Raw genomic sequence first — 60,948 nt, forward strand, 5'->3', positions numbered from 1 at the left:
AGTTGATCAGACTCCACTAGAGGGATACTACAGATGGAGGGCCTAATTCGCAAGCATTACCTTGCCTACACATTGGCAAGGGTGTTGCATTATACTGTCTCAATTTCCCCCCTGCTCTCTCAGGCCATGGATAACAAATATAAAAAGATTACCACAGTCACAGTGCCTGGTTAATCATGCTTGATTTTTATGGTAGAATTTTTTTTAAGCTCTGTCTATTTGGAGGGGGTTAAGTACTGGATGGGGGGGGGGGGGGTTAAGCACTGGCTCTGGGTTCACACAGTCTGTATAGCAAGGGAGCACTCTATAGCAGGGACGTGTATGTAATTTTATTGAGTAAATGGATATATCCAAGTTATATTATACTGTAGGTAACTATTGTATCTTTAGGGGCACAGTGTGGAGATGTGCTGCAAAAACCAAAGACACCTGGGGTCACAGTTGGAGGAGTTGTTATGAAGTATCAGACTTAGACTTTACGCTACAATAAACAGCTCTAATAGCTCTTAAAGGTGTCTGCAATAAAGCTTTATTGTTAATCCTGGTTCTTATGACAACCAAACATTTTTAAAATCCAATTGTCACAGAGACCAAAAAAATTGTGACTGTGGTTACAATTATAAAATATACAGTTCTGACTTGCATACAAATTCAACTTAAGAACAAACTTACAGAACCTATCCTGTATGTAACCCGGCTGTAACTGCCTGTATTGTAATTTTTTTTTTCATTTGTATTTGCTTTTATTCAGTTTTAGTATGGCAGTACTATTTAGTCATTTTGTAGTGGTAATGGTAGTGGTTATGGTTTGTTGGTATTATTCAGTCCATGTGTAGAGGTAACAGGAACATAGGAAACAGTCTATGTTCAGTATGAGTTTTTAAATATATTTTAGAAGTGGTAACTTCTAAAACTACCACACCAGTTTGATAGATCTAGGCCAATGACCTCAATTTATTTCTTTGGTAGGGAGGAGGTGCCCAAACTGGAAATTTGCCTTGCAGCCCTATGATTTCTATGTACGCTCTTGATTTGAGCTACCATTTGCTTAATGATATCACAGTTGTTGCCTCCAAATTATAATAATGAGCAGCAAGAAATCATTCCTCACTTGAATCTTTAAAGGTGTTTTGTGAGTAACGCTGGATGTAACTCCTCCAGTCCCAACATTTAATTCTATTTCCTTTGAACCATCTTTGCCCTCAGTATACTGTACACATAAATATATCACTGCAGTCACTATGCATACACATAAATATATACCTGAAGTCATTATACTGTACACATAATTATATACCTTCAGTCATTATACTGTACACATAAAAAAATACCTGCAATCATTATACCGTACATATAAATATATACCTGCAGTCAATGTGTGTGTGCTGCATTGTTTTCATGAACCTCTTCACTGAAATGGGTGAATAAATCAATGAAAACTCTTGAAAGTCCATTCCAATGCACAATATTTTGCACAGGTTTTGCAGCCAGATATTTGTTGCAGTGAAATCCGCATCTTATTTTGGCATCTATCCTTTAAATATCAAACAGAAAATCAAGCGTGGGAGCTTTTTGAAAGTGTGCATTGCTCCTGAATGTGTGCAGTGTCCAAAGTGGGATTTAGAATTTAGGGACTTAAGACTGAAGGACTTTAGCAGGTAACCCCAATAAGTTTGCCAAGCTAGTGGATTAGAGGGATATCAACACAGGAGTAGCAATGCTGCAGCAAGACATGGCCTCTAACAACCAGGGGACTGTCTGCTCCAATAAGAAGGGGAATGGAAGCATAGAAAAGGCTGGTAGGTGCTGGTTGTGGGAGATTCAATTATTAGGGAAGCAGACAAGGCAATCTGTCACAAAGACCATGCATACCGAACAGTGTGTTGTTTGCCTGGTGCTCGGGTTTGGCATGTTGCTGGGGGTGGATGTGAGAATGGTGAGGATCTGGTCCATAACAGCACCAATGAGGAAGTAACAGGTAGGTGCAAGGTCCTTAAAAATGATTCCAGGGTCTTAGGTCATAAAGCTCAGGGCAAGGACCTCAAATGAAATAATCTCTGAAATACTGCCTGTACCACATGCCACACCAGAAAGGCAGCAGGAGATTAGTGAGGTAAATAAGTGACTCAAAAATTGGTGTAGGAAGGAGGGCTTGGTGTTCATGGAGAACTGCGCTGACTTTGCTGTCGGCTACAGGCTCTACAGTAGGGATGGGCTGCACCTCAATGGCTCGTGCTGCTGTTTTGGGGGGACAATGCCTATAAGATGAGAGGAGTGTTTAAACTAGAGACCTGGCGGGATGGCAACTACACTTGTATAGAGCAAGACAGTGCGGATAGGGAACTGGGAAGAGTTATGGTACTTGGGAAAGGAAGGGGGGCTGGTATAAGATATGGGGAATAAGAACCAAAAGAATAAGGGAAGCAACTAAGCGAAGACCTTATAGGCATAAACTGGGACAATGTTCTTAAAGACAAAAGCCCCCCCCCCCCCCCAAAAAAATGGGACTTTTTCACAAATATTCTGAAAAAGACCTGTGAGAAACACATACCATATGGGAAAAAGCATAAGAGAAACAAGAAGAAAGCCAATGTGGCTAACTAGTCTTGTAAGGAGAGCAATAAGGGAGAAAGATAAGGCGTTTAAGGTGCTAAAACGCGAAGGTAGCTATGAGGCATTACAGGATTATAGAGAGAAAAATAAATCTTGTAAAAGGCAGACAAAGGCCGCAAAAATAGAGACTGAGAGAAATATTGCCAAGGAAAGCAAAAATAATACAAAATAATTTTTCAAGTATGTAAATGATAAGAGAGAGTGTGGGCCCTCTAAGGAGTAACATGGGGGTCATGGTGGAAGGAGATAAGGAAAATGGCCAATCTACTGAATCTCGCCTTCTCAACAGTCTTTATCCAGGAAAATTCCCTGGTGGAAGACAAAATGAGGAATGATGTAAATTATCTTTGGAATGTCAACAGTCTAACCCAGGAAAAGGTACGGCGCTGCCTCGCAACCACAAAGATAGATAAATCACCGGGGCCAGATGGCATACACCCCCTGGTTTCTACATGAACTATGAACCGTGATTTTTAATATTTGAAGATTCCCTGAGGATTGGTTATGTTCCACAGGACTGGCGCAAGGCAAATGTGGTACCAATATACAAAAAAGGATCAAAAAGCTATCCAGGAAACCTAACTTCTGTAAAGGGGAAAATATTTGAGGGGTTTGTTAGAGATGCTATCCTGGACATAATCTTATAACCCAGCGTCAGCATGGGTTTATGAGGGATCGGTCTTGTCAGACTAATCTGATTGGCTTCTACGAGGAAATAAGTTCCAGACTGGATCTGGGGGACGCTGTGGATGTTGTATATCTGGACTTTTCAAAGGCATTTGACACAGTCAAAAGATTGGTTCATAAAATGCTGGGACTAGGGGAAAATCTGTGTACTTTGGTAAGTAATTGACTCAGATTGGGTTGACACTACCAATGGAGTGCCACAGGAGTCAGTGTTGGAGCCATTTCTTTTAATATTTCTATTAATGATCTTGTAGTTGGTTTACACAGTCAAGTTTCCATATTTGCAGATGATACTAAGCTGTGTAAAGTAATTTATACTGAAGTCGATAGTTTAGCATTACAGAGGGATTTGTGGAAGCTTTGGGCAGTGGGCAGAGAAATGGTTGATGATGTTTAATGTAGCTAAATGTAAGGTTATGCACTTGGGCCATGGAAACAAAAAGTATAATTATGTTCTAAACAGTCAATCACTTGGTAAAACTGCAGCTGAAAAAGACTTGGGGCAATTGGTGGATGCAAAAGCAACTAAAATTATGGGATGCATCAAGAGAGGAATAGATTCTCGTTACAAGGACATAGTTCTGCAAATCCCCTGGTCAGACCACACATTATTTTAAGAAAAGCATTACAGAATACACGATATACATGCATAAACAGTTCCTTTACATCAAATTCAGCGAGAATAGACTATTTATACAATTTTTAACCCACCCCCATCCCTCCCATCCCTGGCGGTTGACGAATAACCTAGACCCAAAGAGATACATGGTGTTGGACCATCCACTTACAGATAAATAAGAGGAGTCTTTGTAATTTTCTAATAGATACTACAAGGGCTATTCAGCCATAAGTCCCTCATCCCATCTCTTTTTACACCACTGTCAAACTCCTCCTGTCTCTCAGCAAAAAAGAGGATATCCACTCTATCTTCCCAGACCTTGATCTTAGGTGCCTCTCTATCCTTCCAATGGCTCAGTATCACTAATCTTGCCAGAAAGAGACCTTCTAATACACTCGCAACACACCTCAGAGAGCTAATTATACCTATTTTTGAACCCAAGATGCAAACCTGTAGACTTGGAGGAATATTGCATTTAAATACTACTTGTAGTCTGTCAAGAACACCTGTCCAATAGCGATGCAGTTTTGGACATCTCCATAACATGTGAACAAGATCAGCGTCTATCAGGTTGCACCGTGGGCACTTTTTTCCAGAAATGATTCATTCGTTTTGGCATCATGTGCACCCTTTGCACAATAAAAGTCTGGGAGACAATGTGGGACATATTCTTAATTTTATTTTTGGTCATATGTAATGAGTCCACCCATTCCTCCACTGACAAATCTGTTATATCTTTCCGCCATTTTTCAAAACATTCGGGGAACGGGGGATACTTCTCTTTTTTATCAGAATCTTATAAACCCTGGACATTAGACCCTTCCTGTTTTGGGGTGAAAACATGTCCTTCAATGGGTGCTCTTCCAATATAAAATCTTTATCTAAAAGGCAGGCACGGAAGGCGTACTTGAGTTGAGCATAGAAAAACCAATCACCGTCCCCCAGATCAAAATCCAGGGCCATACTCCCAAAGGATTTTAACCCCTTATTACCGACACTAGTTTTCAGCTCAATGACCAGACTGGATTTTTCAAATTTGACATGTCTTACGATAATTGGTTATAACTTCGGAACGCTTTAACATATCCGGTGATTTTGAGAATGTTTTCTCGTGATGCATTGTATTTCATGTTAGTTATAAAATTTAAGTGATAAGTTTTGCGTTTTGTTCTGAAAAAAAGTGAAAATTTGGCAAAAGTTTGTAAAAATTCTTCATTTTCCAAGTTTGAAATGTTCTGCTTTCCAGACAGGAAGTAAAACTACCCAAAAAGCTTGATAATTAACATTTAAGGAATATCTGCTTTATTTTGGGATGATATTTTATGCGTTCTGCTATTTTTCTAGGATGTTATGAGGTGCAGAATTTTAGGTGCGATTTTTCTCATTTTCATGAAAATTGCCAAAACTCACATTTTGAGGGACAACTCAGCTTTCAAGTGACGTTGAAAGGCCTAAATAATAGTAAAACCACATAAATTACCCCACTATATTTTGTGGGGTATAAATTGTATATTACGGGAGGTTTTTTTTTTTTTACGTCGTTCACCGAGCGGGTTCAATATTGATTTAGATTTATTGTACAGATTGATACGGACGCGTGATTGTTTTATATACTTTATTTGCATTTCTTGTGTAACTGGGGAGATTATGGGACTTTTATTTTATTTATTTCATCTTTTTTTTTTTTTAGAGAGGGGGTCGAGAGGGAGTATATCTGGCTTGTCTTGAGGAAAATGGGCTTTGGACCACAATATATCAACTGGGTGAAGCTTTTGTATGGTGGTGCCTCTGCTAGAGTTAGCATAAATGGGAAGGCTTCTGCTGCCTGGCAATTGTACAGAGGAACAAGACAGGGGTGTCCACTGTCTCCCCTGCTGTTTGCAGTCGCATTAGAACCCTTGGCATGCAGTATAAGAACAGTGATAAAATAAGAGTAACCAGAATACAGTTATATGCCGATGATATGCTCCTGTATCTGGAGAACTCGGAACAGGGGATAAAAGCGGTAACAGAATTAATAGACAAGTTTGGCCAATTGTCTGGTATTAGTTTTGGGCACCAGTGTATAAAAAGGACATAGTAGAACTGGAAGGGGTGAAGAAGAGAGCAACCAAGATTACTATGGGAATGGCGGGACTAGAATACAATGACCTGAACGGGCAGTACAAGGATCTCTCCAAAGATCTTTTTATACCTAGGCATGTGACCAGGACAAGAGGTGATCCTCTACACCTAGAGGAGAGACGATTCTACCATCACCATAGACAGATTCTTTACTGTAAGAGCAGTGAGACTACTGTGCACGAGTAGCTGCCACTATAGTAGATTTTGGTTTATCGCTGGAAGACCCAAATCCAGAGAACGCACCGCTGGACTGCGACAGGACCCCACTGTTAAATGGGCCCCACTGTTAAATGGTTAAATGGGCCCCACTGTAAATGGGCCCCACTGTTTCTGCACTAGAATAACTAAGCTTATTTTTTAATGAAAATACTGAGATTAATATTCCTGCAGCCATTTTTATAATAAAATTTGTCTGCGTCATTATAAATTCCAGTCACATACCTGCCATTTTATTGCAATTCATTGGTCAGATAAGGTTAGGGGAGGGAGAATGGTAACATCAAGTAGCAATGTTTAACTAATACACTACTCATAAAAAGTTAGGAATATTTGACTTGTGGGTGACATTTCAGGATGAACCTAAAATGCATTGTAATCTTCACAAGTAAACTAAATTTTTTTCATGCACATGTCCAACTGTTCAATGTCTTATTGCTTTTTCCAATGGTGAAGGGCTGCACTGATAGTTGACTTTGTGGAACTTTCTCTCATCTCCCTAGTGCATCTCTGGAGCTCAGCCACAGTAACCTTGGGGTTATTCTTTACCGCTCTCACAAAGACTCTTCTCCCATGATCGCTTAGTTAGTAGACAGCCAGCTCGAGGAAGAGTTGTGGTCTCCCCAAACTTTTTCCAGGATTACGGAGGCTACTGTGCTCTTAGGAACCTTGAGTGCTGCAAAAATTCTTTTGTAACCTTAGCCAGATATGTACCTTCCCACAATTCTGTCTCTGAGCTCCTTGGGTAGTTCCTTAGGCCTCATGATTCTCATGTGCTCTGACATGCACTGTGAACTGTGGGGTCCTGTATAGACAGGTGTGTGCCTCTCCTAATCAAATCCAATCTGTTTAAAACAAATAAAACACAGCTGGACTTCAATGAAGAAGTAGAACCATCTCAAGGAAGATCAGAAGGAAATGGAAAGCATGATGTCACAACAAAGGATCTAAATACTTATGACCATGTGATATTTCAATTATTCTTGTTTAATAAATAAGCAAAAATTTCTACATTTCAGGGTTTTTTTCCTTTGAAGATGGGGTACAGAGTTTATAGTAATGAGCAAAAAAGAACTTCTTGATCTTACCAATTCGCTGCAATGAAACAAAGAGTGAGACATTTAAAGGGATCTGAATACTTTCCATACCCAAACTATTAGTCCACATAGATAGATGCCTAATTGTTTATACTGTAAGGATGAGAGTAAAGGAAGAACAATTCAATGCCATACGTAAGTATGTGTGTGCTGGTTGAAGAGTGGGGGGCTTGAATAGACACCTCTAATAGTAGTTAACCTACTTAATAGCAAAGGATCAAATTTGAACAAACCTTCTTTTTTTCCACTAAAAGATTCCTGATTTCTAAAATAATTTAGGCACACTAGATGATTGATCATATACTGCAGCGCTGTACAGATCACTACACAAATAAGTAAATATAGTGTTACAGTGATACAGTGATACAAAATCTTTATCTTTATGGCTATATCTGTACATAAGTCATAGAGATAAAATGGATAGAACTCATTAATGTGTCACCGGCTCCCTCTGTGCAAAGCTCGACAACACTAGTCTTTGTGCTGTGACAGATTCATCACTATTTTGATGAATCCTTTGCAGTTTAAGACTGTCGAGTTCTACTTCTAGACCTGTTTTTTGCTGGTCTGAACACAATGGAGCACATTTACTTACCCGTTCCAGTCGTGATCCAGCGGTGCGTTCTCCGACGAGGATATGGGTTCTGCCGGGATTCACTAAGGTCGTGCGCCAAAATCCGATTGGGCATGCCAAAATTGCGGCGCAATTCGGCACAAATCGGAGATTGCCAGGGAACCCGATGAAAGTGCGCAATTCGGCCCCTTAGTAAATGAGCCCCAATGTGATACACCCTCCTAATTTTTGCCACACAAACTATTTCCTGTCTGACCATGCTCCAAGGAGTAGGGAGCAAGCACCAGCAGCAGATTCTGTGTTTTTGTAGACAACCTGAACACTCCGCTCACAGCGCCGCGATCGTTATGCTCCTGGACAGAAATATATACACAGCCCCTACATTTTTTATTATCAATTATATTTTCTTAAACAACCGGTATCCGGCTCTAATGCAGCAGAAACATTAAAAGAAATCAACCAATTTAAAAACCAAAAAAATATCTAAGGATACTGACATGCGCTCCTCTTCATTTTGATCCCGGGGTTTGTCTTTGCTAACCTTCTCAACTAGAAAAGAAACTTATAATTAGAGCACGGAGCCCGTAACACAGGATGTCCAGCTCTCCAAGCTGCTAATTATGCCTGCTGGGAGCATAGGAAAGGGAGGTGACGTCACAATTGAGGCATGAATTCACATTCGAAGACAAGTGCCAGGATCAAGATGAAGAGGAGAACAGGTAGTAATAATAATTAATAATAATAATTACTTTATTTACATAGCCCCAATATATCTCGCAGCTCAGTAATATGGCAGTATATGGTAGGATCAATCAAACAACCTAGGGTTAAAATACCCTAGGCGGTCTGAAATTTTTTTTAAAAAACCCTAAAAACTCAAACCGTCCCCTTTTCTCAGATCTGATATAAAAAAACAGCAAAAATCATAAACATGTTAGATATCGCCCCATCCCAAAATGTCCGATTTATCAAAATATAATGACGGTTATTCACAACGTTTAACCCCATAGCACACAAAGTCACTTTTGTCACAAATATCACTTTTTTGTCATTTTGCAAAATATAAAAAATTCTTTAAAAAGTGATCAAAAGGTTTTACAGTCCTAAAAATGCAGTTTTTTGAGAGAAAATAATAAATTTTCCTTCTAGCCGGAGCTCCAGAGTTCTTCTAATTCTTCTCCTATAGTGTTAGATATCCATTCAATGAAATCCAGCATTAGCAATGACAGATCCTTCTGATGAAACTATGCCTCAGTTCAGACCAGCACCACCGCGTCTGTTCCTCTTTCGCCTCTTAATTGATTCTTGTCAGACGATATTGCTGCGAGGAACATACAGGCAAATGGTGTAGTGTGTTTCAACAGGTTAAGAATTTATTAAAAAACATACTCACAAATGTAAGTAAAATTGTGCATCAAACCAAGCTGCCCGACTAAGGGTTTCGCCTCCAGGGCTTCTTCCGGGTCGTTTGCTCCGTAGGGGCGAATTGTGCACCGCAACAGCTATTGTTTTTCAGTCCTAAAAATGGTAGCATTAAAAAAAGTCATCAAAAGCTGCAAAAATTACACCACAGCGCTGTTCTCAGCCACAGCTCTGAAGTATGAAAATGCTATTAGCGCCAGAACATCACTACATTTGGATTTTTTTTCCCGCTTCCCAGTACACGGCATGGAATATTAAATACCGCCATTATGAAGTGCAATTTGTTGCACAAAAAACAAGCCCTCATAAAGCTCCTTACATGGAAAAATAAAAAAATTGACAATGCAAAAACCAAACATCGTTAAGGGGTTAAATTACACTGCCAAAATAATTTATACTTGGAATTCAGGCTAGATATAGAATATAGGGTATAGGGCATATGGACATTTGTAATCTGTATTTTATGACATATATACACATAATTCTGAGGTCTGATAAGATCTGAGATAAACTTTGGCACATAGTTCTATAAGTGTCATCAATACTTAGACACAGCTCATCATATTCCACAAACATTAACATTTATAAGGAACTGAACGTTTAACCCCTGTCTTTTTAACCTGTACAGCTTATTGTATATTGAAAACAAGTAGCACATGCATACTTCAAAGGTTTTCTGGCATCACACCATAATGGAGCAGCTTATTGGAAAGAAATGATCATAAACCAAAGTCCAAAATATAGTCATCTATAAAATGGTTAAAGATAAGTTATGGAAAGAAGTATTTTGTATTTTAGTTAATAACTGGATTGAGCTCGTTATGTATTGTGCATGGATGTAACTAGATGAAATTTTGTAAAAAATAACAGTGTCTGCAAGACAGTAATACCTTTAGGTCATGCCTTCAAGTTACCCCTCTCAACTACACTGCCAGCAAGGATTCTATAGTGGTCTGCATGACCCATTATTTTCTTTGGTTTTAGAGACATTAGGTTTAAATTTTGTTAATTAAATGTCACATTAAAAGATGTCTGACAAATTACTTTAAACAGGCGGGATGAGAACTCATTCCGATCCAGACTGTTACTTGACAGCCAGGTCACTGCTCTTGCCTGCAAGGGGGACCCTACAGAACTTGGGTTAGGCCCACGGAAAAATCTAGCCCAAGGCCCCTTAGTGACCAACGGAGAAATCAGTATGGGTGTTCACTAAGGGCAGGGGCAGACTGGGAATTTAAAATGGCCCTGGAAAAAACTACAAAAGTGGCCCCATTTTATGGGCGGAGTAAAAACAAGTGGGTGTGGTCAGATTATGTGGGTGGAGTTATAACAGACAAATTGTTGGTAGATGGCCTTACTAGCAAAAGATGTTCTTGTTTTGCATTAAGTGAATCTAATGTGAAAAGAATGTTGCAAACACACGACCCGGTAAGCCTTAAATACCTTTCCCCTGTGCCATACATGTACAATTCAGAGAGAGAATATATGCTGCCTCCTATGTACAAGAATAATGCTACAATAACACATTTAGAATAACACATTCAAAATAAAACTACTACAATACCTTCTCCCATATACAACCCAACTACTATGATACTGCCCGCTGTGTACAAGAATATAACTACTATAATACTGCTCCCTATATACAAGAATATAACTACTATAATACTTCCCTCTATGTACAAGAATATAACTACTATAATACTGCCCCCTATGTACAAGAATATAAGTACTATAATACTGCCCCCTATGTACAAGAATATAACTACTATAATACTGTCCTCTATGTACAAGAATATAAGTACTATAATACTTCCCCCTATGTACAGGAATATAACTACTATAATACTTCCCCCTATGTACAGGAATATAACTACTATAATACTGTCCTCTATGTACAAGAATATAACTACTATAATACTGCCTCCTAGCTGTGAGGACGTGTGCAAGTGGTGCTCGTGAGACTTTGCAATGTCTGGAGCTAGCCCAGGGCGGGGCCACCCTGGGCGGGGAGATTCCCCAACCAAGGCCCAGGCTTCAGGGCCTAAACTGGGAACTAATACCCAGACACATTCAGCAAGGGATTTTAATCCCAAAGATTCAGCAAATGTCTGCAGTCCAAGAAATCTGGTGAAAGTTGTTGTGGAACAAGAAACAGCAAAAAGTAAGAGTCTGGTGAAGCAATCTGTGTCTGTATGTAAAGAAACAATGGTGGAAAGACAAAAAGAAAGAAACAGTGAGAGTGTGCAGCAGCCTCCATCCCAGGCCTCAGGTGGACAATCCATCTCCACCCCGGGCAGGCAGAGGAGGACATCACTGGAGAGGCAGACCATCCAGGAGAACCTGCAGCAGAGTGTTGTGTTACCTTCTGAGCGCACCAGGTCTGGGGGAATGCAGGCTGTGACCAGAAGCAGCCATGAGGGAAGGCCCAAAGGTGCTACAGGTGAATCTGCAAGACATCTGGGATCCAGTCGCCCACCAGGAGATTGTGAGGCCCGTGCAGCAGCAATGGCCGCAAAACTCCAGGGATCACAGTGCTCTGCGCCAAAAACGCAGGGTCCAGTGCAAGGGAAAAGCGGTGGCAGTGCACCTAGAGGATCCAGTACTGCAAGCAACCCTGAGCAAGCCCCCTGCAGCAAACTGCAGCCCCCAGAGCCATCACCTGAGCTCCAGCTCACCGCTCAGATACCAGAACTGGTGAGAAAAATGGAGACACTGAAGAAACACAAACTGTATATGCAGAAACAGATAGACTGCACATACAAGCTAAAGACCGCAAACCCGGGGAAGCAGGCCCTGCTAGATAGGAAGCTGGACTCACTGGCCAAACAGCTCGCTGATGTTGTGCAGGAGATGGAGGCCACTATTGACCAAATGGGACCGGTGGGAGAGACCTACAGAAACCAGCAGAGGTTTGAGAAAGACAAGGCCTCAACATCCAGGTCTGAGAGCCAGCAGGCACAAGCAAGACCCATACTGCAACCAGCAACACTGCCTTTCCAGGAGGGTGAGGTGTACAAGAGGAGACAACAGCAGCCAAGTTCTCCAGCAGCCCCCAGTAAGGCACTACAAGTCCCAGCAGTCCCTGACGAGGTACTACAAGTCCCAGCTGCAAGTAAAACTGATGACAGCAGTGAAGTGGCGGTGCAGGCACCACAAGTCCCAGGTGGCAGCGCACAGCAGGAGGACTCTGGACTAACACCTGAAGGTAATTCTGTAGCACCTCAGGGGGTTCCTACTCAGGACTGTGATGTGCAGAGTGTTTTTGAGCAGGACATTCGGGACTGTACTATGCAAGGGGTTAATGCTGATGATTTTGTTATTGCTGAAGGTTCTGTTATTGCTCATGGTTCTGTTATTGCTGAAGGTTCTGTTATTGCTGAAGGTTCTGTTAATGCTGAAGGTTCTGTGGGAGGTAATGTCCCAGCTGTGGAGTCATCCATGGAGCTTTCTATGGCAGCTGGTGACACCGAGAGCCCTGGTGTTGTTATGGAGGGTGCGGGACAATCTAAATCTGAGGAGTTCCCCCCACTAGTCACACCACAGACAGCAGAGCCCCATATTCCGGGTGGTCAGCAGCCCCCTAGTACTGATGGTCCACAGCCCACACATCCCCCACAGCAGGACAGGGGTCAGTCATCAGGTAATGCATGGAGTCGGGGTTCCCCATTCTTCTCCTCTAATACCAGCTATACTGGTCAGGCCTTCAAGAGGAGGAACGTTGTCAGGTTTAGGCATAGAGGGGCTAAGGAGGATCTGCCTGACAGGAGACATGTGGTCAGGGACATGTTGTGCGCCCAGATGGGTTTCCAGCCAGCCGACATCCTGGCCGTAATAAATCTTCCTGATAGACAGGGGTATGATGTCAGCTTCAAGCTGATGTCTAACCTGGACCGGTTCTGGGCTCAACAACCCCGCTACAGAGATACTGAGGGGTGGAACAGGTTTAGTTTTATTCCCATCTCCAAACTAGATACAGCCATTGTCACCATCCTGTTCTGGAACGAGTCTGTCCCCCCTCAGGATATCATTACCTGGCTTAAGAGACATTGCACCCTCATGTCAGACATGACCAAGACCAGGGATGAGGATGGAATCTGGACCGGGGGGTGGAGGGTCCTTGTTAAATTGCATCAACACCAGAACATCACCCATCACCTCCCCAATTCCTTCTTTATCGGCAGAGAGAAGGGTGTGTGCTTTTATGTTGGTCAGCCGAGGTTATGCTTTAGGTGTGGGAGATCAGGTCATGTGGCGAGTAACTGCACCACAGTGAAGTGCACCCTGTGCGGAGACCTCGGCCATGTGAGCGCCAACTGCAAGACCATCAGATGCAATCTTTGTGGTCAGATTGGTCACCCCCATAGGGACTGCCCTGATGCCTGGCACAACATCTGTAGGGACCTGCCTGATGAAGACCTGATGGAAGGGGCAGATGTGCCAGATGAGGAGCAGGAGGAGGAGGCCCTATTGTCAGGGTCAGTGTGTACTGTGCCAGAGACCCCAGATATTAGTGGTGCTGCCCCGGACCATCCAGGGACAGGTAACACAGAGGGGGACATGGAGGTAGTAGAACAGCCATTAGTGCAGCCAGTGCCCGTCCCTTCCCCTGCCTCGGCACCAGCACCTACCACCGGGGATAATTATAATGTTGTTAAAAAGAGAAAGAAGGACAAGAGCTCCCGCAAACCCGAGAGTGCATGGACCACTGTTCAAAAACCCTCTAAAATGAGAGTTGAGAGTCAGGCGGACGTTACTGTGACAACAAACAGGTACAGTGTACTGTCCGAGTCAGATGAAGATGAGGAATTAGAGAGAGAATTGAAGCGCATGATGGAGGAATACGACGATGATCCAGGGGGAGATCCTCCGACAAAAAGGAGACCCCTTCATGCCGAGTCTCAGTCTGTATGGGATATGGAAGCCGGTAGTCAGGAAGATAACTCTGACTCTGACTTATGATGATGGGGATGATCTTTTTGTTTCTTCTCATGATGGCAGACTTCCATCTTACTGTGGTCACAAGCAATGTGAATAGTATTAGGGCTAGAAGGACCAGACATGTTGTGTACGAACATCTAAGGTATCTCAATGCCGATGTGTTTTTCTTACAGGAGACCCGTTTAAACACCTTGGGTCTCATGCGAGAGGCGGAGAGAGATTGGCAGTCTGGTCCTTCCTTTTGGTCGCTGGCTGTGGAGCCTTATGCCGGGGTCTCGATTTTGTTTAACACCCATGATGTCACCGTCCACAGACTCACCGAGGTATCGATGGGACGGTGCCTGCTGCTAGAAATCACCATCAGAGGCAGAAGACTCCGGCTCATTAACATCTATGGCCCACAGACAGTGACCGAAAGGACTCAGCTTTTTAATGATGTGAAGCCATATCTATTCACGTCTATTCCGGTCATCATGGCTGGGGACTTTAATGCCACCACTACCACCAGGGACAGGAACGGTAGGCCCCTTACCAGAGACTGTAAGGTCCTTAATAGCATAATTCAGCAGGCTGGCCTGTCCGATGTTTTTGAACAAGGTGGTAGGAGTCCTAAGTTTACTTATACCTGTGCAGGACGCAGAAGTAGAATAGATCTAGCTCTGGTGAGTCCTACTGAAGCCATCAGTGAGAGAATGGAAAGGAATGTCCCATATTCGGATCACTTGGCCTTATATTTTTGTTTGGGTGCTACAAAGTATCCTGAGGCTGGTAGAGGGCTGTGGAGACTTAATTGTAGTCTACTAGATGATAACTCGGTCCAGGAATACATTTCATCTTTTTTGCAGCATCAACTGGACAGAGTGGATTTTTATGACAACATGGCCGACTGGTGGGAGGACGTCAAGGAGGAGATCCGGTCCCTCTTACAGAGACTGTCAATTAAGAAGGGGAGAAGTAAGTACAGCCAGTATCTGAGACTGCGTAAAGAATTGGAGTCACTCTATTCGGCGGGTGGGGATGACCAACAAAGGATTGACCGGCTGAAATCTGAGATAAGACAGTATCAGTACAGTAGGTACACCTCCCTGGTAGTCGAACGTGACTATGGCACCCGAGGGGCACCGGATCCGTTTGAGAATTGCCGGGAGCGTGTGGAGAAAAAACTGATTGCAGGTCTCACTGACTCCCAGGGTGTTTTACAAGAGTCTCGGGAGGGAATCCTGGGGGTGGTGAGATCTTACTATACTGACTTGTTTCAGAAGAAAGCTTTGGATAAGGAAAAAGTGACCCAATTCTTGGAGGCAACTCCAGGCCCTGATACTAGAGAATTGGACTTTTCTCCTTTGACAGCAGAAATAATGGTGGAGGAGATAAAAGAGGCCATTGATAAGTTACATCTGAAGAAGGCACCAGGTCCTGATGGTATTACAGCAGAATTTTATAAGAAGTTCAGAGACCTCTTGGCTCCAATCCTCGTGGATGTTTACAGAAATTGTCTAGAAAATCACCTGATGCCTCCATCCATGAGGGTCTCATCGTTAATCCTGCTGTCTAAAGGGAAAGAGCCGAGTGACATCAAGAACTGGAGGCCGATTGCCCTCTTGAATGTCGACAGGAAAATTCTGGCAAAAATTCTGTTTTCTAGATTAGTCTGTTTGTCCCCGGCACTGTTGGCAGGCTCTCAGTACGGCACAGTAAGAGGGCGGAACATCTCTGGAGCAGTCCTCTCGATAAGGGAGATGTTTGAGAGATGTAAAGCTCTGAGGTGTGGGAGATATGTTGTAGGTCTGGACCAGGCTAAAGCCTTTGACAGGGTTGATCATGAGTATCTATGGGCCACTTTATCAAAGTACGGTATTCCGGGACAATTTATAGATTGGCTAAGAACTTTGTACAGAGAGGCGAAGAGCTTTCCTCTGATCAATGGTTGGCAGGGGGACACTTTCAGGGTAGAGGCAGGGGTGCGACAAGGTTGTCCCCTGAGTCCGCTGCTGTATGTGTTTGCTATTGATCCGTTCCTGAGATCACTGCAGCGGTGTGAATTTCAGGGGGTGCCTGTCCCCCAGTGCTTGCCCCTGGATGTTGTTGCCTACGCGGATGATGTGACTGTGGTGATATCTGAACCTCGTGAGGTGGAGATGTTGTCTGCAGCCATCAGAAGTTACTCAGGGGCCTCCGGGTCTCTGGTCAACCTTGAGAAGAGTCAAGCTTTCTGGACATTGGATACTGCTCCTGGCTTTGATCTACCACAGTTCGCCAAGGCCTCCACCCATATTAAGATCCTTGGGGTTAAATTCGGGAGGGAAGATAATGCCAAACTAAATTGGGAGGAGAAGTTGGATACCGGAAATGTAAAGGTTCAGCGATGGAAGAACTGGAGGCTGACCTATAGAGAAAGGGTTACTCTGCTGAAGACTTACCTGGTCCCTGTCTTCCTCTACGTCTCTGTCGTCTTTCCTTTGCCAGAATCTTTCTCCGCTAGGCTCTTTAGCCTGTTCTTCCAACTTTTATGGGGGAACAGGTTGAACCCAGTGAAAAGAGGGATCACCTACCTGCAGAGGAGAGAGGGTGGGCTGGATATGTTAAATCCAAGGGTTTTCTTTGACTCCATGTTTCTGAAAGCTAATTTTGGTAACTTGAACTCAAACCACAGTCCCCTGTGGGTGAATAGTATCAAGGACTGGATATTGCCTTTTGCAGAATCTTGGATGCGAGGCGGCAGTCTCAAGAGGGGCCGATGGACTCCTGGCTTCCTCCCCCAGTATCTGGAGTATGGAATACGGTGTCTGAAGAAATGGGGGATAGACAAGGGTTTTATTGAGAGTAAGACCAGGAAAGATCTGTACTCCCGAATATGTAGGACATTCTACTCTCTACAGCTGGCACTTCCAGATTGTCCAACCACCACACTAAAGGACAGTCTAAAGTTTCTGAATGGTCGGAGGCTGCCCCCCAAGTTCGGTGACATTGCCTGGCTCTCATTACAAGGGAAGCTCTTTGTTAGGGGGAACCTAAAGTTCCTGAGTGTGACAGACCGCATGTGTCCCCTCGGGTGCCAGCAGGAGGAGACTATGGTCCATTTTATCTCTCAGTGCTGGGGTGGTCGGAATATTTGGCGTGAAATATCCACCAAGCTTAGGAGTCCCTTGTTGCAGTCCCTACAGTACCCGGAAATCCTCTATGGTATAACATCTAATGTAAGCAACATCAACCGGGAGACCATGTACATAGTTATCCAGGTCATAAAGTATTATCACTGGCAAATCAGGACTAGGGTGTCCATACATGGTGAGACCTTCCATCATGACAAAGCCATAAGCCTCATCATGTCAGAGCTCAGGTGGATCAGGTCATTGGAGGTCAAGAAAAAGGAGGAGAATAGGAGTCTATGGAGGAACATTCATCTAGACTGACATATGATTGTACAATGTGATTGTATTTGTTTTCTTATGTTTTTTTTCCCCCTTTTTGTAGCCAAAATGGACTCAAGTTAAAGTTGATCTAATTTTTCTCTCTTATGCTCTTGTATGATTTGTACTGAATGACTTCTGATTTTGATTTATTTGATGGAAAAGTATTTCTGTATTTTTGTTTGTTTTATACTAATAAAAATTGCCCCCTATGTACAGGGATATAACTACTATAATACTGCCCCCTATGTACAAAAATATAACTACTATAATACTTCCCCCTATGTACAGGAATATAACTACTATAATACTGCCCCCTGTGTACAAGAATATAACTACTATAATACTGCTCCCTATGTACAAAAGTATAACCACTATAATACTGCCCCCTATGTACAAGAATATAACTACTATAATACTGTCCCCTATGTACAAGAATATAACTACTATAATACTGCCCCCTATGTACAAGAATATAACTACTATAATACTGCCCCCTATGTACAAAACTATAACTACTATAATACTGCCCTCTATGTAAAAGAATATAACTACTATAATACTGTCCCCTATGTAAAAGAATATAACTACTATAATACTGCCCCCTATGTACAAGAATATAACTACTATAATACTGCCCCCTGTGTACAAGAATATAACTACTAAAATACTGCCCCCTATGTACAAGAATATATCTACTATAATACTGCCCCCTATGTACAAGAATATAACTACTATAATACTGCCCCTGTGTACAAGAATATAACTACTATAATACTGCCCCCTATGTACAAGAATATAACTACTATAATACCGCCCCTTATGTACAGGAATATAACTACTATAATACTGCCCCCTACGTACAAGGATATAACTACTATAATACTACATATATACACAGAAGCGAACATGAAAAAAATCAGTATTTATCATATACAGCTACAGAAAACACATGTGAGATCCTCACCTATTGCATCCAGTGACATCAGGTGATGTTTCCTCGGATTGGAATCGTTCCTCATCTTCTCCATTAGTTCCACCATCACCTTGTCTCTTCCTCCAGGTACACAGCATTCCTGCAGAGTTTACCACACAGACGTCTTATGCTCTACACCCAGACATATAATTAATGCCCCCTGCCCGCCCCAGACATATAATTAATGCCCCCCCAGCCCAGACATATAATTAATGCCCCCCCAGCCCAGACATATAATTAATGCCCTCTGCCTGCCCCATATATAGAACAATGGCCCCCCGCCCCAGACATAGAATAATGCCCCCCAGACATAGAATAATGCCCCCTGCCCTAGACATAGAATAAATGCCCCCTTTCCCAGACATATAATAAATGCCCCCTGCCCCAGACATATAATTAATTCCCCCTGCCCACCCCAGATATAGAATAATGACCGCCGCCTCAGACATATAATTAATTCCCCCTGCTAGCCCCAGATATAGAATAATGCCCACCCCTGCCCCAGACATATAATTAATGCCCCCCTGCCCGCCCCAGACATATAATTAATGCCCCCCTGCCAGCCCCAGATATGGAATAATGCCCCCCCGCCCCAGACATATAATTAATGCCCCCCTGCCAGCCCTAGATATACAATAATGCCCCCCCCCTGTCCCAGACATATAGTTAATCCCCCTTGCCAGCCCCAGATATAGAATAATGCCCCCCCCCCGCCCCAGACATATAGTTAATCCCCCCTGCCAGCCCCAGATATGGAATAACACCCCCCCGCCCCAGACATATAATTAATGCCCCCTGCCACCCCTAGATATGAAATAATGCCCCCTGCCAGCCCTAGATATGAAATAATGCCCCCCCCCCGCCAGCCCTTGATATTCAATAATCCCCCCCAGCCCCAGATATACAATAATGCCCCCCCCTGCCAGCCCTTGATATACAATAATGCCCCCTGCCAGCCCTTGATATACAATAATGCCCCCCCCCCCCTGCCAGCCCTTGATATACAATAATGTCCCCCCCTGCCAGCCCTTGATATACAATAATGTCCCCCCCCCTGCCAGCCCTTGATATACAATAATGTCCCCTCTCCCCTGCTCCAGACATATAATTAATGTCCCCATTCTATAACTTAAAAAAAAATACTCACCTCTTTGGAGCAGGGTTCTTCCCGTCTTCCCTCGGTCTTTGGCGGCTTGGTGTAGAGGCGCGGGATAGTGACGTCACTGCTCCGCGCCTCTTACACCAAGCTGCGGAGCTACACGACGGAGGAGACCTGACAGCTGGTAAGTGTCAGCCTCCTCCATGCTACACAGGTCGCGCAATGACGTCGATGACGGTGCTGCGCTGCGTCTGTGTGCAAATTACGATCGTACGATGCAGGTACTATACAGTAAATGTAAATTTGTAGGGAGGGAGTGCGGGCCGGCCCGGACCAGCTCCGGACCAGACCCAGACCGGCCCAGTACCGACCGGCCCACCGGGAAAATTTCCGGTGGGTACAATGGCCAGTCCGCCCCTGACTAAGGGGTTAAAGTGGTGTAAAGTTGAGTACATACTTGTACAGTTACTTTTCTTATTAGTGTATAAAGACCTGCACCGGTGTTCTCAACTTTAAGGAAATCTACCACCAAAATCAAGCATGGATAAACCAAGGAAACTGTTACTCATAGATTCAGGCACAGTGACTGTAGTAATATTCTTATAGTTGTTATTCATGGCCTTCTTCCTTCTAAAATCTACTTTTAACAATATGCTAATGAATCAGAGTAGCTCTGGGGATCATTACTAGAGCCCCTCCGTGCTGTAACACTTTCCACCAGGCGGTATAAGAATTCAGTTGGTTTGACCTGGAGGCAGACTAGCCACAGATGGGGTTCATAGCAATTATAAATTGTACCAATCTCTATTTCATACAACTACACTATGAATCTGAGCACTAATAAGGAGATGTGCAGTCTCTAAGGATAACAGTAGTCAGTATATATAGAGTCAACCTGATCAATACTATACAGTAAGAGAGATATGATTGCATCTAGATGTATTTTTAATCTTTTTAGTGTGTAAGATAATAATGTGATTCTAATAAATAGAGCAAATAAAAGTTACGATCCTTTGGCCAGTAGTAGGTTATCTAGTGGCTCTAAATGAGCCTTTTGACTCAAACATACATAGAATTAGAGTCATGAATGTCAAAAAACTATTTTGGCATGACTGACTAAACATATCATTTGCATAGAAATGTCCTTATGCTCTCACAAGAAATATCAGGAAAAAGATGTTAAAAGTAATCTATAACTGGACTTGTTTGTGGCGTGCGAGCTCTTACAGCACATCTCCTCCCCTCTGCTAAGAGTCATGGCTGTGGAAGGCTTCTGTTTAAATACTGAACAGTTGTAGGGTTGTTTTGTGTTCTATGAAGAGTTGTCACACACCAGTGTGGAAGGGTGCTCCAAGTCCAGCTACAATACTGGAATATAAATTGCTGCTAGTATATGCTGTTAACAACATACACAAAGGTGTGATTCAGATCTCCAGGACTGCTACCCCACACTATCTGCAGTTCTGTATGGTCACAACTAATGACAAATGGCCTTTAAATATGGACTTTATTTATTTCTCAGTGGAGATAATCTCTTGCTATTGAGAAACATGCTTTTTTGGCTAAGCCAAACATGCAAGTGTTTGGGTGGTAAGGTGGAATAGTAGATAATAGTATTGTAAGTAGATTAAGTCTACGATACAAGAATCTGATGATATTTTGCTGACTCACATTCTTCAGCAAATTTGGGTTATAAGAAATATCATCTTATCTTCAACCTTCATACTAGTGGGTAGTGGGTGGATCAGATACCATCAAATGAAACATGTTTGTATATGGCAATTCTCACAGACATGTGGGAGACAACAATACATAAAGGACAGAGTTTTCTTTACAGCTCCCTGACATCAGGAATCTGCACACATGGTAAAGATAGATTTTCATGCAGAACCTGCATTTGTTATATAAACTTAGGCACTTGGATTGCTGACGCCCAAAGGTGTCTTGTTATCTTGGATTATTGCAACCTGTGCATGAGCACATAGATTAGATAAGAATTACAAATGTGCTCATGTTGCTGTGCTTAGCAGGAGCTTGTCAAATCTCCAAAGTGAACCACACTCCAGCTTAAGATCCTGCTGAAGAATACTTAAGGGGATATTCCCATCTCAGCCAATTGATATTCATGTTTTTAAAGGGAACCTACCACCACAAATCTACCTATAAAGGTAGATTGGGTGGTAGGTGGATCATTGGGACGTGAGGATAGCCCTTTTAAGGGCTAATCCTCACGTCCCTGCACTTTTTTGAGAACTTTAATTTGATATTTATTCAAATTTACTTATGTGGCTACCGGGGCGTGGAGTAGCCGCTTATGAGATTACACGAGGCGGCTACTCCACGCCCCGGTAGCCACTTTACCCCTCCTACTCACCCATCTTCGGCGCGCAGCTCCGCGTAGCTGCGCGCCCTCGTCCGGGGAGCCTGCCGTCTGCGCATGCGCAGAAGAGCAGGCCCGCGCCTGTTTCGGAGTTGTGACCTGTTTCGGAGTTGTGACTATTGGAAGCTTCTATGATTACTACCAGCGGACACAAATCTGACCATGGTCACACAGGTGCTCGTCTCGTTATAACACACGGCACTGATTACTCTATGTAATACTAACGATCTGTGCACCTGTATGTCTATGGTCAGATTTATGTCCACTGGAAGTAAAAACATAGAATCTTCCTATAGAATGACAGCAAGCAGAGATCTAGAATGCTGTGAGGACCTGATACAGAAAGGATATTGGAAAATTGTATAACTCTTTATAAAACAAATAATAACATTAATTTGCTGAAATGGGAATAGCCCTTTAACTATTGTATGTTTTACGGTGCATATATGTGTGTGTAATAATCTGGGTGTATAGGTCACTGTAACTGTAATGCATGTCAGTATGAATGTAAGGATGTAAAACTGACATTGAATTTATCTATCAGGGCAGGGTCACACCCGTATTATTGGAGACCAGTGTCATTAAAAAAAAGGGCAGAAAAAACTCACTATTAAAATGTCATACTTTTATTCCATTTCTTTAAAATTGTCAGCACCAATGCAGGGTGGGAGCAGGGGGCAGTTGGGACACGCACATCCATGTTATAAAGCAATAACATTGAGAAAATAATCCACCCTGAGATTCTGTGTCCTGATTGTCTGGGCTGCTAGTAGAGAGCTCACCATTATGGGAAGTGAGGGAAAGTTGTCCTAGCCTCAGGTCTCTTAGCTGATTTCACAACCAGGAACTGCCCACTCAAAGGAGAAGCTGAAGATAATTTTATAAGTGGAGCTGATATGCATATTAGTTTGGATCTCAGGCTAGGAAGCCTGATGTAGGTACAGTATTGTTGGAATTGTTGTCAAAGGCTTTCTCCAGCTATGCTAAAACTATTTTGGGCCAGGTAACTTAGGAGTTATGCTTTAAGGTATCGCTAATGCGCTTTGTTAACTAGATCCCTTACACAAATGACATGCAGAAACTACTAGCAATGAGAAGTGGTAAGAAAAGTTGTATGCACCACAGCCTTCTAGTGAGGGAAAAGGTTGGATTTTCTGCTGTGAGACTGCATACAGGTACACAGCAGCTCTGACATCATGGGGGGATTTACTAATTGTGCCGCAAAGACGACTGTCGGCATCGGAGATTCGTCTCCGCAAAGCACAGCCCGATGTATTAAAGTGGTGCACGGCTGTTAGTGATTACTGAGTAGACAGAATTAATCAGTTGTGCGCCAGAAAAATGCTGACTGTAATGAAGTGTGCGACAAAATCTTACATGGATTGCACCTTCATTTTGCTCTCAGACCAATTGTTTCCTGGTCTATCGTGCGCCAAAAATGCAGACAAAATACACATAAATGTGTAGGATAATGTGGAAACGTTAGGCCACACCCACTTGCGCCAAAAAAGATGGAGGTGTCGTGATAGTCGGAAACATCTGTTCTTTCTGGCGAAACTCATTATAAATGATCCGCAACAGTTCTGCGCCAAACAACATTAAAATACCTAACTTGCATCTGCTTACCATGGAGACCGGTTCACAGAAAAAAGGAATAAAAGGCCAGGAAGGACCAAGGAGGCAGAGAGACACCAAAAAGGACAGTGTCACTGTAAGCATTATAATCTAGACACAAGGCCAGCTCTGGCTCAAAGACCTGCTCTGAGAAAGAAAAGTCCATACCACCTCAAACCATGTTTGACCCCTTCTGTGTAGTGGATATAGTCTCAATCACTAGATATAGATGACACATCATTACATAAAGGAGGGTTTAGATGGGGAACAACAACACTGTAACACAGAGGGGGAAAGTTACAATTGCGTAACTCAGGGAAGTACACCATTGTGGAATGTGGAACATCTACTGTTTCGTCAAATGCATTACTAGATCTAAGTGGTATAACCTGCAAGTGCACACATATCTATAACATCCTATAGATGCACCAAACATAAATGTTTACTGATATGAAACTCCTTATTGGTAAAACCTCAAGGGCTGTTTCACAAATTGGGGCTCTCTATTATGTGCTGTCTGCTTGTGTATAGTACAGAGGGCACCAGATTCAGGATTTCTGGTGCACATTCTTCATGAATATGGTGCCCCCTGCACTGCCCTGACAGAGAGCGCCACTTTTTTTTGCTACACCTTTAACGTGGGGCGTGCAACACATTTCTGTCAGACTTTGCATGGTAAATCAGGCCGACTGAGCACCAGAACAACCCCTTTAGTGCAGAAATTTGTGTTGCATGAAGAATAGTGCAACCGCAATACAAAAGGGATGCGTGCGACACATATGTGGCCCGGACACTTCTTACCTGTGTAAGCAGATTGCACTACAAAGAATGCATTCCAAATTTTGTGAACAAAGATAGGGAATGGTCAAAGATTTATTTCATATTACTTTAATCCTAATGTTTAGGTACTGTATATACTCGTGTATAAGCCGATGCCCCGATGCTCTGCCCGGCTCCCGATCCTTGGCACAGTTCCTGCGGCTCCTGAGCTGGCTGGCAGATTGCATGGACACGTCTCTGCCGGCTGTTACAACAAAGAGAAGAAAGAAGAGGAGCTGTGGGGAACAGAGCATCAGGCAGCTGCGCCGGGCATCGGGACCACCCGAAGGTGAGTGTGTTTTTTTTAATGTGCCTGGCAAACTGCGGGCTAGCTGGCTGTATACTACATGGAGCTGGCTGTATACTACATGGGGGCTTGCTGGCTGTATACTACTGGGGGCTGGCTCACTTCATACTACATGTGGCTTAATGGCTTTATACTTTGTGGGACTGGCTAGCTTAATACTATGTGGAGCTGGCTGGCTGTGTACTACATCGGGCTGGCTTTATACTACTTGGGACTGGCTGGGCTGGCTGTATACTACAGGGATCTGGCAGTGTACTACATGGGGCTGTCTGGCTGTATACTACTGGGGGCTGGCTGGCTGTATACTACATGGGGCTGACTGGCTGTATACTACATGGGGGCTAGCTGGCTGTATATTACTGGGGGCTGGCTGTATACTACTGGGGGCTGGCTGGCTGTATACTACATAGGGGCTGGCTTTATACTACATGGGGCTGGCTGCATACTACTGGGGGCTGGCAGGCTGTATACTACAAAGCGCTGGCTGGCTGTATACTACTGGGCGCTGACTGGCTGTATACTACATGGGAAGTGGATGGCTGGCTGGCTGACTGTTTGCTACTGGGGGTTTGCTGGCTGTATACTACTAGGGGCTGGCTGGCTACGTATTTACTGAGAGGCTGTGAGCAATGCATTTTCCACTCTCTGCTTATACTAGAGTCAATAGGTTTTCCAGTTTTTGGTGGTAAAATTAGGGGTCTCGGTTTTTACTTGTGTCAGCGTATACTTGAGTGTATACGGTATATAAACTGCCTCACCAGCTCTTCAATTCCCAAAAATAACACCAACCCCTCGGTTTACTAAAGGCACATGACACCTATTGCACCACATAGATTGGAAAATTAAAGTCAGGGGACAATGTATTTACCTCTTCAGTACGCAGCCATTTTGTAGTTTAAGGGATTTCTATTTATGGTTATAACTTTTGAACACTGATACTTAAAGGGGTATTCCAGGAATTAGCATAATTCATTTAGAAATATGTCCTCAAAATATAAGCTAATATGTAATTAGTTATTTAAAATTTTGCTCCCCTTAGCAGAAAAATGCTGTTGACATACACTGTAATGAAGAATTAAAATGCTACTGGCCCTTTAATCAGTCCAGACACAGGACAGAAGATGGCCGCTGGTCACATGTCCACATCACATGTCCTGCACCTGCCTGGGCAGGTCATGTGATCACCACTACCTTTGACAGTAGTCAGTTGGTTGCAGTGATTCCAGTATAGCTGGTGTTTTGGTGATGACAGTTACACATCATTACTATGGTAACAGAGCAAGAAAACCTGTTATATCATCACTGGGAGCAGAGTATAAGAGGGAGGAGGAGTTACTGAGAACTAAAGGATCTTGGGACTTGTAGTTTCCAGTGGCGGCCATCTTGGTGATAACTTTAGAGAGGCCATAACATTTTCTGAATCATAAAATCAAACTATTTAAGCTCCATTTTGTGACTAATAACATTGAGTTTTGTTACATTCATTTATTTATAGCATCATGGGTTTTTGTATCAGACATTCATACTCCTGGAATACCCCTTTAACAGTGCGATTATAAAATTGCCAGCTGCAGCTGCCAGGATTTTAGTTTGGCCCCTTTTGAGCTTTTGCGTTATTGGGGCCATGTGATGACATTTTTTTTTTTTTTTGCGGGATGAGATGATTTTTCCAGTGTTACCATTTTGGGGCTGGTATCTCCTATTGTTTTCGGAACTTTTTTTTGTTGTTCACCGTAAAGCCTAATAATCATGTTATCTTTATTCTATGGATCAATAGGATTACAGGAATACCATACTTCAATATTTTTCATACTAAATTTGCCAAATAAAACCCTAATGTGGGAAAAAAATTATCCTTTTTGCATCACCGTCTTCCAAGTGGCATCGGTTTTATTATATTTAGAAGCCCCCCGGCTCATTTATATACAGCCACACATAAAGCCACCCCCAGTTTATTTATATTATATAAAGCTGCATATGTTTAGCTTATTACATACAGACCCCCCCTCCCCCAACAGTAAAACAGTATCTGGCCCAATATGTATATATACAGTCTCCCCTTTTATATCAGTATTCGGCCCCATAAGAATATATACAGACCCCCTAGTATATCAGAATTTGGCCCTATATAGATATATACAGACCCCCCCAGTATAAACAGTATCCAGCCCCATATAATAATATATGGCCCCCACATGTGCCATACCGTTAACTATGACCTGGGTCTGTGGGTGATTGTATAGGGCTTTAATTCGTGCAAGCATTAAAGGGCCAATTCCCAATGGCGCCAGGGTCACCTCGAGGAACCCCCGGTCCACCCAGTCTAAAGCCTTCTCTTCATTGAGGTAAAGTAACAGTGGGGGATGTTGGCTTTTTTAGCATAGCTTATAAGGGAGAAGGTCTCCAATGTATTGTCCCTAGCCTCCCTGGAGGGGATAAACCCAGAACACAGTTCATTTTTAATAGTATCAAAAGAGGTTTGACAATCGGGAAACCACTCGAATTCACAACCTTGTTTTGTAAGTTCTCTAAGGGTGATGGCACACGTGGCATTTTGAATATGTTTTTGGCCCATTTTTAAGCAGTACCAATTATCTTAATTCAACCCATTTAAAAAACGGATGTGTTTTTCAAAACACATTTTTTGACGGGCTGCTTAACCCCTTAAGGACGGAGGGTTTTCCGGCTCATTTCTCGCTCTCCAACTTCAAAAATCCATAACTTTTTCATTTTTCCGTGTACAGACCTGTGTGAGGGCTTATTTTGTGCGTAACAAATTTTACTTTCCCGTAATGTTATTTATTTTAACATGCCGTGTACTGCGAAGCTGAAAAAAAATTCCAAATGTGGAAAAATTGAAAAAAAACCGCACGTGCGTCACGTTCTTGTGGGCTCAGTTTTTACGACTTTCACTCTTCGCTCCAAATAACACGCCTACTTTATTCTTTGGTTCGGTGCGATCGCGGTGATACCAAATTTATATAGGTTTTATTGTGTTTTAATACATTTTAAAAAATTAAACGAATGTGTACAAAAAAGAAAAAAATTTTTTTGCCATCTTCTGACGCTAATAACTTTTTCATACTTTGGCGCACGGAGCTGGGGGAGGGGTCATTTTTTGCGAAATGAGGCAACGTTTTCATTGCTACCATTTTGAGGTCTGTGCGACATTTTGATCATTTTTTATTTCATTTTTTATGTTATGTAAAAAGGTGTAAAAGTCGCATTTCGGACATTTGGGCGCCATTTCCCGCCTCGGAGGTCACCGCCGGCCGTAACCGTTTTTATATTTTGATAGATCGGGCATTTTGGGACGCGGTGATACCTAATATGTTTGTGATTTTTACTGTTTATTATGTTTTATATCCGTTCTAGGGAAAGGGGGGTGATTTGAACTTTTAATATTTTATTAATTTTTTTTATTTTTTAAACTTTTTTTTTTATTTTTTTTTTCACTATCTTTTAGACCATCTAGGGTACATTAACCCTAGATAGTCAGATCGCTCCTACCATATACTGCAATACTTCTGTATTGCAATATATGGCATTTTTGCAGCACATTCATTACAATGAGCCACTGGCTCATTGTAACGAATCTGCAGCTGCCAGATAGCCTCGTGTCAAAAGAAGACACGAGGCTACCATAGCAACCGATCGCCGCCCCCCGATGACGTTCGGGGGCGTGGCGATCGAAAAAAAGATGGCGGCGCCCACGCGCCGCCGTCTTTTAAACGCCGCCCGCGACTTTGCGGGCGGCGTTTAGAGGGTTAATAGCCGCGATCGGTGCAAGCACCGACCGCGGTTATTAGCGGTGGGGGTTTTGTGCAATATGCAAAAACCCCCACCTCTGTATGAAGAGGACTCAGCCCGTGAGCCCTCTTCATACAGCCCTTATACCTCTGCGCCGTAGAGCTACGGCGCAGAGCGTTAAGGGGTTAAAAATGGGCCAAAAACGCATTCAAAACACCACGTGTGCCATCACCCTCAGTGGCGTACTAATTGTGGACAAATTTTAAATGTATCTAGCACAGATGGGATGTGGGGATGGGGGGAAGCGATCGTGGGGGAGAGACCCTAGAAGGCAGTTTAAATGCTGTGGTCGCTTTGGGTTAAGCACCCGTGGTCGGAGCCAACTCCGACCGTGAGTGTTACACTGGGATGTCAGCTGTTAGTTACAGCGCTAAGCGGTTAATATAACAAACTTTATTAATTGTTTATATTTAAAAGCATAAAAACAGCAGATGGAGTATTGTACACAGTAAGTTACCCCCACTAATGCCCAAAATGTGCAATGATCAATACCAAGTGTTGGCATAAATGAATCTCAATTGCAGTTAGATATGGGATAATGTGAATAATGTCATATAAGGAATCGGTACCAAATGCATGTGCACAAAAGAAAAAGACACAAAGTTCTTTGCTATAATTTAACCCTTTGTTAATAGGGAGTTATTCTAATAATGGAGAAGAGACCACACAAGTTACACTTTGAACATTTGCAATATTGCTCTGTAGGTTGTTATATCTTATAATTTAGAATAAGTGTAACATGTCCAAAATATAGTGCAGTCAAAATACATTTGATAAGAAAGAATACAAAACTAAATAGAGGTAATACATTGACACCTTTCTGCTTTGAATTGCACTCAGATTGTGAAATTGAGAAGTTATGATATCAGAAGGTCATACTATATAAAGATTAACTTTATTGGCTCAGTCTTAGGAATCACCACTTTCTAGTAGTGTTAAATATTTACTACTTGGGCCATAAACTCAATACTGATAAATAACAATAAATCTGTACATGTCCTCATTTCAATTTCAAATAAACTGCTCCACCTTTAGGTCCGTCAAAAAACACATGCATTTTTTTAAAAACGCATCCGTTTTTAATGCATGCGGTTTTTGACGGACTGCTTAAAAACGGGCCAAAAACGCTTTCAAAGCGCTACGTGTGGAATCACCCTTACCCTGACTAATCCTCTCCAAATAAAATAAGGAATTTGATGACTTCTGTATAGTAAAAAGTAGCTTGTGTTTTAGGCACACCCGCAAAAAGGCATGAAACCTTTGTGCAAGAGCTTGAGGGCACATTCACACGTTGCGTTTTGGTTGCGTTTTCATTGCGTTTGAAACGCATATACAACAGCTGATGTGAGGTAATTTGCCTAATTACATTACCGTTTACGTTTGTAAACGCAATGTTAACACATGTTAACACCACGTTTACGATGCATTTTGTAAACAGAAACGTTAACAGTGATGTAATTAGGCAAATCACCTCTCCTCAGCTGTTGTATATGCGTTTCAAACGCAATGAAAACGCAGGTCAAAACGCAACGTGTGAACGCGCCCTTTTGACCTGTGATTTGCCTAATTACATTACTATTAACATTTGTGCTTACTAAACGCATTGTAAATGCAAAGTTAATGCATGCTTTTACAAAGTGTTGACAAAAAGCTAACATAAACACCTGCGTTAACATTGCGTTTGCACTACAGGCCAATTTTAACAGTAATGTATTTAGTCAAATCATCTCATCTCAGCTGTTGCAATGTGTTTCAAAATGCAATGAAAATGCAACCAAAACGCACCTAGTGACCGTACCTTTACCATCAAGGGCTGCAGAAGATTTCAGTTATATTGCAGTTATGACCCTTAACAACCATAATTTGCTGTCATAATTTTGAGTGATGTTGTAATATTAATGGAAATACCCCTTTAAAAGAACAAAGCACATATTCTGAGACCATGAGTTCACACATTACAATGTTTTTATGAATAAATAATACATTTTATTCTCTACGTGCATGTACATTTATTTTTAGCATTTTTACACTTTATAATGTTTGCCCTGACTTTGAACAAAACTGTGCACAAATGTGTTTGCAGTTATTGCCCCCTTGTGGCAATTCAAATAGCTGCAGACCCTGTCACAGTAAGCAAGAAGCAGCGCAGCACTGTGTTCAGCTCTGTGCTTTGTGTAGTATGCTTCCGTGCCTCTATGGTAGGACTGTGTGACACTGAGGGCGCGTTCACACGTTGCGTTTTGACCTGCGTTTTCATTGCGTTTGAAACGCATATACAACAGCTGAGGAGAGGTGATTTGCCTAATTAACGCATGCGTTAACATCGCGTTTACGATGCGTTTTGTAAACGGAAATGTGACCGCAACCACAGCCATAGGTTTTTACAAAATATCTGTGTGGAAATAATAACTGCTGAAATGGTGGGATCTGCAGAGGAGTTTAGTAAGAGCTTCAGGTGGCCTGGTCCATTGCAAATGATAAAAGCCACAGTGAAAACCTGCAGCAAACATTGACAGGAGTAACAACAAAGAGGCCAAACCTACTGAATTCACAGCAAGATTTGGTTCTCCGTCGGATGAAGCCAGATTCAGGTGATACATGTGATGGAGGCCTATGAATTACATATCTTTTCACCCTTCTGTCTCTATGTTGCAATTTTGTTTCGGGTGAGGTCGCATTTCTAGTGGGGGTTTTCAATTTTTATTTGCAACTTTTTAGCGCCACACAGGGAGCCTTGGCGCAATCGCATATGCATCTCCATTCAAACGCATGTGATCAATGCATATCCAATTGAGTCAAGTCTTTCCTTGTGGCATTTGCATTATTTCAGTTTTCGCTTTTACAGTTTCTAGATAGGTGCGTCCACACGTTAAGTTTTTCAGATGAAGTTTTTGATACCCAAATGTAAAGTGACAATAGAGGAGCAGCAGCTCTTCTTAACCCTTTAATGACTGCCCTATCGGGATTCTACCTCAGCGTGTCAGAAGAAGATTTAGGGACATCGGGTTAGGTTAGTGTCGGGCTATGATATTACAGCCCGGACCCGGCACTAAGACCCCCCTCCCCCCCCAGTGCCTTTAAGATGGCGTCTGTGCATTGCGTTTTAAAACGTGCAGAAGCGCGATAAAAATGCCATGCATGCCACTGGCCTTAGGCCTGTTTATCTTCATTTCTAGAAGTGTAGGCACAGTGTGACAGCACCATTAGGCTGCATTCACGCGTGGTGTTTACATTGCATTTTGAAATGCAATACAACAGCAAATATTAACCCCTACGGGACTCAGCCTCTTTTGGCCTTAAAGGGGTTGTCCGAGTTTTTGAAAAAAAGCTAAAAGTGGTCGGGACAGGGCTGCTTAAAAAAATAAAGATGTACTTACCTCCCGGTGCCCTCCCGTATCCAGCGCTGCTGTCACTCCGGTCCTGGCGCCATGTAAACAAACGTGGCCGCCAGAGCAGCGCTGGACTCAGTTCCGGCCGGACCCGACAACCTTCCGGCCCCCATACACAATGCTGTGAATAGGGATGGGTAGGCATGGCTGGCCACGGCCGGCCGGAAGCTGAATCCAGCGCTGCTCCGGCGGCCATGTTTGTTTACATGGTGCCCGGACCGGAGTGACAGCAGCGCTGGATACGGGAGGGCACCGGGAGGTAAGTACATCTTTATTTTTTTAAGCAGCCCTGTCCCGGCCACTTTTATCTTTTTTTCAAAAACTCGGACAACCCCTTTAAGGACGCGGCCCCATTCTTCAAATCTGACCTGTGTCACTATAAGTGGTTATAGCTTTGTAACGCTATGAGATATCCAGGGGATTTTGAGATTGTTTTCTCGTGACACATTGTACTTCAAATTAGTTTAAAAATTTGGATGAAATCTTTTGCGTTTAGTTATGAAAAAAAACAAAATTTGGCAAAAATTTGGAAAAATTCTTTATTTTCAACGTTCTAAATTCTCTACTTTTGATGCAGATAGTCAAAGCACCCAAATAAATTCATAACTTACATTTCCCAAATGTCTGCTTTATGTTGGCATGGTTTTTTAAGATTCCACATATTTTACTAGAATGTTATGAGGCTCAGAATTTAGGTATCATTTTTCACATTTTTTGAAAAATCACCAAATCCTGTATTTAGATGGACCTGCTCAACTTCTAATTGACACTGAGAGGCCTAAATAATAGTGAGACTCGTAAATTACCCCATTGTGGAAACTACACCCCTCAACGTATGAAATGCCACTTTTAAGAAGTTTGTTAACTCTTTATGTGTTTTAAAGGGGTTAAAACAAAATGGAGGTGCAGTCTGCAAATTGTAATATTTTTTCACAATACACTCATTTTGGGTGGAAAATTAAACATTTACAATGGATTAAATGAATAAAGGCTCCACAAAGTTTGTTACCCAATCTCTCCCGAGTACACAGATACTCTATATGTGGTGGTAACCTGCTGTATGGGCGCACGGCCGGGCATAGAAGGGAAGGAGGCGCCATCCAGAGCAGATTTGCTATGTCACATTGTACAGGCTATAATTTTTTTCTTTTTTTATTGTGGACCTATAGGGGCTTATTTCTTTTGCCACATGAGATGCACTTTTCTGGTACGTAATTTGGGGGAATCTATAGGCTAATTGGTGAGATTTTATTAACTCTTTGTTGGTGGAGGAAATGAAAATCATCACTTTTCAGGAAGATTTTTATGGGGTTTTTTTTGGCCGTTTACCATACCATAAAAATAGTATATTATTTTTATTCTATGGGTCGCCACGATTACAAAAAGACCTCATTTATATAGATTTTTTATTTTTTCCCATTATTACTGAATAAAAAGTAATTTGGCAAAAATTTTGTTAATTTTAGCATCACCTTCTTTCATATGCATAACTTTTTTATTTTTCGCCTCACAAATCTGTTTAATGGTTTATTTTTTGCAAGAAGGATTGTTCTTTTTAGTGGTTTTATTTTAGAGTGCATAACATTTTTTAAATCACTTTTTAGAGCATTTTTTATAGGGTATTAATTGAAAATGATCTTTTTTCTGGAGCTTTTTTCTGGGTTTTTTTACGGGGTTCACTTTGCGGATCTAATAACGATTCTGTTTTATTATGCAGATTGTTACGGGCGCAGGGATACCAAAATCTTGGGGGTTTTGTGTATTTTATTCAATTGTACTGAATAAAAACCAATTTGGAGAAAATCTTGTTCATTTTAGCATCACCATCTTTTCATATGCATAACTTTTTTATTTTTCGGCTGACAAATCTGGTTAGGGGCTTATTTTTTAGCGAGAAGTGTTGTTCTTTTTAGTGGGCTTATTTTGGAGTGCATAAAAATTTTTAAATTACTCTTTAGAGCATTTTTTTTTTCAGAACGTTTTTGCGTTTTTTTTTCTACGGCGTGTACCGTGCGGGTCCAGTAACGATTCTGTTTTATTATACAGATTGTTACGGACGCGGCAATACCAAATATGCAGGGGATTTTTGTGTTTTTTTATACTTTATTAAGTGTTTTTATAGGAAAGTGACATTTTAGGGGCTTATATTTTAATGCATTTATTTTTTATTTATTCTAATGTATTAACTTTAGTGTTTTTGACTTTTTTTTTAATTATACATACTTGAACTTGAACCAGTGATGCTCTGATCTGCAGGCGCATGCTCAGACAGTTTGCAGTCAGACCCGGAAGGGGTCTGACTGCCAGGGAGACCGGGCAGCTCTGGGGCACATGCCAGTCCTCGGAGCTGCCCAGAAGTGGATCGGATCCCCCGGTAAGCGGCACGGGGGATCCGATCCACAGCGGAAAAACCCTTACACGCCGCGGTCATGCCAGCTCCAATCGCGGGTGTTAGCGCAGGCTGTCAACTGTACTAGACAGCTGACAGCCGCTGCTTCTGGTACCGGCTCCGGTACCTTCATTTGCATAGTAAAATCCTTTTGACGGAAAAATATTTTTTTACATTGTTGCCTTCTAGGAACCATAACATTTTGATTTTTTTTTTGTCATCATAGCTATATGAGGGCTTGTGGGTAGACCTGTAGCTTTGTATATTTTTATGTGATGGGTTAATAAAAAAATTGTCAATTCAGTTATTGTTTTATTTTTACTATTATAGTTTTGTAGCCTATATCTTATCTCTGTAAATAAATGTTTTATTTTTTTAAAGGGGGGGTGAGGTTCTGTTAATGTTTTTCCTAACTTTTTTTGCAGACTCTTGTTTGTTTTGTTTTTTTGTTTTTTTTTTAACATAAAAATGCTTTTTGTCTCACAAGGGGGTAACTGACTCTGACATGGCTTCTTCAAAGGACCCTGCCATGTGTTATCAATAGCACACTGTGATCACATCTGCGAGATGCTAATGGGTGACATTGGTGTCTAAGGAGTTAAACACCGGCTATCTGAGCTTTTCAGATCTCTGGTTTTTGTCCAAGTCCTGAGCTGCGATGAAACAGTCGCTTCCCAGCTTTTAAAAGACACAATGTCCTGCAAAGTTCTTCTGATGCTCCGTGATAGAAACTTGGTGCATTTGAAGAACTATCCTGAATGGCTTCTGTAAAAAAAAAAAAAAAGCCTATGGCTGCTATTCTTTTACAGAAAAAATTATTTAATGTTGCCATACTTGTCAAAATCTTAGCGCCGCTTGGCTCTGCACCAGAGCTTAGCCGGCATCGGGAGTCGTGGGCAATCTACCACTGACATCCCAAAGTAACACGTGGTTACTTTAAATAGTGTGACCGCAGCATTTAAATGGCAGGGAGATTTCCTGCTTGATCTGCGCCCCACCCCCCCACTAGCGTTTAAGGGCGGGTTCTGATCGTTGTTATGAAAGCCCCGGGGTCTGAGCTAAGACCCCAGGGCTGTCCATAGTGTATGCCTGTAATGTCAATGTTCATAGTGGGACAAGTCAAAAAGTAAAGAAGAATTGAAAAAAAAAAGTTTCAAATAAAAATAAACTAATAAATTAATCAAAAAGCCCTGTTACATTTTACGATTTCATATACAATTATAAAATAACCCAGCTATATAGACCAAAAATTAAGAGTTGTGCCACTTGGAAAATGGTGATGCAAAAATTATAGATTTTTTTTCCCCACATGACGTTTTATTGTACAAAATTAGTAAAACTTAAGTAAAAATATAGAAAATTAGTATTATGGTAATTGTACTGACCCGTTTAATAAATTTAACATATTACTTAGGGTATATGGCAAAAAATAAAAAATCAGCGTTGATGGGTTTTTTTTTTTACAACCCCTTCCCCCAAATAATAAGCCCTCCATGGCAACATGAATGGAAAAACAAATAAAACATTTTTAAGCATATAGAGTAATAAATTATTGTTTCTTTATAAGATTCTGGACTTTGATTAATCAATTCTGACTGCTAATAAGACTTATAACTTTCCATTAGTATGGCATTAAAGGCACTGTAGCTATTACAACCTAGTGTATTAGGCTCTGTATATCTATTAAAATATAGTGTATTAGACGCTTTTGTACAAATGTAATGATATTTTTATTTTTTTTTACACTGGGACTAGAGATGAGCGAGTATACTCGTCCAAGCTTGATGCTCGTTCGAGTATTAAGGTACTCGAAACGTCTCGTAGTTCGGACGAGTATTTCCCCTGCTCGAGATCGAGCATTTAATTAAAAAAACACAGTGAAGAACAATGAAGAATAGAATAAAAACAGTGAACACAGGATCATTTAAGTGAAAAACACAGTGAAGAATAGATTACAGATGTTCGGCACATCTGCTTAGTTGTCGGAAGATACGCGTGAAATGGTGCGAACAAAATAGTATGTGAAGAACAATATATATGCGTGAAGAACACATTGAAGAACATGGTGAGCAGCACGGAGACACCGGGGCAGCGGCAGCACGGAGACACCGGGGCAGCACAGAGACATCGGGGCAGCGGCAGAGAGATCGGGGAGACTTCAGTGGAAGAAGAGGAGCGGATCCCGGGACAACGTATCTCCCGACAAGTAAGCAGATGTTTCTATTCTTCACTGTGTTTTTCACTGTGTTTTTCACTTAAATGATCCTGTGTTCATTGTTTTTATTCTATTCTTCACATTTGCTAACTTGTCGGGAGATAATATACGCGCGGAACAGTGAAGAATAGATTGCAGATGTTAGTATACATCTGCTAACTTATCAGAAGACATTCTTTTTCAATTAAATAACACATTTTATTCCCTAACCATGGTCCCTTTGAAAAATGCTTGAGTCTCCCATTGACTTCAATGGGGCTCGTTATTCGAGACGAGCACTCGAGCATCTGGAAAAGTTCGTCTCGAATAACGAGCACTCAAGCATTTTAGTGCTCGCTCATCTCTAACTGGGACTTTTTCCCAATGAGGCACAAATTGGGCAAACATATTAGGACTTGTTTACTCAATAACACAAAGGAAAGTTCTTGTGCTTGGCTAAAAAAATAGACTCCTAGCTATTGATATGAGGCCTGCCACGTAACTGCGTATATATGTGTTCTGTAGGGCAGCATAGGATGATAACTACTTTACATAATATAATTTATTTTTATTGTCTTTTTTTCTGTTTATTTTCACTCAGATCCTTGCGGTGTATTAGTGCCCACTTCTTTTTTTAAGGTATGATCTTGCTGTGTTTCCCCAAATCTTCTCAATGACTTCTTTTCCTATATCCAGTAGAGTCATCAGATGCTTCCATCCAGTTTTGGCAGTGATCATTAGATATTCCTCATTTTCTGGGCAGTGTAGGACACTGTATCTTGCCATAACCAGAGACTGAGCAAACCTACAGCACACCAGTGTGAACAGGGCTTCCTTCTCCTCATCTGTCAGGGGAATTATGCTCTCATATCCAGCAAGAACATATCCACCTACAGGCAGAGGGTCGCTGCTTTCAATCATCATGTACATTATTGTGATTGCAACCTCAAAAACATAATAACCAGAGCTCATATCACCAAAATCCAAAATCCCTGAAATTCTGTACTCATTTCCGTTATTTCCATTGGATATGTTGATCTTTTCCACTAGTAAATTATGATCATTTAAGTCTCCATGATTTATGCCTTAAAAGAAAGAGGAGACACCAAGGTCAGTCTAAGATTCTTATCTTTCCAGACCTATAAAGAAATAATACCAGTTCTACAGTATAGGGTATATATAATATAGAGGAAACTCTTCTTAAAGGGGTTTGCCCATAAAAGACCATTCTCAAATTTCAATCCCCTAGTGATGCTTACACAACAAAGATCATTTTAAACCTTTACTTTAAAATTTTACTCAGTGTTCTTGCTGTTTTAGCTCCTATCACTCAGTGACAGTCAGTGTAAGATTCCAGACTGTGGGCAGGGAGTATCTAAGCAGACACGTCATGATTCCTCTGTGTTATGAGATGTGTACAGACAATGGGCTTAGATTATCAAGGTCCCTGTTTATATACACTTTCATTTAGCTTCTGAACATAGAAAAAAGAGAGTTGAGACAGATCAGAGATGAGATTCATGAGATGCATATAACACACAAATACATTGTTGACTCTGCTGTGCCTCCCTCCTCCCCTGGATAAAGATCTTATATTTCTGTAACTTGTAGAGGAAGTCTCTGCATGCTGCTGGTTGCTGGCAGGAAGTGTCTATCTGTGTATGTGTGTACTTACATGGTCTAAACTTTATTAGATTTTTCTTTACAGAACTCTCAAATTCATTGATGACTCCTTCAATTTTCTGACGTAAATTCTCTTCCTTAATAGCATATGTATACTTTTTCAGCAGGGGGGTGTTGGACAAGTTCCAGATAAACTCTCCACGATCAAAACTTTTCTTATATGAATGCTGAAATTTCTATCAAATTAAAATTTATTAAAAAGAACAAAAGTGATTATTGTGACTTCTAGGCAACATTATTAACAAAAGTTATTCAAGCTCCCTAGTATGCAAAATGTAGACCATTTTTACATGGTCACTCTAGGTTATGGCTTACAATTACTTGATCAAAAAAATGCCAGCTTGAAAGTAATTTGTTTTTCAGGCTGGAATAAGGAAAACAAAAATCATTCCTGATGTTAAGGGTGTGGCCTTTAAAGGGGTATTCTGTTAACATTTATTTTAATTTTCCAAATATATATATATATTTATTCAATCGTATGTATTTAAAAAAATATCCCTGTGTGAAGATAATTTCCTATAAATGTAGCTGTACCTGGATACAACCACCACTGCAGGACTAATTGCACAAAGAGGCATATTATTTTTGCATATGAAATGGCTCGAAGTTACTGCATGTCCTACAGCCATCCTCTGTTAATGAATGCGAATCTAGGTGATGGTGGTTGTATCCAAGGACAGCAATCTCGTGTCTAAGGAACAAAATGGCAAAATTAATGGGAAATGACCTTTTATACAAGTGCATCATTCTTCAGTAACATGCAGTTGAAGAATTGTATGTATATGGCAGATGAATTAAATAAAATGTGAGTGCCCAGATTATAATACCCCTTTAGGGGCAAAGTATTCCTTATTTTGCCACTGAAAACAAATTTACATATTTATTTTAATATTAACATGCCTAGTGATAAATATCCCCCCCAACAAGGGGGTATGTCTGGAAATCTTGGTACTTAGTGTAATGTTGAAGGATTTATGATGCTATACATTGGAAGAACAGCAATTGCCACCACCATGAACTCTGTAGTTATATCAATGAGGCATATGACTGAATGCATTTTTTGGTCTAGGTTTTGAAGGTGCATAAAAGGCTGCATGTCACCTGTATACTACTATAAGCAAACCTTCTCTCCACCAAAAAAGGCAGACTTCTATGCAGTACAATTTTAAAAAATTACATTGGCCCCTGCAGTAATGTAGAATAAAACATGATTTTCTCATTTTATGTACATCTAAAATCACTACATATATTTATATATTACAATATATGATGTCTTTATCCTGTAGGCTTAAGTATGGTGTATAATCTTTGGAATAGTCGGATTTAGCTCACAATATTTCATACATAAAATACCTTTGTTAAGGTTTCATCAAGAATGGCTGCCAATTTTCCTATGCCAAATAATATTTCTGGAGTTGTTTTAATATTAGCCGCTGGTGTCCCAGGAAGGTAGGTTAGAAGTCTCACCATGTGCTTTTGTGTGACACCTCCATACTCTAAAAGCCAAGTATAAGTTTTGTTATAATATAAAAATCTTTCTTTAATGTGATAAAAATAACATGGGTTTAGATTTCATAATTCATCATCACATTTAAGGCAAATTAAGATCTATCAGTCATATTGGTTCATCACTTAATACCAACTTACGGTAAGTCCCATTTGCAATCAAGCAGATAGAATTTGGCCTTGGTGTCTGGGCACAAATTTTGTACCAGCGGATAATTACTGCAACTTAGATCCCATTCACCTCTATTACATCTGAGCAGCAGTAATACTGTATGACCACTGCTCAGAGAACAGATCTATTTGCTTCTGGCAACTTAATTTTTTGACATATAAGACCATTTTAGTTAAAGGGGTATTCCGGGATTATGAACATCTGATACAAAAACCCTTAATACTATAAATAAATGAATACAACAAAACTTAATGTCATTAGTTGCAAAATGGAGCTTAAATAGTTTGATTTCATGATTCACTAAATTTTATGGCCTCTCTAAAGTTATCACCAAGATGGCCGCCACTGGAAACTACAAGTCCCAAGATCCTTTAGTTCTCAGTAACTCCTCCTCCCTCTTATACTCTGCTCCCAGTGATGATGTAACAGGTTTTCTTGCTTTGTTACCATAGTAATGATGTGTAACTGTCATTACCAAAACACTAGCCATACTGCAACCAACCGACTACAGCCAAACATAGTGATGATCACATGACCTGCCCAGGCAGGTACAGGACATGTGATGTGGACATGTGACCAGCGGCCATCTTCTGTCCTGTGTATGCTCTGCAACGGACCGCGCAGAGGAAATTAACGGACTGATTAAAGGGCCAGTAGCATTTTAATTCTTCATTACAGTCCATGTCATTAGCATTTTCTGCTAAGGGGAGCAAAATTTTAAATAACAACTAATTACACATTAGCTTATATTTTTTATGGACCCATTTGTATATGAATTATGCTGATTCCTGGAATACCCCTTTAAGTTCCCTTAAGAATCAATTGCTTTAAAATGTCAATTTATTAGATTGGTCGGACAGGGAAAATCTGGTTGCTGATTGGTGGGTGTCTCAGTGATATAACCACTGATTAGCAAGTTAGGCCCTATCCTTGTTTTATGGGAATACCCCTTTAAGTAAAACTATCTGAACAATGTTCCTATAGATTTGGTCTATTCACTGCTTAATGTCACATGTTCTTACCTATGGCCTCCAGAGACATGATTGCTCCAGATTTTGTGGAAAGAGGATTTGGTGTAGGAAGACCCTCGTCAAAGAGGAACTTCATAGCACATGTCTGCACTTCTATTAGCTCAGAATTCACACTGTCGTTACCATTCATGATCTTCAGCACATACTCTCTTTGTCCATTATTCCCATCATCCACAGTCTGGATGTAGAAATTCTGATCATCGTAACTTGGCAGTGGCTTTACTTTGGATACTTGTAGGTCATAAATTGCCTCTGCTAACTTGATGGCTTGTGCTTCATTGAGAGATGGCTTACTGCAAATTTGTGATTTCCCAATCTCTTCTTTAGAAGTCATCCTCTAGAAAAATAAAATACATATTGTCATTGCAATTTTGCAAAATAGTTAGAATTCAGCTACTCCTATGTTTTTTTCAGGGCAACGCCATCTGGTACAAATATTTCATGTAGAGATATTCCATCAATAACATTTATATAAATTGTCAGACAAAACAACTAGAGACCATGCGTATGTTTGTTTTTCTTCTCTATCACATTCTACAGATGGCATATCTATTACTATCTATTACTATCTGCATTATAGCATAATGCCAATATGCTGACTTATCACTTCGGCTTAAAGAGAACCGGTCACCAGGAAGTAATAATTACCTTAGGAAGGTGCTTTCAATCCATCTATTTCTCATTTTGTAGCGATGCGGCAATGTAGAGAAAAACAACTTTTATTTGCTGCGTGAAATTGCTGCACAAAGTCAAGCACAGAAACCAGTAAACACAGAGGATGTGCTACTGATCCGTGTATGTGATACTGGTCTTCCTGTCCTGTCAAAGACCCAGAAGAAGACTATGGCCAGCATATCATTACTCAGCTACAAGCGCGTGGTGCCTGAAACCTGCAGTCATATATCATGATTAAAAGCACCTTCCATGTCTACTGGTTTCGGATCTGATCAGGGTGTAATCGAGCTGCAGGGAGGGTCCAAGAGTCCAGCCAATGTTTACACAATTTTCTACTCTGAAATCCTGCTCCAAATCAAATAAGCTTATATGTCCCAGAACTCCCTGACTCTTTCACATCTTGTCCTCAGGCTACTGAAATTACTTAACAGATTTGGGTTAAACCACTCCTGTCAACGGCTGGAGCATGTATTATTTAAACTGCATATTCACATAGAACGCTTTCAAAAAAAAAATTCCAGCTCCAACTAAACATCACTGCGGATTCAATGCATCGTTCAGATGTTAGCAGAAAAAATAAATCCACTATAATAATAGTCCACATGCAATTTCTCTTTGTCTTTTTATTGGATAAAATTGTTCTTCTGTAAGAAAAGGTTAACTTCCTTAGAACTGGACAAAAGATTATCACATGGCTCCCACGCACTAGTCTCCACCTCTTCATTTGAAGACACCCTCAGCAGATACCTATTTAGTGTGCATTCTGGACGGACCTCCTGTTATATAGAGCTTCCTTTATTAGTAAAGCACTGAGCTTTCCGTCCTGTCTGCACTGCCTCTCCTGCTCAAACAGACCTTAGAACAACAATTAAAGTCCAAAAGAAGCTTGTGGCTGAGAGCCCGACATGTCATGCATCTTAACTGTTAACACTGATGTTACATTTCACTTCTAAATTTCTATATTGGTGTCTGAAATCTTAAATGTGGCCAGCAAGCCTAAGCATCATGTTCAGTTTTCTGTAACATTCTTATTTGCTCACAGTCTATAAAACATAATACTACGTCATCCAGCACCCAAAACATAACACACATTCAGCAGGCGCTGAATGTCAATGTCCCAGATAAGTCATTTCAGTGCAGTAAAATAAACATCTGTTAATGCAGAGAATCCTAGAATATTATTAAGAGACTGTACCTGGACCTTCTTGTGCTTGATGTCAATTGCTCTGAGTGGAAAAGCTTTTCATTTAAAATAGTTTTGCGATCGCTTGCAAAGAAAACATTCAGAGGGTCTGCAGTGGAGAAATCTGGAAGTGGGAGGCCTGGGCCTGGGCCGTACATCCAATAACAAAAGAGTATTCTTGGCCAGAAAAGGCTTTAACCAGAGCAGCTGCAGATTTCCTTACAAGCGACCGGACAGAGTTGAACTTTGTATACTGAATAAACAAGAAGTGCTCCTATACTTTAACCTCATGTCCTTCTGCTGTGAGAGACCGTTAAATATTCAACCATTGTGCACATTCCTCTGCCATAAACACGATAAGCTGCCAGACATTCTTCCCCTGCTCCAAACATTATGGATAACAACTAGTACCTACTTCATATGCCATAAATGTTCATAAGCGTTAAGCATGAGTGAAAATTTTACAAAGCTGATCTCTTTGAGAAGACCATCCCTTTATCAAGACCAGATTTCCTGTGAAACTTCATATGCTTTGATTCCTAGCCATCTGTGTATATGGTTAGTGTTTGGTAATAGTATATAGATATCTGCCTGGAGGTATTGAACTTTCGTGTGAGCTGGATATGATCTGCGAGGAACTTCTGTATAGGTCCTAACCCTAAGAGTCAAATTCTACAATTTGGCTGCACAATAAGATTTTTTAAAAGCATTAGTTATGCTTTTATATGAGCCATTAGCTTAATTTTCTGATTTTTGGTTTCTTGCTAAATAAACAAATGGGTGATATTGGCTTTAGGCATTGCATTTAGTTGTAAAGTGTGGTTGTTCAGTATGCAAAGTTCTATCACCAGTGGGGTTATTTTTATGTACACATAAAAAACAGGAACTGTTATTAACTAGCCAGATACATCCATATTTTTTGCTCTTGCAAACAGGGCCCTCACTCCTACTCTTTGTACTCTTTAAGGCTACATTTACACTAATGTACCGTAGCACAGCGGCGCTGAGGAGAGGAGGAGGGGATGAGTGCCCTTCACCCCTGCCCCTCTCCAAAGCGATATATATGGGCACGGCGCTATATTCTGGGGAAAGATTGGACATGTCCTATCATTCTACCAGCTAAGGAACGGTACGGTACCCATTGCTGTCTATGGGGGAAGTATATATGGCGTATATACGTCAGCCGTATATACGTCCCCCATATGACAGTGTGAATGTAGCCTAATGCAGTATTTTATTTGTATATGTCCCTTATGATAAAGCACTACAGCATACGGTGTCGCTATATAAAGATTATTATTATTAATAATATTTCATAAGTATTTCAGAATAAGAGATCAAGTTCTACGGGGTGATAACCCAGGGCCAATAAATGCAAAGATTTGCCACAGATGAAAGGACAATAGTGGTGATGATCACAGATCGGGAGTTTCTTAGATGGGGGCTGTGACGTGTATCTATACAATGCCTCTTATGTAAATTATCTCTGTTAGGAAGTGACCTGTTATATCCGACTCCAGGTCTTCCTTGGTTCACGCTAATAGGTTGAGGAAACGCTGACTGTTCCTGTTGGATTATTCTCATCTGGCAGTGTGAACTATGTTCTAGCGGCTGGCTGTGAATTGAATACTCCACACCCGTCTCTCTCAGGCCAGCTCTGGACTACCAATAGTTAACACTATGTTACTGTGAGAGCCTGCTCCTACCAGCTGGGGCATTATATGTTAACACAACAAAGCATCAGATGTTTTCTCAGGATTTACTAAATTCAGACGGATTTAAAAGAATCAGAAAAGATAAAATACTTTATCAGAGATGGAGCCTAATGCACTGTGGTCAGTCCTTGAAACTTGACACTGCACAGTCCATGGTTCATGGACCAGTCATCTGAAGCTGGTAATTAGTGAGGGTGTAGCACCCCTACCATTAAGCTGAGCGCAGGGCGCCTGTGGTAACGCTACACACAGGACAAAGCCAGGAGCAGACCGCTCCATCTGTTATGTAGTGGCCGTACTAGATTATTACAGATTTGTCTCCCATTCTCTGCTGCATTTAACTGGTCGTTAGATTAAACCATTCAGGTATTGACCACTTACAGATGTGTGGCGCATTAGTATGTTACATGTTGACTGCGGGTGAATGGAAAGGACTCACGGGCAGGGCCCTCTCAATACAAGGTGGGTGTTTGCTGCATATTGCTGGCATCGATGGCGGATGTTATTGCGGGCAACGCTATGTTGGCTTAGATAGTCGCTCCATCAGGGAGCAATGATCTGTCTTTGTAAGACCCGAGGCTGTATGTTTTCTGACCATTTGTTACAAAGTGCCAGTGGCACATTGTAATAAATGGTCATTAAAATCCCCATATACTTCCATACTGTAGTATGGCAGTATATGGTAAGATCAATGAGACAACCTAGGGTTAAAGTACCCTGGAAAGGGGGGGGGGTCTGAAAAATAGTAAGAAAAAAACAAATAAATAAAAAATATAAAAATGTAAATCCCCGTTCCCCTAGAACTGACATAACAGTAAACAATAAAACAATAAAAATGATATATAGGTTAGGAATTGCCACATTCCCGTAGTTTAATCCTGTAATGGAAAATGGTTGAAGTAACCTCAAACACAGAGAGAACTTAAAAACTGAATGCAGATTGCCATTGGTTGAGATTGAACTGAGGACTCCAGCACTACAACTTTTGTGTTTTTGGTGAACATTCTCTGTGAGAGATTATAACTTTAGGTTAACTAGTCACTTTTCTATAGAAAAGACAATATGTGTTTATTCCCTTATTCTTGCAATGGGATTCCTGAAGAAGAGGATTCAAAGTTTTCCTATACATAAATCCCTATTCACTAATAGGAATCAAGGATATGTGCATTTTGCATGATGCAAGCGATGGGCTGTTGCTTGCCTCTATCTGACACTGGCATGTCAGTGGATAGGCCGTGGATAGGGCCTAACTTTAGTTTGTGGGAAAACCCCTTTAATACCAAGAGAGCAGGAAGGAGAGTGAGACAATGTTACAGGCTAGGGTAACCCCACCGGCTCATTAGCATCATTTTAACAGTTGATTTCAGTAGAAAGAGGAACAAATATAAGAAGATTACCATAGTCCTGGTACCTGGATTTATTGGTAAGTATCCCTTGTTTATTATGCTTGTTTTAATAGTAGATTTTCTTTAACTCCTCAAATGTCAGATGCATTAAAATGTAAGACCACAAAGATACATATGATCAGCCAAAAAGCTAAACAAACCAAAAAAAACAGCAAATGCCCAAAGCCAGACTTATGATGCATGTGCCCCATTGAGTGTCATTCCAGTGAAACATGGGAAACGGGACTCTCATTTTCATTAACAGAAAGGTCCCAATAGCAACCCCCCCTCCCCAGTGATCAGACATCCTGTTGATTAGTGATAAAAGTTGTGAGTTTTTCCAAAATCATAAATTGAATATGGAATACCATAAGTCAGGTTATTTATAGCAGTGATCTGCCTCCTATAGGATAATCTTAGTAAGATTAGAGTTATTTATTTACTATTGTTTTCTGATCTTTTCTGTACTTGGTTAATTATTTAAATTACTCACATGATTTTGGTGTTTATTCTGATGTTGGGCAAGGATTTAAAGTACAAAATGTGAAAACATCCCAATGTATATTTAATTTTGGATGATGAATTGTCTCTAAACTAATCCACTGCTTTCTTATTTTGCAGGATGTTTTGGGGGTATTTGCTGATATTTTGTATACTCCCCATACTATGGGTGATTCAGAAGATATTCTCATCCTACCTGTGGGAAGATCTCAAGTTCTTTTTAAAGGTTGTCTATTGTTCCCAGAAGATTGAAAAGTCAGTAAAAGGCAGCGCTGCCCCTGGGATGTTGGATGTATTTCTACAGCATGTGTCCACAACACCCCATAAGACATTCATTTTATACCAGGACCAGGCATATACTTTCAGAGACCTAGATCTGAAAAGCAATCGGGCAGCATGGACACTGAGGGACTATGGAAAGGTGAAAAGTGGAAACTGTGTTGCCGTCTTCATGGGTAATGAACCTGCATTTATCTGGCTTTGGATAGCATTAGCCAAATTAGGGTGTCCAATGGCTTGTCTGAACTACAACATACGTGCAAAATCCTTTCTTCATTGCTTTCAGTGCAGTGGGGCTAAAATTCTGATAGCAGCGGAAGGTAAGAAATATACATTGTTTATACTTCTGTTACGCACAACCATAAAAGCAATGATTGTTAGCAGCATCATAATAATAAACATACATCAATATAATAAACATGCATCATGTTCTGTCTAATCAATCAGCAGGGATAAGTGAAGATTAAAGGTTATTCAAAAGGTTCATAGAGGCTTAATGCGTAACAATACTTTATTAAAGAAATATGTTCCTGTGTCCTTTCTCTCCTCTTTGAAGTAGCTGTAGACTACAAAAAGAAGTGGGTCAAGTTTTCACTATTCGTTTAAAAATATAGGTTGTTTAGTGAATGTTTTTCCAACATGGCCACACGTTACAGTATCAGAATTTGTTCTTATAAAATTGTTTCATTTTAGGGTAATGTATATGGCCACATAACTAGTTAGATAAATATGATAACATGCATTGGCATAACTAGGAGAAGCAGAGCCCCTTGAGGCAGACTTTCGAGGGTATTCCACTTACCCCGCATACACACAATATATACATACCATATAAACATACATACAGCTTATACATACATACAGTACCATATACACCCATGCATCATATACACAGACATACAGCATATACACATCACATATGCATACATATTTAGATCATATACATATCACAAATACACACACAGAGCATATTCACACCCAATACCCCAAATGCCGGGCCATCCTGACACTGTGAGCCCCATAGCAGCTGTCATGTCCTCCTAATAACGTGGAAAATCAATTATCCAATGGATCAAACTATTGTGCAATCAACATGGCAGACTAAACTGGCATAATACACAGGGGAAATACATAAAGTATGGAAGTTTACACTTTTTTTCTATTTTTTTTTTTAAATGAAGAACTGAAGGCTGCTGTGGAGGAAGTACTGCCTACTCTGATAGAAGAAGGGGTGACGGTATTTTATTTGAGCAGAGATTCACCCACTAAAGGCGTGCAAAGCTTATTTGACAAAATGGAGTCAGCTTCAGAAGACCCCATACCAGCTTCTTTTAGATCAGGCATCACACCAAAATCTCCAGCTCTGTATATTTACACTTCTGGGACTACAGGTAAGTCAAGGAAAATTACTTCATATAGAGATAAATCTTCAATTGCAGTACTTTCTATAATAGGTATATCAGTAGGTTCTATATAGTAGAGTATGTTTTACTAGTCATGAAGCTTTTATCTCTTTGGGGTTTATCAGAAATATAACCTGTACAATGAAATGGTATATACTAATGTCTATAATATAAAACATCTCAGGCAGGCCACCTACATGACTGAATAAAGAAAATATTTTCAGCTCGCCAACCAATGTACAAACGATGCCGACTTGGATGTACAGCCGGTGCACGGACATGCTGTGCGGGGGAACAGTCAGAAATTCCACAGTAGCAAAGAAGTAGAAGTCCAGCATCCAGGCAAAAGATAAAGTATAAAAATCCACTTTTATTCAAAGATTTTTGAATAAAAGTGGATTTCTATACTTTACCTTTTGCCTGAATGCTGGTCCTCTACTTTTTTGGTACATAACTGAATACTCTTCTAAATACTAAAACCCTAAATACAGGCAATCTTTATTCATCTCAACTACTCATTCATTTTGCAATAATGGAAAGCACTATATATTATACATCTAGTTATAGACAGAATTGATTCATATGTATGCAGTCAGCATTACCAATATGGACCACCGTAGAAGCTGACGCACTACATGCTTATGGTTATTCACTTCATACATATAAGCAGCTAAACTTTCTAATGTTGAGAAATACATATAAGGTTTCTGATTTACTTACAAAGATATGTTACTAGTGGCAATATACCTCACAATATTTATTAGCTTGGCTGTGTGAATCTGTGGATAGTATTGGAAATTCTTCATCTACATGAGCACTACAGTTTCTTCATCAGACATTATGCAAGTATAGCAACCGGGGAAGTATATTAATAAACTTTGTTTCAATGGCTCCCACACGTACCTAGAACACAATTCAAAACTTGGCAAACGCCAACATGTCTCATATACAAGATCCCATAAATGAGCCAACTGTCCGAACTGCAAGTTATAAAGCTGTGTGCAGCTCATGAACATGCATTTGTGTGTAAGAAGCCTCAGTAAGAGTACAAGTATAAATATTTGTATAAGAAAATATTAAGTATTGCTTTTTTGGGTATCGTGGTGACTCAGTGGTTAGCATTACAGCCTTGCAGCACTTGAGGTCCTGGGTTCAAGTCCCATCCAGGTTAACATGTAAAAGGAGTTTGTATGTTCTCTCCGTGTTTGCATGGGTTTCCTCTGGGTCCTCCAGTTTCCTCCCATACTCCAAAACATACTAGTACAGTGATGGCGAACCTATGGCACGGGTGCCAGAGGTGGCACTCAGAGCTCTTTCTATGGGCACTCAGGCCATCACCCTCAGGCCATCACCAAACACTTCCAATCTTCCTGCAGTCCCAGGATTAAGAGATGCTGCTCTCTCAGTGCTATTCGACACTTTGTTGGCTGTTAGGAACTGCAGGAAAAGTGAGGTTTTGTCAGAACTGCATTATCTTTGGAGGTCATCATGTTGGACCCGGCCATTGTTCCTTTACAGAGAGACCCTGGAGAGAAGCTACAATGATAATCTGAATTTGCCCTCCTTCGTTTAACTGGTGGCCTCAAACTGCTAATACAATTGCAAGATGTGAAAGAACAGGTAGCAATAAGTTACTGCTTAAAATTTCATGTTGGCACTTCACGGTAAATACATGGATTTCGGTTGTAGTTTGGGCACTCAGTCTCTAAAAGGTTCGCCATCACTGTACTAGTAGGTTGATTAGATTGTGAGCTCTGTGCAGCTCTGCATAATCTGTGTGCGCTATGTCAATAAAGGAATTATTATTATTTTTGTCTTAAGGGCTTCCTAAGGCGGCTGTAGTAACACACAAGAGTGTTTTTGGAAGCTGCACAGTGGCCTTGCTATGTGGACTCACAAGTGAGGATGTGGTATATATTCCATTGCCTCTTTACCACAGTGCTGGACTACTCATTGGAGTCCGAGGATGTATTCAGACAGGTACAAAAATGCTTTTTTTACCTCTTTTTATTTTCCAAAGAATAAATGCAAAACTATTCAGTACATAAAGGAAAACAATTATTGTAGAGAACTGAGGATTACATTATATATTTATAATATGGTGGTACTAAAATCAATAACATCAAATCTTAAATTGTGACAAAATGCAAGCATTGATTGTGCAAGAATGGACTGCTATCAGTCAGGATTTGGTCCAGAAGTTGATTGAGAGCTGCCAGGGAGAATTGCAGAGGTCCTGAAGAAGAAGGGGCAACACTGCAAATATTGACTTGCTGCATTAACTCCTTCTAACTGTCAATAAAAGCTTTTGTTACTCATAATATGATTGTACTTGTATTTCTGTATGTGATAAAAACATCTGACAAACACACATAAAAACCAGAGGGCAACAGATCATGTGAAAATATAATATCTGTGTCATTCTCAAAACTTGTGGCCATGACTGTAAATATATTTGAAAAAAGATGGGAAAAATGGATAAGATACATGCTTAAGGTCTCCAACTACTATAAGACTAAGCTGAAAATATTTATGTATTTACTTTTTTTTTCTTTATCTATATATATTTTTTATTTTTTGTGCAGCTATCTACTCCAGGCATTGGAGGAAAATAGGAGAATGGGTGTATTAATTGTAATTTATGAAGATTATATGTGAGAATTTATTTAAGGATCTGAAAACTTTGTTTTTTTTTAAAAAATTTGGTACGGATTATTAAAATATGCCTTTTCAATGTCTACTATGCAAAGTTTATCCATATAGAAGTTTTAAAATGTCCCATGCAAAAGTATTTTACTATACATAGATTACATTGATGTCTATTCTATAGGGGCTACAATCGTCCTCAGAAAAAAATTCTCAGCCAGCCAATTCTGGGATGACTGCAGGAAATACAATGTCACAGCATTCCAATATATTGGGGAGATACTTCGGTATCTGTGTAACCATCAAAAGGTTGGTAAAACCTTGATTGTTTTGAATTTGTTTGGTCTTCATTATTTAAAAGCAATTTCATTAACATTTATGCCCTATGCAATCAGTGTTTTAATAATAATACTATTATTATACCACTTTATTATCTGCCCTCTCCATTTTGATTTGCTTACATCTTTTGTAAATGTAAGACTCTTGGTAGGAAGAGCGAAGAGTCATGGCTTCATCTACACATTATCAATATCTTTTTCTAGAAAGACAATGACACCGATCACTGTGTGCGATTTGCTATAGGAAATGGAGTGAGAACTGAGGTCTGGAAGGATTTCATTGATCGTTTTGGTAAAATCAAATTATTTGAATTCTATGGAGCAACAGAAGGAAATGCATTCTTTCTGAACTATTCCCAAAAAGAAGGTGCAATGGGCAGATACAACTACTTCTTAAAAGTAAGAAAATGATTTCACATTCCGTTACTTATTATGTTACTAATTGGTTGGGAGCTTTGTGAGCTCTCATTGAGTAGATAGCAGCATGCATAAAATGAAACTTTTGGGTGACAATCTAAAACTAGGAGTATAAAGAAAATAATTGATATTAATAATAAAGATCATGTAACATTTAAAATATATATATATATTAAAACAGCATGTTCACTCATCTCTTGTCGTTCATTGTACATCTTTTTAGCTTGTTCAACCTTTTGAAATTATCAAATTTGATGTAGAAAAAAATGAACCAGTTCGAGATTCTGCAGGACACTGTATAAGAGTATCAAAAGGTATGGACATTCGTACAACAAAAAAACACACATGAATTTACTTTGGTACTTTAAATATGTTAGTATTCCATTTTTAATGGTTTATTTATACCAAGATCACTGTACTTTACAATGGATTGACCATGTTTTCCATCCAATTTACTGCAATGTGATAGTATCTAGCAATCTTATGATAAAGCAAATGTTTCAAAACTGTAAATATGGGCACTTAAAGACTTTGGAAACATGATGGGGCATGCAGATGCCCAGGTCATTAACCAGGGGCAACAACAGTAGGAGCGCAGGACAGAGAAGAATTCTACTCAAACTGCAGGTTTGCCTTTCCCTCTGTCAGGTCAGTTAGGAAGGGCAGGGGCTCCCAGCTGTCCCAGCTTCCAGGATCACAGAAACTATCCCTGCTTGTAGTTGTGCCCAGCCATCTCCTCTGCCCTGTGTGTAGGATGTTCTTCTGCCTACACATTCTTCACTAATGAGTCTTCATCTGTAGCCTCTCTCTCCAGCTTTAGCGGCAAGTAAATGTGTGTTCAGTATAAGTGTGTGATTTGTGTGCGTGTGTCTTTGTGTCAGTACAGAAATCAGTTTATATAGGTGTTTATGTGTAGATTGAAACTTCTACAGTGATCCATCCAAGATGGCAGCCCCCTAGGCAGCAATGATAGGTTGACTTAACAGGTGAACTTCCAGTAACCCTCAGTAACAGCCGGGTGTCAGCTGTATTATACAGGTGACAACTGCTGTGTATGGAGAGAGCTCAGCCGGTCAGCTCTCTCCATACATCCCCTGCAAGCCAGGATGTTATAGAACGTCCTGGTGCGCGAAGGGGTTATGCATGCCCTGTTGGCTGTATTGCCTAGAAACTGGGAATTAAAGCTGCAGATCCAATTCCCAAATATGTCATTATCTGCCTGTTTCTTTGATTTTCTGGTAGAGATCACCAAAACCCTGATGTTATTTGATAGATGAACCATAGTTCTACTTTCTGTAGAGCCAAAGGGTCTACAGTGACTCTCCACTTCCTGACTCAACAAAAAGTGATTCCTTTCAGCTCATTTTCACATGACTTTAGAGAAATTTGTTATAGGTAAACAGGTAAAATTTAACATAAAAATGAGAGAATTCTAGAAAGGGCATTTTAAACAATGGGTCATTGCTTTCTTTGGTTGGGAATATCCTTTTGATTCCCAGTACATAGGCCTTATGCAATTTTTTGAGTAGACTGAATTTATGGGTCTTACCAATCTGACTACTTTATGACTGCATAAATATTCATAATGATTCGTAATGCCATCTTCCTGAAGATTTATTCGTACCAAACACAATCCATCAGTTTTTCTGTAATGATTACATTACAAAGTTAAAAAGTTCTGATGTAAATTGTTCCATTTTGACTGTATCTTAGGTGAAACTGGACTCCTGATAGCAAAACATACTAAGCAGAATCCATTTAATGGATATGCAGGCAATGGAAGCCAGACAGAAAAGAAGAGACTTCGCAACGTGCTTAGAAATGGGGATATATATTTTAACAGTGGAGACTTGGTAATGATTGACAAAGAAAACTTTATCTTCTTTCATGATCGTGTAGGAGACACATATCGGTAAATACTTTCATAAATATGCATTAAATGCTCTTATCAATCTATAAAGGGGAACCTGTCAACTCCAGAGTAAAACATAAACTAAACATGTGGCCTTGTAGGATAAATGGCCTGCATCATAATCATGCCTTTCTCGAGAAAATCAGTGGCATGAAAGCTAATAAATTAAGTTTTTTAGTGACATGCACATGAACATTTCGTTGCACCATGGACCCTGTGCACCCTGGAAACACTGCAAGCCCCATTCTCTCTTTATTAGCTACTGATAACAGCCAATATGTAGGGGGCGCTCTATGTTGCATCCTCACCAAGGACTTCTTCTACTGTTATCAGTATCTAGCATATTGGTCTCTTTCACACACATTTATCTGCATTAAAAAAAAAAACATATTAACGTGTGTTGGGCACTGCTTTGCCCAACAATCTCTACACTTTTCCTGCACATCTAGCTTTTCAACCCTTTTTTTTTTTTGCGCCATTTTCGATGCGTGATTAGACCAGTTTGCTCATGTACCAAGTTCTATTTCACTTTCAATAATGTGGAGTTAGTTTTATATCCTTTTCGCTTGTGCGTCGATTCATTAAAGGACACCTGTCACATGAATTAACAGCCCACAACAAAACAGCCTTCCTAAACCATCTCTTTAGCCTCCTTCCAAGCATATGCAGTATGTTTATATAGGTGTTCTGTAACTTCTATAACTTTAGCTCCAATGTGGGACCCACTGTATGCTAATTAGCTACTATTAGCACCTCTCCTCCCCTACCCTCCCATTTGATCCCAGTTCTCACATTGCTGGCATCCAGCTATCTTCTCTCTCTAGGGCTGTGCATGAGCATGCTCTATCTTCCGGCTATGGTATATAAATGTCTGTGTAAAAGGGGTCTTAAATCCCAGTTTAACTTACCAAAACAATTCGTATTGACCCAGAGCTAGAATTGATAAATGCCCCATAAAGACTCCAAATTTATAGAATAATGTTGTTACATAGTTAAACCAGACCCAGGAACACAAACATTGTGGTGCTGCAGTATGTTTTAGCTTCCATTCACTTTTTTAACTAATAATTTTACTATTTTCAGAAGATAGTTATACTATACAAAGTACAGGTATTCTGCATGTCCATACAGATATTTTGTATTCTATACATTTAAAGCTCAATTTAGTAAGTCAAATGATAAAATAAGCAAACAGGTTAAAATGGACAACAATACCTACATTAGTATCACAGATGTCAATATGCAGTTTTCTGCATAATACCAATAAAAAGTCTGATATCAGGAAAAAAAATCTTTGGTCCTCAACCTGGTGTATCATATTTAGTTCTTTTTAACCACTTGTTCTTATCAAAACTTTTAGCACATCCTAGATTATATGTTGCAAATTTTTCCATCTTAACGTCAAGCTTTTTCAGAAAACCTAATGACATGATGTGGGATAATAACCAAACCAGAATATCTATTCCAGAGGGAACAAGTTCCCAAATGATGATCACACTGCTTTAATGTTTTTGCATCTCATCAGTGCATTCCATCAGCATACAGAGTCTGGTAGTGTACCACCAGTTTTTACCAAACAAATGCAGACAATGTTATGTAGCAGCCCTGGCAATCTGTGTAACCATTCCTTTGTGTGTGTTAGCTGTAGTGTGAAAACTGCATTTCTCTTCCTTCTGCTGTAATATCTAACCAGAAGCCTGGTATAGCAGTGACTTACAGTATAGAGCAGTGATGGCTAACCTATGGCACTGGTGCCAGAGGTGGCACTCAGAGCCCTTTCTGTGGGCACTCAGGCCATCACCAGAGATGACTCCAGGTATCTTCCTGCAGTCCCAGACAGCCCAGGACTTGCTGTGCACAGAGCTATTTTAAAGTGACAGCTCTACCTGGGACTATTTTCTGCTTTATTGGTGCCTCAGGGGCTGGTATCAATGAAAACTGTGACAGAGAAGGGAGTATAAATCACAAATTAAATTTCTGCGTTGGCACTTTGCGATAAATAAGCGGGTCTTTGTTGAAGTTTTGGCACTCGGTCTCTAAAAGGTTTGCCATCACTGGTATAGAGAATGGGATGTGTTCCAAGACCAGCTACAACAGCTCTCCAGGGCTGCTACCTAACCCGGTCTGCAACAATGTATTGTTTAAACTGCTGGTACACTCCCTTTAAATGCCTAGGGTTTTCTCAAATTTTTACAATGATAGTATATTTACACTTCCAAGTTTTTGATCAAGCCAAAAACCAGGAATGAATCTATGTTTTATATGTGGTCTTCCATTATGGTCAGCTTTAAAACTTGAACCTGACAACCTCTCCCAGCAGTAGTTATCAGTCTTGGTGTAGAATGATCACAGAGTATAATGTTTTAGTTTTCACTGGTGGTGTCACAAATCTTTTTTTTAATTTTCTTTCAGGTGGAAAGGTGAAAATGTGGCAACAACTGAAGTGGAAAACTTGGTGTTAATGTTAGATTTCATTGAAGATGCCAATGCTTTTGGAGTTCCTGTGTCTCGTAAGTGGAAAATGCCTTTTTTCTGTAGATCATTATACATCAATAGGGTAGAATGATTGATATGTTTGCAACGCCAATGATAACTTATTGTTGTATAATATCATACATGTATTTTGCATTAAAAGAAGCATCAGGTATAATCATAGTGCATTTATTGTGTGCGGTTCTCCTTTACAAACAACTATTAGAAATAATTTATAATATACTTTAAGTGAATTCCAATTATACAGATACATCTTTGAATGGTACCATCTACATTTATTTCCTATCTATTCTTCCCTGCATTTCCTGGTTACAGCCTGCAGAGGGCAGTTTATTTAAACTGCATTTACACATAATAATAGGAAATTACTGATGTGTTATTATTTCTATAGTTAAAGCCTTGTTCACATTACTAAAATATGCAACCATGGTGCCCATGGTGCCTATTTGCCCATGCAATGTTTCTTCCCAAGTGAGCAATTGATCCAATTAGCATTACATTGGGCTTGGTAGAAATGTTGGATTGGTGCCCCGTATCCATAATGTACCTCTCTGACATTAACATTCTCTTTGTCTTAGATCATGAAGGTAAAATTGGAATGGTGGCCATCAAGCTTAAAGACAAAAGTTTCTTTGATGGAGAAAAACTGTTTGCACATGTCACTGAATATTTACCAAACTATGCCAGACCTCGATTTGTTAGAATACAGGTAAGACCATCTGAAAAGAAATTCACTCCCTAAAGGGGACCTGACATGTCCAGCTTGGAAAAAACAGTAATTATCCATCACTTCTGGACCAGTAACCTAAGCCACTGAAACATTTAAGGTCAGTACTTTGCACCAGTCAAATCCAATGGTAGAATCTACATATGAAAGTCATATAACAGAAAGATTTGTGTATGTTCCATGTTTCGACTCACTCCTGAATTCTGCCTTGTTCATATACATCTAGGAGGAATAACATACTTCTAAGTAAAAGAGATGGATAAATCAAGACCTATTCATTACTTGCATACTTGCCATAAAAGCAGTGCATCTAAGAACATAAACAGTGCTGCTTCTGGTTCTGGTACTAGGCTTAGAATTGCTACCAGTTTTGAGGGTCTGTCATCAATTATGGATTGGAGTGCCCCCTCTTTGCTACGGTAGTCATGTGTTATGGGGAGATCAACTTGGCCTTATGAGATAACGTAATTAGCGCCTGGTACGTAGACCAACTGCTCCCAGCCCCCTCTTCAATTCCCCTGCCCCTTAGACATGGTAACTGGTTTCCCCTGCCCCTTAGAAATGGTAACTGGTTTCCTGGCATCCTCTGAATGGAATTTTTAATTGATACAGACTTGGTGTCTCCAAGCCTCTCATGGTTTTTTATGTGTATTAAAATGGCTACTTAAGAACATGACAAAATTATACTTCAAAGAAAACTTGGTCATAAATCACATATTTCAATTTCTGGTCAACAAATCTGTGATCAGCATCCTCTGCTTATCCTAGGGTGTCGAGTTGGGGAGTACAGAAAATGCCTATTAAAACATTGGGCCGGCATTTCATATTGGTGTTTGATATTTGTTAATTCATGCTGGGAAATGTGGTGGGCAAATCTTCTCAGGAGACACATGAAGGAAGATCTGATATAATTGGGAATATGTCCCCAACTTTCCACCTTGATTCAGGTGTAGCCACACCCCTGTCACACATGACCAAGGGGGCGGATCATGTTAAAAGTAACATGCCACCATTCAATTCTTTTTAGTCTACGGAGAATGCATTAGGTTTGTAGGACTTCCTAGGGTTTTCATTGGTTTTCTCCACCATAGATCTCTATGCCAATCCAATTAGTAAGAGGTCTGTCTTTTCTTTCATCCCTTTTACTCAACTGTTTGCTTTTATGTATGTTTTTTATTTCACCAATTAAAGGGGTTATCCGGGTTTAAAAAATTTTTTTATGGCCGGGCTGGGGAGGGCTATTTAAACACAATAAACATGTACTTACCTCCTCCGGTGCTGCCGATGTCCCGCGCCGCGGCCGGTCTTCTCTGTGCGCCGGTTTCATTACAAGTGCGCACAGGGAGCTTCCGGCCGGCCGGAAGCTCCCATGCGCACCATCTCCCAGCGCTTACAACGCTGAGAGATAGGGACGGATGGGAGGAGCCGGCCAGATTGCGGACCGGAAGCTCCCTGAGCACGGCTTCCGTGCCCCTGTAAACAAACAGGGGCACGGATCGAAGGGACCGCGGCGCGGGACATCAGCGGCGCGGGATGAGGTAAGTCCATGTTTATTATGTTTAACTAGCCCTCCCCAGCCCGGCCATAAGAAATTTTTTAAACCCGGATAACCCCTTTAAGTAGGCCTTTAATAATTTTTTCCTTGCTCTATACGTTCCCATAGCTTTGGAGAGGTGAATTACTGCTAAGCTGTGTTACCTTGTGTGTGTTTGTGTGCTAGCAGTAGCTAAAGGCAATGAGTGTCTGTTCTAGCAGTAGCTATAGACAGTGTGGGTCCAGGTGATCTGTACAGCAGCTAGAAGAGTGTGTATCTGGGTCTATGTGTGCGGTCCTTGTGTGAGCGTCTCGTAAGCCGTGATTACTAGTGGTGGCAGCTGTGCATAGTAGCTCTGTGCAGTAGCGTTCCATAGTCACGCAAGTGGGTACATAGAGTGGTTGTGCGTCCCCTGGGCTGTGTGTGCTTGGGGTGTAGTGGGATTCGGATGTGTTTGGTTTCCCTGACATGAGAATTCAGTTGACTGGGTGTGCTGTGTGTTAGGGGAGTAGGAATTAGCGCAAGGGCGCCATTTTGTTTGAGTGGACAGAGCTTAAGGACTCATTTGTGTGGTTCTCTGGCGTAAGTGCACCCCGTGTTTGGACCCCGGTGAGTGGGGCTCATCTATTTCACTGCCAGTGGATTGAGTAATTGGGATTTGTAGTAAAATGGGTTTAGGTCTGCACCAATGAAGGGAGCCTATCCTAACTTTGAATGTTGTATTGTCCATTAAAGGGAACCTGTCACCAGGTACCTTACTTTCACTAAATACTGGTTACAGAAGCCCATTATATCTGCATTGCAAATATATCTTTCTGACCATTTGCATTGTGTTATAACTTACCTTGCACCCTGACAGAATCCTCTGTTAAGTCCTAGGGGTTGGGCTTTGGTTTGAATGCATTTAAAAAAACAACAAATTTGCAATACTGCTGTAAAGGGCTTCTGTAACTTGTCTTTAGTGAAAATGAGGTCGCTGGTGACAGATTCCCTTTAATTTATGTGTACATTAAAAATGAAGCATCAGTATCCTGGAGAAAATGACAAATGCTTGTACTTGAAGAGAAAATGTTGGTCAGGTATGTAGAATACATATTGAGCAAAAGTGTTTGAGATGATTTCGAAAATATTTTTGTTTAACTCTACAGGACTCCATACAAATAAACGGCACATATAAGCAATATAAAATGGATCTAGTTAAAGATGGCTTCAATCTCTTCTGTATAAAAGATCCACTATACATCTTGGATGATGAACATAGAACCTACAGACCACTGGATCACCAGATTTACAGTGATATCATGGAAAGAAGACTTAAACTTTAGAATGATAAAGGAGGTTATAAAAGCTGGTTTTAAACTACTGTAAAGAAAGATTTTCTTTTTATGATCTTTAGTCTTCTAATATACTGACTATGGTACCCAAGTTTAGGGTTAGAAAAAAATCTTCTAATTTTTTATTATGAAAAATTTAAAAACCTCACAAAATTGTTATTGCCATTTTCATTACGACCTATACTTGAAAATTAGCAAGTTATTTTAACCATGCAGTAGATGGCGTAAAAAAATATAATAAAAAATGTAAAATGTCAGAATTGCTGTTTGTTTCTTTTAAAAAAACATTATAATAAGCATTATAACGGTCAAATCTATAAATTTCAAAACATTTTATGTATTTATATATTTTTATGCTATTATTCTATATCAGTGATGGTGAACCTTTTAGAGACCGAGTGCCCAAACTACAACAAAGACCCAATTATTTATCGCAAAGTGCCAACACAGAAATTTAATTTGTGATTTATACTACCTTCTCTGTCACAGTTTTCATTGATACCAGCACCCCGAGGACACCAATAAAGCAGAAAATAGTCCCAGGTTCAGCTGTCACTTTAAAATAGCTGTATGCACAGCAAGTACTGGGCTGTCTGGGACTGCAGGAAGATACCTGGAGTCCTCTCTGGTGATGGCCTGAGTGCCCACAGAAAGGGCTCTGAGTGCCACCTCTGGCATCAGTGCCATAGGTTAGCCATCACTGTTCTATACAGTATGATGTGAGAGTGGTTCTGCTTCCTAAGGCCCCTTCCACACTAGCGTTTTTCACGCGCGAGTTCTGTGCATGCTTTTGACGCGCAGAACTTGCATTGCACTCTGTCCCATTGTTTCCAATGGGTCTTTCCTCATTTGCTTCGGTTTTCACGCGCGTGCTTGCGTTTGTTTTGACGCGCGTCAAAATCGCAGCATGCTCTACTTTTGCGTTTCACGCGCGTTTTTCCCGCCCCCTTCAAGTCTATGGAGATCGAGCATTTAATTAAAAAAACACAGTGAAGAACAGTGAAGAATAGAATAAAAACAGTGAACACAGGATCATTTAAGTGAAAAACACAGTAAAGAACACAGTAAAGAATAGATTACAGATGTTCGGCACATCTGCTTACTTGTCGGGAGATACGCGCGGAACGGTGCGAACAAAATAGTATGTGAAGAACAATATATATGTGTGAAGAAGACATTGCAGATGCAGATTTGTTCGCACCGTTCCGCGCGTATCTCCCGACAAGTAAGCAGATGTGCAGAACATCTGTAATCTATTCTTCACTGTGTTCTTCACTGTGTTTTTCACTTAAATGATCCTGTGTTCACTGTTTTTATTCTATTCTTCACTGTTC

General features: G+C 40.6%; 2 protein-coding genes across 3 annotated transcripts; one reads left to right on the forward strand and one right to left on the reverse strand.

Moving 5' to 3' along the window:
• Window positions 1-31,132: 31,132 nt before the first annotated feature.
• On the forward strand, window positions 31,133-59,861 carry LOC140127364 (long-chain fatty acid transport protein 2-like). Its single transcript, XM_072147971.1, has 11 exons — window positions 31,133-31,299; window positions 46,652-47,130; window positions 47,992-48,201; window positions 50,035-50,193; window positions 51,044-51,168; window positions 51,402-51,596; window positions 51,838-51,928; window positions 53,328-53,526; window positions 55,939-56,036; window positions 56,598-56,728; window positions 59,429-59,861. Exons 2-11 carry the CDS (start codon window positions 46,653-46,655, stop codon window positions 59,603-59,605), a joined length of 1,863 nt encoding a protein of 620 aa, XP_072004072.1. The 5' UTR covers window positions 31,133-31,299; window position 46,652; the 3' UTR covers window positions 59,606-59,861.
• Window positions 32,452-43,165, reverse strand: HYKK (hydroxylysine kinase). Of its 2 annotated transcripts, none has more exons than XM_072147968.1 (5): window positions 42,943-43,165; window positions 41,064-41,409; window positions 39,717-39,859; window positions 38,356-38,539; window positions 32,452-37,765 (listed from the first exon to the last, which is right to left on the reverse strand). In XM_072147968.1, exons 2-5 carry the CDS (start codon window positions 41,404-41,406, stop codon window positions 37,296-37,298), a joined length of 1,140 nt encoding a protein of 379 aa, XP_072004069.1. In that variant the 5' UTR covers window positions 41,407-41,409; window positions 42,943-43,165; the 3' UTR covers window positions 32,452-37,295. The 2 variants fall into 2 exon arrangements, with proteins under 2 accessions (XP_072004069.1, XP_072004071.1); XM_072147970.1 differs by lacking the exon at window positions 42,943-43,165 and adding an exon at window positions 41,721-42,014.
• Window positions 59,862-60,948: the final 1,087 nt, after the last annotated feature.

The sequence above is a fragment of the Engystomops pustulosus genome, chromosome 4, assembly GCF_040894005.1.
Source record: "Engystomops pustulosus chromosome 4, aEngPut4.maternal, whole genome shotgun sequence".
Lineage (NCBI taxonomy): Eukaryota > Metazoa > Chordata > Amphibia > Anura > Leptodactylidae > Engystomops > Engystomops pustulosus.

What these genes read in the sequence shown, in the direction of transcription:
- HYKK (XM_072147968.1), bottom strand. Translation starts at nt 41,406, where the DNA reads ATGACTTCTAAAGAAGAGATTGGGAAATCACAAATTTGCAGTAAGCCA. An exon ending in CATGTCTCTGGAGGCCATAG is followed by an intron (nt 39,860 to 41,063) that starts GTAAGAACATGT and finishes CTTGGCTTTTAG; the next exon opens with AGTATGGAGGTGTCACACAA. An exon ending in TCTAATAAAGTTTAGACCAT is followed by an intron (nt 37,766 to 38,355) that starts GTAAGTACACAC and finishes CTTTCTTTTAAG; the next exon opens with GCATAAATCATGGAGACTTA.
- LOC140127364 (XM_072147971.1), top strand. Translation starts at nt 46,653, where the DNA reads ATGTTTTGGGGGTATTTGCTGATATTTTGTATACTCCCCATACTATGG. An exon ending in CTGTATAAGAGTATCAAAAG is followed by an intron (nt 51,929 to 53,327) that starts GTATGGACATTC and finishes ACTGTATCTTAG; the next exon opens with GTGAAACTGGACTCCTGATA. An exon ending in TTTTGGAGTTCCTGTGTCTC is followed by an intron (nt 56,037 to 56,597) that starts GTAAGTGGAAAA and finishes TCTTTGTCTTAG; the next exon opens with ATCATGAAGGTAAAATTGGA.